The sequence below is a fragment of the Aquarana catesbeiana genome, linkage group LG06, assembly GCF_042186555.1.
Source record: "Aquarana catesbeiana isolate 2022-GZ linkage group LG06, ASM4218655v1, whole genome shotgun sequence".
Taxonomy (NCBI): Eukaryota; Metazoa; Chordata; class Amphibia; order Anura; family Ranidae; genus Aquarana; species Aquarana catesbeiana.
The window spans coordinates 57856671-57928326 of NC_133329.1; the positions used below are offsets into that span (position 1 = coordinate 57856671).

The window sequence follows — 71656 nt, forward strand, 5'->3', positions numbered from 1 at the left end:
CTCAGCGTCATATCCAGAGATTGTTTTTGGGAAATAGACATATGAGTGCTGCCAGCATTGCTGCAGAGGTTGAAGGGGTGGGGGGGTCAGCCTGTCAGTGCTCAGACCATATGCCACACACTGCATCAAATTGGTCTGCATGGCTGTCATCCTAGAGGGAAGCCTCTTCTAAAGATGATGCACAAGAAAGCCTGCAATCAGTTTGCTGAAGAGAAGCAGACTAAGGACATGGATTACTGGAACCATGTCCTGTGGTCTGATGAGACCAAGATAAACTTATTCGGTTCAGATGGTGTGTGGTGGCAACCAGGTGAGGAGTACAAAGACAAGTGTGTCTTGCCTGCAGTCAAGCATGGTGGTGGGAGTGTCATGGTCTGGGGCTGCATGAGTGCTGCTGGAACTGGGGAGCTACAGATCATTGAGGGAACCATGAATGCCAACATGTACTGTGACATACTGAAGCAGAGCATGATCCCCCAGAGACTGGGCTGCAGGGCAGTATTCCAACATGATAACGACCCCAAACACACCTTGAAGATGACCACTGCCTTGCTAAAGAAGTTGAGGGTAAAGGTGATGGACTGGCCAAGCATCTCTCCAGACCTAAACCCTATTGAGGATCTGTGGGGCATAATCAAACAGAAGGTGGAGGAGCGCAAGGTCTGTAACATCCACCAGCTCTGTGATATCGTCATGGAGGAGTGGAAGAGGACTCCAGTGACAACCTGTGAAGCTCTGGTGAACTCCATGCCCAAGAAGGTTAAGGCAGTGCTGGAAAATAATGGTGGCCACACAAAATATTGACACTTTGGGCCCAATTTGGACATTTTCACTTAGGGGTGTACTCACTTTTGTTGCCAGCGGTTTAGACATTAATGGCTGTGTGTTGAGTTATTTTGAGGGGACAGCAAATTTACACTGTTATACAAGCTGTACACTCACTACTTTACATTGTAGACAAGTGTCATTTCTTCAGTGTTGTCACATGAAAAGATAGAATAAAATATTTACAAAAATATGAGGGGTGTACTCACTTTTGTGAGATGCTGTAGCAGGTGCAGCGTCCAGCCTCTCATAGTCTATGGCAGTCTGTGGCTGGATGGAACTGAGTGCCCATTCAGGGATGAGGTTCCAAAACACAGAAGACCTACATTAAAGGGACGGGGTCAGCCGCAGCATGCCACAGACTTTGGCAGTCTGCCTTCTGCAGGGCTGAATGCTACACCTGTCCCTCCCTGGGCGCCCTGCAGCTGAACGGCCCAGTGTGCCCGGGGCCTTAGTCCGATTTGGTGTGTTGCCCAACCTCTATTCTTCGCACTGCTGCAGCAAGTAAGGGCTTGTTCTCACTCCGGCAGGTGTGAACAAGCTCCAAGCCTACACCCCATTGCAGCATGGCCCTATTTACTTCAATGGGTCGCATTCGGCGCCCCAGCTGTTGCCTTTCCAGCTAAGGGGGGGGGCAGTAAAAACGTGGCTTAACCACTGTCTTTTACACCCCCCTTCTGCAAGTGTAAACGACCCCAAAAGCAGTCATTTGTAGCATTCCATATGGGGAAGGAAAATGGAGGCTGAACAAGGAGGGGTGCAGGGTAGGGGACATCAAACTCACCAAGTCTTACCAGGAAGGTAAGTTATGCAGTGGATGCAAAATCGACCCTTATACAATTCCACATTAATCCTGCACTGGAACGCTGTAAAAAGCATCAAAAACGCACTGGAACGCACATGTCCTTATTTAGGTTTTGTTCACATCTCCGCGTAGGGAGGCGACAATCGCAGGCAAAGACACGCAAATAGAATCGCGGGTCGCCCGTTGCCAAAAAGAGGCTCCTGTGCTTCTTTTGGGGGCGACGGGCTTCGACCCGGGATTCTGTTTGTGCGTTTTTACCGCGATTGTCGCGCCGCGTTTTTGGGGACGCTATTAATATCAACGGGGAACTGCCCGTGATTGCGAATCATGGGCAGAATCGTGGTGATTCCACCCCCCCTCCAATTCAGAGCGCGGAGATGTGAACAGGGTAGGGGGTTAAGAAAGAAAAAAAAAGAGGGGGGGCACTGGACTGCACCAAAAACGCACATGCAGAAAACTGCGTTTCTATGGTGTGAACCGGCCCTGAACACAGCATTGGTGTGTTTTTTTTCTTTTCTTTTTATGTATTTAAACGGCACTCTTAAATTTTTCATCTAACCCCCTCCCCCGATGTGGCACATAGGAGAACATAGAAGCACTATATATATATATATGCGGTTTGCCTGTAAAATAAAGTGTTCATGAGGCCTTCAGATGATTCTCTGCATTACTTCTTGTATCTTTCTGGATAATGGTTTCCTGCACTCTCCTCTCTATTCTTAGGCTGATCATTATCAGAGTCATTATCCTCCCCATCCCATATCATTACACCTCCTTCCATTCCATTCCACTCATTCCTCCCACACAGCTCTCCGCCCACCAGGTGTCGCTGCACAGCTCTGTGTCCTCTCTGTCACCAGCTTAGTCTTCTCTATGGCCCCTCAAGGCGGCGCTCTCTCTCTCTCTCCGCTCGCTCTCGCTGCTCTCAGCTGGTTGCCAGGGAGCAGAGTCCGGTCAGTGACGTCACGGGACAAGATGGCGGAGGAGAATATTTTCCTGTTTGTGCCCAACCTGATCGGTAAGGAGGGGATTCCCGTGTTTCCATTGTAACCCCCTCTATAGGTGTGTAATGAGGGGGGTGGGAGTGACGTCATGGGGGCAGGTCACTGGTAACCCCCCCCACCTTCCTTTCTCATCCCCATAACAAAGAGGGAGGTGTTCTGTAGTTTGGAGCAGAGATGTGGATGGGACTGATGACAACACTGCAGAGAGCACAGGCTGTTATCGGCTTACTAAATCTATGGAGGAGCAGTGTTGTCACCCTAGGACAGGTAGGACTACAGAACACCTCACCCCCCTCATCTCCATAACATAGGTGGAGGTGTCCTGTAGTTCTTAGACATGCACAGGGCTGCAGAGAGCCCTAGGACGTTACCGGCTCACTGTGTCTGGAGAAGCAGCGTTATCACCCTAGAACAGGACTACAGAACCGTATCCTCCCTCCTCATCCCCATAACATAGGTGAAGGTGTTCTGTAGTTTGCAGGAGAGAGGTGGAGAGGACTGACAACACTGTGGAGAGCACAGGATGTTATCAGCTCATCCTGTGTTCTGTATCTGGAGGAGCGGCATCATTAAACAAGACTACAGAACACATCTCCATAACATAGGGGGAGGCGTTCTGTAGTTCTTAGATGTGGACAGGGCTGCAGAGAGCCCTAGGGGGGTTACCTGCTCACTCGGCGTGCTGTGTCTGGAGAAGCAGCGTTATCACCCAATAACAGGACTACAGAACCGTATCCTCCCTCCTCATCTTCATAACATAGGGGGAGGTGTTCTGTAGTTTGGAGGAGAGAGATGGAAAGGGGCTGACAAGACTGCAGAGAGCTCGGGGGAGGGGGTGTTATTGGCTTGCTCAATATCTTTAGAGGAGCAGTGTTGTCATCCTAGAAAAGGACTGCAGAACACCTCCCCCGTTATCGCTATAACGTAGAGGGAGGTGTTTTGTAGTTCTTAGAGATGGATGGGACTTATAACACTGCAGAGAGCTCAGGATGTTCTTGGCTCGATCACCGTACTGCATCTATGAAGCAGCATTGTTGTCTGCCTACAAGAGGACTACAGGACACCTCCCCCTTCTTATCTCTATAGCATAGAGGGAGGTGTTCTGCAGTTCTTTGAGATGGACAGGACTGATAACACCACAGAGAGCTCAGGATGTTATATTGGCACACCCATACAGCTGCTGCATCCCAATACCCCCACTGGCCGTAGGAGGAGGAGCCAGGCATCCTAGACTCCCGATCTGTCCCGCCCACTAGCAGCCAAATCCTGTTGCTGGGTCAGGACACGCCCGGTCGGTCACGCCCTTTCACAAGTGTCAGAGCTCCGCCCACATCCACTCCCCTTTGAAGGAAATAGTTCTGATTGTGTGGTGGGAGTTGTAGTTTTCATACAGGAAAAGGAAGTGACATCAGCACATCCTTGGTGGCTGGGGCACAGCTGATTTCTCCTATATGGTGCTCATAAATGGGGGTTCACCCTTTTTAAATGGGTCTGTATGCCCGCTGGGGCAGGAAAGACCTCCCAATCGCATGACCATTGTGATTGGTTGTCGCGGTAGTCACGTGACCGGGAGCCCGTCCTGCCAGCACAACATGTACAACCCCCTGATGAAGAGTGAGCTTTTGGACTCTGAAATGGCCCCATTCATAGTCTCTCTGTCATTAGTCTGAAGCTCTTCTTTGTAGTTTCTTGTTACATTTTCCTTTACCCAGAAGATTTTTACCCCCTTCATGGCCAGGGCATTTTTTGCTATTCGGCACGGTGCTACATTAAAGGAGTTGTAAAGGAAAAAGGTTTTTATCTTAATGCATTCTATGCATTAAGATAAAAAACCTTCTGTGTGCAGCAGCCCCCCCCCCCGAAATACTTTCCCTGAGCCCCTTCTCTGTCCAGCGATGTCCACGATTTCCTCGCCCATCCGGGACTCTCCTCCTGATTGGCTGGGGCACAGCCGCGGCGCCATTGGCTCCCACAGCTGTCAAAGTCAGGTCTCCAATCAGGGGAGAGAAGGGGGGCGGGGTCGAATGGCAGCTGCGTGTCCGAATGGACACACAGGGCTGCAGCTTGGCTCGGGTGCCCCCATAGCAAGCTGCTGACTGTGGGGGGCGCTCGTCAGGAGAGAGGAGCCTGGAGCACCGAAGAGGGACCTGAGAAGAGGAGGATCGGGGCTGCTCTGTGCAAAACCAACTGCACAGAGGAGGTAAGTATAACATGTTTGTTATTTATCTATTTTTAAAAGCGAGACTTTACAGTCACTTTAAAGTGATTGTAAAGGTAAATTTTTTTTTTTTTTTTAAATATTATACTCCACTGTGCAGCTCGTTTTGCACAGAGTGGCCCTGAGCCTCCTCTTCTGGGGTCCCTCGGCGGCTCCTCCCCACTACTGATAACCCCCTCAGAGAAGCGCTTCCCAGAGGGGGTTACCTTGCGGGCATGCGCCCGAGTCCAGCATTCGGCGTCCATAGAGGCTGAATGTATGACTCGGCCCCGCCCCTCCGGCGTTCGCGTCAGTGGATTTGATTGACAGCAGCGGGAGACAATGGCTGCGCTGCTGTCAATCTATCCAATCAAGAGCCGAGAACCCCTGGCAAAGAGACAGTGTGTCCCCGCCGGGTCATGTTTGAGGGTTCAGGTAAGTAAAATGGGGGGGAGGGCTGGGGGGGCTGGTCACTGACAAGTGTTTTTTCACCCTAATGCATAGGATGCATTAAGGTGAAAAAAAACACAAAGGTTTACAACCCCTATAAGGCTGGGTTCACACGTGTCTGGCTGCGGTTTGCAGTCCGGAGTCCGGTGCGGTTTTGTTCACCGGTTCAGGTGGAATTCGCACCTAAACTGGACCCAGAATCGTGCAGGCCCTTTTTCAGGAACGAACTGCGGCCACTCCAGACACGAGTAAGCCGGTCCAATTTACATGCTATGCCAATCGGAGGAATCCGATTCACATATGTGAACCAAGCCTTACTGACAATTGCGCAACGTTGTACCCAAAACGAAATTTTTCACACAAATAGAGCTTTATTTTGGTGGTACAGTCAGGTCCATAAATATTGGGACATTGACACAATTCTAATCTTTTTAGCTCTATACACCACCACAATGGATTTGAAATTAAACAAACAAGATGTGCTTTAACTGCAGACTTTCAGCTTTAATTTGAGGGTATTTACATCCAAATCAGGTGAACGGTGTAGGAATTACAACAGTTTGTATATGTGCCTCCCACTTTTTAAGGGACCAAAAGTAATGGGACAGTTGGCTGCTCAGCTGTTCCATGGCCAGGTGTGTGTTATTCCCTCATTATCCCATTTACAAGGAGCAGATAAAAGGTCCAGAGTTCATTTCAAGTGTGCTATTTGCATTTGGAATTTGTTGCTGTCAACTCTCAATATGAGATCCAAAGAGCTTTCACTATCAGCAAGCCATCATTAGGCTGAAAAAACAAAACAAACCCATCAGAGAGATAGCAAAAACATTAGGTGTGGCCAAATCAACTGTTTGGAACATCCTTAAAAAGAAAGAATGCACCGGTGAGCTCAGCAACACCAAAAGACCCAGAAGACCATGGAAAACAACTGTGGTGGATGACCTAAGAATTCTTTCCCTGGTGAAGAAAACACCCTTCACAACAGTTGGCCAGATCAAGAACACTCTCCAGGAGGTAGGTGTATGTGTGTCAAAGTCAACAATCAAGAGGAGACTTGAGTGAATACAGAGGGTTCACCACAAGATGTAAACCATTGGTGAGCCTCAAAAACAGGAAGGCCAGATAAGAGTTTGCCAAACAACATCTAAAAAAGCCTTCACAGTTCTGGAACAACATCCTATGGACAGATGAGACCAAGATCAACTTGTACCGGAGTGATGGGAAGAGAAGAGTATGAAGAAGGAAAGGAACTGCTCATGATCCAAAGCATACCACCTCATCAGTGAAGCATGGTGGTGGTAGTGTCATGGCGTGGGCATGTATGGCTGCCAATGGAACTGGTTCTCTTGTATTTATTGATGATGTGACTGCTGACAAAAGAAGCAGGATGAATTCTGAAGTGTTTCGGGCAATATTATCTGCTCATATTCAGCAAAATGCTTCAGAACTCATTGGATGGCGCTTCACAGTGCAGATGGACAATGACTTGAAGCATACTGCGAAAGCAACCAAAGAGATTTTTAAGGGAAAGAAGTGGAATGTTATGCAATGGCCAAGTCAATCACCTGACCTGAATCTGATTGAGCATGCATTTCACTTGCTGAAGACAAAACTGAAGGGAAAATGCCCCAAGAACAAGCAGGAACTGAAGACAGTTGCAGTAGAGGCCTGGCAGAGCATCACCAGGGATGAAACCCAGCATCTGGTGATGTCTATGCGTTCCAGACTTCAGGCTGTAATTGTCTGCAAAGGATTTGCAACCAAGTATTAAAAAGTGAAAGTTTGATAGATGATTGTTAATCTGTCCCATTACTTTTGGTCCCTTAAAAAGTGGGAGGCACATATACAAACTGTTGTAATTCCTACACCATTCACCTGATTTGGATGTAAATACCCTCAAATTAAAGCTGAAAGTCTGCAGTTAAAGAACATCTTCATCTTAGCTCATTTCAAATCTGTTGTGGTGGTGTATAGAGCCAAAAAGATTAGAATTTGTGTCGATGTCCCAATATTTATGGACCTGACTGTATATAATCACCTCTTGGGTTTTTTATTTTTTGTGATAAAAAAAACTCAAAACAAAAATATTGAAAAAAAAAAAACAAAACAACAAAGAAAAACAAAACAACTATTTCTTTACTTTCTGTTATAAAACATATCCAATAAAAAATGTAAAATCAAATTTTTTCATAAATTTAGGCCAAAATGTATTATGCTTCATGTCATTGGTAAAAATGTTTTCTTTTTAAATCCCAATAAGTGTATATTGATTGGTTTGCATGATAGTTATAGCATCTAGAAACAATGGGACATGATAATGGCGGTGATCAGTGACTTATAGTGGGACTGCGATAGTGCAGCGTGCAATCTAGTGTGTGCTGCTTTTTACTAAGCAATGTGATGATTTTTTTTTCTCCTTGTTTTGCACATTGCTGCTGACAGTGGAGAGCTCTGTGTTGTTTACCTACACAGAGCTCTCTTCTGTTATTCGCTCAGCCGATCAGCGGATTCCAGACATAAATCATTGGCCAGGACTGTGCTGTGGCGAATGGCAGCGGGCGTGCACGCACTCACACCCTCTCTGGAAATATAAAATCATGTACATGTAGGTGATTCGACGCAGCAGGACCGCCCTGCTGCAGCATAACGGTGGTGGGCGGTCCTGAAGTGTTTAAAGGGCAGCTTCATGTAATGTGAAAGTGATTCCAGGCAGGGCTGTGATTGGGCGTCGTAGGTCCCAGCACTTTCAGCGCTTTTATGGCTGCCGGGGGGATGAATACGTCTACATTGATGCAGTATGACCCCCATCACTGTCTCCTCTCCTCCTCAGGCTATGCCCGGATACTGTTTGCCTTCGTGGCATTTTATTTCATGCCAACCTCGCCACTGGTGGCCTCCACTTTCTACTTGCTCAGCGGCCTGCTGGACGCCTTCGATGGACACGCAGCTCGAGCGCTCAACCAAGGTAAGACTGAGACCAGAACAGAGGGAAGTATGGGAGATTGTACAAGATGACGTTTGGGCAGGGGGTGGGGGCTGGCTTCTAGAGATTCCATATTTTATATAAGATTTTCATTTCCAGTAGACAGTTCATCTAGTACTTGAAGCCCCATTAGAGTCTCAGAAATAGACCTTCAGGTGGACGTTGTACTGAGGAGCTCCATTGCTCTCAGTCTGCCCTCCTCTCTCCTATCACAGCAGTTGTACATTGTATCTTCCTGTGACTGTGCAGTCCAATGGGCACCAGAGTGACCACACTGCCCACTACACTCTGTATTCTAACAGACCTGGTCAGACCACCACCGCCACTTTTCTCACTTCTCTTCTCAATAAAAGCCTGTGTCCGGCATAAATTGGGCTTTACGAGATTGCTCTCTTTATTATAAGAGAAGGAAGGGTGGGTTCGTGTCCTCGATTATCTGTATTTAAATCCTCCCTCCGGCCTTCCCTTCAGTCTTACACAGTTGTATCGGCTCCTCTCCTGGCCTGAAATGGCTTCCTCTGATTTCACTGCACACTGCGAGCTTCTCACAGGGGTTGATTTACTAAAACTGGAGAGCGCAAAATCTGTTGCAGCTGTGTATAGTAACCAATCGGCTTCCTTTTTTTTTCTGTGAAAGCTTAAAATGATTGTAAAGTTTTGTTAAAAAAAAAATAAATAAAATAAAAATAACAAACATGTTATACATGCTTCCTCTGTGCAGTTGGTTTTGCACAGAGCAGCCCTGATCCTTCTCTTCTTGGGTCCCTCTTCTGTGCTCCTGGCTTTTCCCTCCTGTTTAGTGCCCCCACAGCAAGCAGCTTGCTATGGGGGCACCCGAGCCGAACTGCAGCTCCATGTGTCCATTCAGGCACAGAGCTGTGGTTCGGCCCCGCCCCCTCTCTCTCCTGATTAGCTAACTGACTTTGACAGCAGCGGGAGCCAATGGTGCCGCTCAGATGGCTGAGGGACTCGTGGACATCGCTTAATAGAGATGGGGCTCAGGAAAGTATTAAAGGGGGAGGGGGCCTGTTGCACACAGAAGGCTTTTTATGTTAAAGTGGAGTACCACCCAAAAGTGAAACTTCCGCTCATTTGTCTCTTTCCACCCTCTGGTGCCACATTTGGCACCTTTTTGGGGGGAGGGGGGAGCGGATACCTGTCTTTGACAGGTACCATGTCCCCACTTCCTGGAGTCCGGGCCGCGGCAAATTACGTCAGCAGCTCAGCTCCCTCCTGCTTCCCCCGCCGCCGGGCAAGTAGGAGAGCGCAGCAGTGCCCCGCTCATGCGCAGTAGGGACCCGGCTTGAGGCCGTAATGCTACACTACCGGGTTCTCTTACCGGCAATGGCGGCGGCAGCACCCGACAGCTGATGGAAACATCGCTGGACTCCAGGACAGGTAAGTGTTCTATTATTAAAAGTCAGCAGCTGCAGTATGTGTAGCTGCTGGCTTTTAATTTTTGCAGGGGTGGGCGGACCTTCACTTTTCTGCATAGAATTCATTAAGATTAAAAAATCCTTCTGCCTTTACAACCCCCTTTAACTGAACGAGCTGTTAGAAGCTGATTGGTTACCATGCACAGCTGCGCCAGATTCTGTGTGCTTCAGTTTTAGTGAATCTCCCCCAATGTGCGTTAGAAGTTGCAGCAAGTCAGAGCCCACCCCTTTCATTCAATGGATTTCAGTTCTTTCAATCAAGGGAATTCAGGATCACATGCGGGCGTTCTGCATACAAATGGAATCTGTCTAGGAATGCCCACTCCTTCATACTGCCCATCAAGGTTTTGTCAAATTTGCATAACTCCTCCATTAAGCCAGCCCACTGATTGCATCAGTGCTGAGGGATCTTCAGAGGAGTGCTGAGATGTTTTCAGGAAGTTATGTAAAGCTCCCTGCCAGCCCCTCCCACCAGCCATGAAGTCCCTAAGTTCCATAGAGAAGCACAGAGACTAAAATAAGGTGTTTAGTATAAAAAACTGTTTTTATTTAATATTTTCATTAGTATGTTGATGCGGGGGAGGGGGCAGAGAATGCAGATTACACTTCAGCTTTAAGACTGCGATAGACAGTCCCTTTAAATGACTTGTTATATGTTTGACTTCTCAGGAACCAAGTTCGGTGCCATGCTGGACATGTTGACTGACCGTTGTGCCACCATGTGTCTCCTGGTAAACCTGTCCCTCCTCTACCCATCGTACACCCTGCTGTTTCAGCTCAGTATGAGTCTGGACATCGCCAGTCACTGGCTGCACCTACACAGGTATAGTGTGCCCTCCATCATTCTGGACTCCACCTGTATCCGGGGAGTATATATAGGGGCACTGTACAGTTATGCAGTTGCTATTACTATACTGTTTAGATTTCAGATTCAGTAATCCACTATATCTGGTGTGTCAGGATACTTTGCAACTCCGGGAATCCTGCACAGGGCAGTATAGACAATTGCTCAGTTTAGGTCTCCCTGTGTACATAATGTAGTATGGTGGCCTTATAGGGGAAGATTTACTAAACCTGGTGCAGCTGTGCAGAGTAACCAATCAGCTTTTAACTTTAGCTTGTTCATTTAAGCTTTGACAATAAAACCTGGAAGCTGATTGGTTACTATACAGAGCTGCCCCAGTTTTAGAAAATCTCCCTCCATAGTCTTTATATATAAATGTGAATGGGATGAATCCCTTGTCAATGCTCTTATGAAATTAGTAATGTCAGTGATTTTGGCTCTACATATGAACACTCTCATTACTACTTGGTGACGCTTTACATACTTTGTGCTTTACTGCTTCTCTATCATGCTGCAAGTCTACCAGTTTGCTCAGACAGATTGAAACAACACCCCATCTGAGTACTATATCCTTTTATCTCAGCATTTCAGTAAAGGTCTTAGTTGAACTTTGCCTCTGCTTTGGTGCTTGCTGTTTATACAGGTTGCCAGTAAATCTATTAAAGGGATTATAAAAGCAGAAGGTTTTTTTTTATCTTAATGCATTCTATACATAAAGATAAAAAGCCTTCTGTGTGTAGCAGCCCCCCTAATACTTACCTGAGTTCCCTCTCTGTCCAGCGATGTCAACGAGTGTCTAAGCCGTCTGAGATTCTCCCTCCCTGACTGGCACAATCAAAGCCAGCAAGCCAATCAGGATAGAGGGGGGGCAGACCGGACGGGGCTCCGTGTCTGAATGGACACTCAGCTCAGGTGCCCCCATAGCAAGCTGCTTGATGTGGGGGCACTGAACAGGAGGGAGGGACCAGGAGCTCAGAAGAGAGACCTGAGAAGAGGAGGATTGGGGCTGCTCTGTGCAAATCCACTGCAACAGAGCAGGTAAGCATAACATGTTATAAAATATTTGTTATTATTCTAGGAGAAAAAAAAGACTTTACAATCACTATAAAGCGGAGTTCCACCCAAAAGTGGAACTTCCGCTTATCTGATCCCCCCCCCCCCTCCGGTGCCGCATTTGGCACCTTTCGGGAGGAGCGGATACCTGTTTTTTTACAGGTACTCTGTCCCCACTTCTGGGAGAACGGGCCGCGGTGAATGATGTCAGCAGCCCGGTCCCTCTCCTCCCTCCTCCTTCCGCAGTAGGGATCCGGCCATGAAGCTGAAAGGCTACACTGCCAGGTCACCTTACCCACGATATCGGCGGCAGCACCCGACCAGCCAATGGAAACATCAGCTGCGGTGCCAACATCGCTGGACAATGCTGGACATTGCAGTGTATCAGTCCTTAGATGTGCTGACTGCATTAGTTTAATTTTTTCAGGCTAAGAACATTTTCAGAAAGTATAGAAATTACCTGTTGTTCCTGACAGAAATCATGTGCTTGTAACTTCCAGCGAGCTGGACAGGAAGAAAAAAAAAACTGTAATCTTCCTTGTGTAGGCCCCTTTTTTGAGTTTGTTTCCACTTTAACCACCTCAGACCCTTGGCTCTCTTGTTCTGATAGGGCGTCCATGGACGTCCTCCTACAACCACGCTCCTTGGGGAACACGATGTGTGCCTACAATGCAAACACATATAGAACCTGGTGGATCCAGAGGAATGCAAAACAGGGCCAAACGCAACTTCAGAACTGCCACCCACACTGTACCATTGGGGGTATCTGGTAAGCAGAGTTCCATACATGTGTCTAACATCAGTTGCTGCTTTTGTCTCCCGCCAGCTCCATCCTGAAAGGAAGTGACAGTCACAAGACGATTGACCTGAGTGGAAACCCTGTGCTGCGCTTGTATTACACCTCCCGGGTATGTCCACAGAGTGATCCCTGACTGTCTTGCCTTGAAATGGAATCTGAGAATTTCTTACGGATGTTTCTTCTTTTTTTTTTTTTTCTTTTCTTACAGCCTGTGCTATTCCTGATGTGCGCTGGCAACGAGCTCTTCTACTGCATGCTGTATCTGCTGTACTTCACTGAGGGACCAGCAGGTGGGGCTGTGTGCTGCAGCAGGGTTGCACAAGGGGAAGAACGGGCTCTGTGGTCTGGTTGTTGTACTGATCCGTTCCTCTTTCTTTATTTCCACAGTGGCACTGGGTCCGCTCGGAGCTGTCGGTATTTTCCGTCTTATCTTCTGGGTCAGCTGTCCTATCTCTCTGGTGAAATCCGGCATCAGTCTTCTGCACTTGGTCACTGCTTCCTGCAACATGGCCGCCCTAGACTGCGCTGAGCGTGCCAAAAAGAAGTAAATGCCTATAACAGGGAAGTTTAGGTTGAAACGAGTTATATGCTGGTATAATTTATTACACCCAGTGTTAATCCTTACACTGTATCCACAAACTATCCTGCCCTTTAAACACGCCAAGGCCACCTTCCCCAAAACTGCCTTCTTACCCTGAGGCTGTCAAGTATTAGCGCCACCTTGTGGCTCCCCCAGGCACTGAATATATCTAATCCTTGCAGTCATTTTCTAGGTGGGGAATGATCGCACTCAAGGCTTGTTTTTAGGGTGAGCTGTACATTTTTCTTCTTCTCTCAAACTGCTAATTCTCCTCAGAACACTGAAAATATCATTATTTTATACTGTTTAAATGCTGGGGTGAACTATTTTTTTTTTATCTATATGCAATTATGTATGATTTAATTTAAATTGATTTTACTGTTCACGTGTAATGTATGTCCTGTATCGTTTATGCAGCAATTAGGGAACTTTATTTTTATAATTTTTTTTATATTTAAAAGTAAGGATTAAGAACCTCGCAGATCTCAGCAGCTCATGGGCCTGCTCCCAGAAGCCTTTGCACCACCAATGACTGCTTTCTAGACTGACACAGGCAGCACGGTGATCTTTCCGTTTATAATTAGGGGAGCCTGGTAGCCGTTCTGCTGGGAATTCCAAGGGAATAAGGGAACATGTGTAAAGGGAGTTTAATCACTGCACCAGGACACGCCATTCTGATTCTGTCTATGTAGAATTTTGCAGACAAATCTTCTCTGTCCTCTCATCCTGTATACACTGGTTGGGCCTGGGCTCAGTAACATGGGGCAGATTTACAGATAGCAGTATATAGTTTATTAATAATTACAAAGTAATGTGTCATTTCTGAAAAATGACTGATAATCTGGCCATACATTATACAATTTTCTTGTTCAGTTTCCTTTAGGCCACGGGTTTCAAACTGGTGGCCCTCCAGCTGTTGTGAAACTGCAAGTCCCATGAGGGACAGCTACAAGCATAACTCCCTCAGGCAGAGGTATGATGGGACTTGTAGTTCCGCAACAGCTGGAAGGCCACCAGTTTGAGACCCCTGCTTTAGGCTCTGTTCACACCTAGGCGTTTTTGTTTTCAGGCAGAAAGTCGTGCAATTTTTGCCGCGATCTTGTACAGGTCAAAAGGTCACCAATGTAAAAAGCAGAAAACGCCTGTAATCCGCCCAAAAAAAGAAGCTCCTTTACTTTGTGTTTTGCTTCAGATAACAAAATGCTCAGATGTGAACAGAGGCCATTGAATTGAATGGGATTTGTCTTGTTGGGTGTTTTTAGAGCTGAGGCTTACAGCAGAAAAACGCCACTAGACGCCTAGATGTGAACAGAGCCTTAGATTTACCTTCAACTCTATAGTGCAAGGGCCTGCCTGATTGCTTACAAATTGAAAGTGTTTAGGTTTGCCCTCTTATTATATGGTTTTGGTAAATCTAAAGGAAAATTGTACAAGAAAATAGAGCTGTACGATTCTGGCTAAAATGAGAATCACAATTTTTTTTGCTTAGAAGATAGATCACGATTCTCGCGGCGTAACATCATCTTTCACATTAAAACAAAAAAAAATTGGGCTAACTTTACTGTTTCGTGTTTTTTTTTTATTCATTGAAGTGTATTTTTTCCCCCAAAAAATGCGTTTGGAAGACCGCTGGGCAAATACAGTGTGACAAAAAAATATTGCAGCAATAGACATTTTATTCCCTAGGGTCTCTGCTAAAATATATATATAATGTTTGGGGGTTCCAAGTAATTTTCTAGCAAAAAATATTGATTTTAACTTAAGAAACACGTGTCAGAAAAAGATTTAGACTTCAAGTGGGTAAACTTTCTGCATTTACAGGTTGTTTAAAAACTTGTCAGACTGCCTTGATTTTTTTTTTTTTCACACAGTTTATCCCTTTTGATCTAAGAAGGAAGAGTTACAATGTTTCAAGTTAAAAACTTGGCAGACTGCCTTGAATGTTTTCTTTTGACAGAGTGAGCAGATAAGTCTCTCAATTTGTTATATGAAAGAATCGGCAAACTCTGCAATAGAGATCGTCGGGGGTTGAATCGCGATCACGATTTTTTAACGATTTGTGCAGCTCTACAAGAAAATTGTATATTGTATGGCCAGCCTTACTGTTGTAAACTCTCTATAGGCCTGACTTAGGCTGGCCATACATTATACAATTTTCTTGTACAATTTTCCTTTAGATTTACCAAAAACGTATAATAATGAGGGCAAACCTAAATTCTTTCAATTTGTAAGTAATCAGGCGGATCCTTGCACTACATAGGAAATTGAATAAGAAAATTGTATAATGTATGGTCAGCTTTAATCATACACTGCAATGTGTAATCCAAGGCTAAGGCTGTAGTACGCCCGTGTGAGGGCCGTGTTTTACCCGCACAGGTGTTCCCCGCATCCCCATGCAGGCTGTCTCATTCATATCAGTTGGGGACCAGCGGCTGCCCAGACACAGGCAGGCCTGCTCCCAATTTGACATTTGTGTGGGTGCATGCCCCTGGCACAACCTGTCCGCTTTTAAGGCCTTGAACCCACAGCTGCACGGATATCAAATTGGGCTGTGTCTGTCTGTGCCATCCCATGACCACCTCACGCTGACACGTTTCACCCAGAAAAGTCTATGTGAATTAGTCTTTTCCAGGTGAAACGTGTCAGCATAAGGACGTTCTGGATAGGCCTTCTGGCCCTCCTAATTGTCTGGAATAATAAAGTTTTTCAAAACACTGACATCATTGGAGGGAGACCAGTTTCTTTGCAGAAGTTTTAACAATAATCTATCACTTTGGCCATTTAGGCGATAAAAATTGGAATTGTTACTGTAAGCCTGATGGAAATGTTATCACCTCACAGGATATGAACTGATACTGAAATGTTACATGAACTCAGTAAAATGGTTAAAACGTTCTCCATGGATCTACCTAGAGAGGGTTCCAGTAACAGGAGGAAATTCCATCCAGGTGATTTTCTTATCATTTGATTATCATACAGAGTAGTACGGTGTGTCAGCATTATTTTGCATATTTCCATGTTATATGGGTGTATTTTTTTTCAGTGTAAATCTGCACTGACTCTTTAGAGTTTACAGGGAACTTGTCTGGGATAAAAGTTTGGTAGATGCCATTACTTGTTTGAAAGGATGGAGACATCTAGGGTTGCCATTATGGTCCTTGAGTTCAGTGACTGCATATTGGTTCTAGCTTAACCACCTGCCAACCGCGCACTGTAGTTTTACTGCTACAGTGCGGGCCAGCATGCGCAGAATCCTGTATATATACATATACCAGCCCACCCGGCTGTGCTGTCACTGGCTCTAGCACATGCCGGTCAGCTTTTTCCGGACCATGATCTATAGCTGGAACCTGCCGATCATTCGAGCAAGTGACAGGAGAGAGCCTTGTGTATGTAAACAACAGAGAGCTCTCTTCTGACAGTGGCAATGTGCTGGCTTTTGTTTCTCTGCAAAGCAGGGAATAAAAACCAGCACACTCCTTAGTAAAATTAGTACACAGTACACATAGTAAACATTTGTCACACACACGTTTAACTCGTTGATTACCCCTGATGTTAACCCCTTCTCAGCAAGTGTCATTACTACATTGACAGTGTGTATTATTATTAGCACTGTCACTGGAGATGTAAGTGGCAGTTAGTATCAGATTGCATGCCGACCCACTATAAGCCACTGATCACCGCCATTACTAGTATAAAAAAATAAATTAAAAAATCCAGTATATATGATGTCAAAGTTTTGTTCACACAAACCAATCAATATACACTTATTGTGATTTTTTTTATTTTTTTTTTTTTTTTACCAAAGACATGTGGTAGAATACATATTGGCCTAAATATATATATAAATTAGATTTTTACATTTTTTTTTTTTTTTTTATTGGATGTGTTTTATAACAGAAAGTAAAACAAAATGTATATAGATTTTTATGTTATTTTAAATTTATGCTCTTTTTCGTTTAAGGGTCACTCTGATGGGGAACCCTGATGTAAAGGGGGACTCTGATGGGGAACCCTGATGTAAAAGGGGACTCTGATGGGGAACCCTGATGTAAAGGGGGACTCTGATGGGGAACCCTGATGAAAAGGGGGACTCTGATGGGGAACCCTGATGAAAAGGGGGACTCTGATGGGGAACCCTGATGTAAAGGGGGACTCTGGTGGGGAACCCTGATTGGAGTTCTCTGATCTAGCTGATCAACACACTAGGTGTGAATGGGCCCCAACAGTTTTATAGCATAAAAGGGGTACTCTGATGGGGAACTTGATGTGGGGGGAACCCTAGTTTAATGGTCACTCCGCTGGGGACCCTGATATTAAGGGGACTCTGAGGACACCTGATGTAAAAGGGGTGCTGATAAAGTGTGAATGAGCCCCAACAGTTTTATAGCATAGTAACAAGTAGTGTACATGAATGTAATGGCACTCATATTTTTATCCCTGACAGGTTCCCTTTAAATAAGATATATATATATATATATATATCTTATTTTTTTTTTTTTTTTTTTTTTTTAATTGTGTGAAAATGTGCAAAACAACAGGTTTACTTTAATGTCCACGCCCCACCAATGTACTTTTCTTTGCTGCCCATACACAGCTTACCAAATAGCAGATCTATGTTTTTTTTTTTAATGCAAAAACTAAAAACCACTCCCTTACACGCATGGCAGAGGATTGTAAATGACAGGCAATTGCCAATCAGGGAAAATTATACAGAGAAGACACCATTACCAATTCTCTAGCCCCCTTGCAGCGGGGTTTACCTTAGTCCTGCAGAGGATTCCGGGTAGAATCAGAGAACAGACTCAGGGATAAATAAAATGTAATCATTAGTTGGTGACATCATATCAGTGCAGAAGCTGTGTAAAATGTGATGACAGAGTAACATTCTGATGATTTGACGCAGAGGCCTCACTATTATTATTTAGAAGTGTCCAGGCATGAGTCGACTCTTGAAACTTGAAAAAGCATGTTCACCTTTAAATAGTTTTCTACTTTATAAGGCCTATACCAACACAACTATGGTTATAGTGGTGTTCTTGGCCTATTGGTCCTTATGAAAGTGGACCTGTCACAAACAAGCTGTTTTGTTTGTAGTCCCAGGATTCTTGTTGTTGTTGTTTCCTGAGGAGCATAAGCCTCACACCATAGCACAGTGTGAGTGAATGAACAATGATTATACCCCAGCAATGGTTGATCTGGTATGAATATTTGACATATTATAATGGCCTCTGAGCATGCCTCAGCTTCAGGTTTTTTTTTTTTTTTTAACAGATCCGCTTACTTATATGAACCAGTCTCAGCTCTTGACCAAAAGTACTCGTATTACTGTGTATTATTATTATACGTTAGAGGTGTGTGTTTCCTGTATTCCTGCCTTAAAAGCTGGCCCTTGTGTTAGTAGACCTTTAATGAATGACGATATTGGGCTTCTTAAAGAAGAAGTATCACCACAACTTAAAATCCCCAAGAGAATGTAGCATTTGGTATTGTTCTGATCTGTGCTGTGTTTTTTTGCTACAAGCATCTTTGTCTCTGCTGGCCCTCAGTTCCACCCCAGACTAAAGCCCAATTTATGTGATCTGATGGGGGAGTTACATCACCACAGTAAAGCCACCACCCCCTCGCTCAGATTTCCACTTTGCACACTCTGTTTGCCCTGGTTTAGCTCTTGCTAGTCCCACCAGCACTGACTGATCCTTTACTAATATAAATTACAGACTGCATTCTCAAAAGAAAAGCATCAGTCAGTGCTGAGGGAGCTGTGTGACCGATTGGCGGACTGTTGGTAAATATCCACAGCAATGTAAAGTAGTTGTTTACTAGCAGCCAGCAGATAGATTACACAGCCCTCGCCAGCACTGACTGATCCTTTACTAATATAAGTGTAGGCTGCATTCTCAAAAGTAAAGCATCAGTCAGTGCTGGGGGGGGTGGCTGTGTGACTGATCTGCTGGCTGTCAGTAAATATCCACTGCAATGTAAAGTAGTTGTTTACTAGCAGCCAGCAGATCGATTACACAGCCCTCACCAGCACTGACTGATGCTTTACTTTTGAGAATGCAGCCTGCACTTATATTAGTAAAGAATCAGTCAGTGCTGGCGAGGGCTGTGTGATCCATCTGCTGGCTGCTAGTAAATATCCATAGCAATGTAAACTAGTTATTTACTAGCAGCCAGCAGATCCTTCAAATGGCATAGAAAAAACACATAGGTGAGAGTCAAGGACGCTGCACACCCCAAAAGACTGAAAACATGGAAAAATTCCCCACGGGGCTTTTTAGCAGCAAAGGATAGACAAGTATCTATTGTAAAAAACTTTGTTTTATTGGTGAAAAAGGTTCAATTTGTACAAAAAGTTAAAATGTGAGCTCTGTTCGGTCACCTAACCCCCCCAACCACACCCCCCAGCACTGACTGATGCTTTACTTGCACTTGCAGCTTGCACTATATTAGTAAAGCAGCAGTCAGTGCTGGCGAGGGATGTGTGATCCATCTGCTGGCTGCTAGTAAACAACTACTTTATATTGCTGTGGATATTTAATGACAGCCAGCAGATCGGTCACACAACCCCCTCAGCACTGACTGATCCTTTACTAATATAGTGCAGGTTGCATTCTCAAAAGTAAAGCATCAGTGCTGGAGGGGTTGTGTGATCGATCTGCTGGCTGTTATGAAATATCCACAGCAATATAAAGTAGTTGTTTTTTTAGCAGCCAGCAGATGGATCACACAGCCCTCACCAGAACTGACTGATCCTTTACTATTACAAGTCCTTGTATTGTGATCCAAGCAGACCTGCTCCAACTATGCTGAATGACAGCGCTCATCTCCATCGTACTCCTACTGGCAGAGATGAGCGCTGTCAATCACTTAGAGCTGGGGAGGGGTGTGGTGTGTGTGCTGTCACCCAACGCCAGCTCTGTATCCGAAGAACCCATTAAACAGGACAAAGTGCTACATTTGCTTTGTCCCCTGGGGGACAGGATGATGAAAATATATATTTATGGTGAGACTTCTTCTTTAAAGGATACAAAAAAACCTGTCACAAAGCAAAACAAAGGTGAAGCAGTCTATTACAATGTACTGCAGTGGGTTCCTTTTGCTTTAATTTTTGTTTTTGGTTCCCATTGGATATCTGCGGATATCTGAAATGTGATAATTATGTTCTTCCGTTAAGGCCAGTTGCAGGGTGCTATGCTCTCTTCCCCCCGACACATCTGTTTCTGTATACCATTCCTCCTGTAGAAGGGAACTGTGTGATATAATAAAGATCTATGATTACCACTTCAGCGTGTGTGTTTTGGATAAGCAGTAGTGTGAATCAAAGTATTAGTTTGAGCTTACACAGTGATAGGCACTTCCTCCCCGCCCCCCTGTGAAAGAATCACCAAGAGCCAGTACTGTCCTATGAGGAAGTACAGCAAGTCCCATGCTCCTCCATACCCAGATGTACTGCATATAGTCTTCACTCCCAGCAGCTGAATGTAGGTGGGGCAGGGGGGTGCTAAAATGAACCTGTCACCTGGGTATGTATTGTGTGTTTGTCCTGCTATAACTACAAGGGTGCCTATCTGTGTTCTGTAATCTCAGCCTCAAGCCCCCTCCCCACCAGGTTCCAATGTAATCAGTACAGCAGTTGGGAAGGTGTACGCTCCACATAACATGTCACTAAGTTAAAGTGGAACTTCACTCTCCCAATCAAAATTGACTATTATTTTTCTTTTTCTTTTTTCTTTTCTGCACCATCGTACGTATTTCAAGTAATTGCACAGTTTTATATTTTTACTTTCTCTTTTCACATTTTACACATTTTGAGAACTATATATTGGTAATATTGTTTATCAGACAAGTACACTCTGAAGAACTGCTGTTCTATATCAATAAAAAATACATAAAAAGAGGTTTATTCTCTCTTCTGTAAAAGTTACCTTCTTTCGATCGTATTCACGTATCAAAAAAAAAAAAAAAAGGAATGTCTACCTTGTTTCAGGGCTCGTTCACACTGAGTGGTCTCTTGCGTTTTTTTTTCCCCACTGGTTGAACGTAAGTCACCTCTAGGGCACATAGAAAACAATTTCTTCTATGGGCCACATTCACACCCCAACAATGGCGTTCTGTGCAGTGTGATACAGTGCAGAATAATGCAGCATATTTGCATTTTTCTGCAGCGCATTGGATGGCACCACATGTCAATGCACCACAGCGTATCGCACCATGCTGCTGTGCAGTGACGTGAATGAGTTGTCACTACGTGACACTTCAAATATAAAGTTTAAAAAAAAAAACCAAAAGCAGTGTGGCGCGTTAAAGCACGCATTGCACTGCGCCTGACTTGCCCTGTTTCCTGCAAGAGGTAGCCATGCACTGGCAAGGTCATGTTAACATAGCCTTACTTGTCAGGGCCCTGAAATTATTCAGGTATTCATACAGCCCTTTACATACTCTCACCGGCCACTTTATTAGGTACACCTGTTCAATTGCTTGGTCACACAAATTGCTGATCAGCCAATCACATGGCAGCAACTCGATGCATTTAGGCATCTAGACATGGCGAAGATGACTTGCTGACGTTCAAACCCGAGCATCAGAGTGGGGAAGAAAGGGGATTTAAGTGACTTTGAACGTGGTGTGGTTGTTGGTACCAGGCGGGCTGGTCTGAGTATTTCAAAAACTGCTGATCTACTGGGGTTTTCACACACAACCATCTCTCGGGTTTACAGAGAATGGTCCAAAAAAGAGAAAATATCCAGTGAGCGGCAGTTGTGTGGAGGAAAATGCCTTGTTGATGTTAGAGGAGAATGGGCAGACTGGTTCCAGATGATAGAAAGGTAACAGTAACTCAAATAACCACTCGTTACACCCAAGGTATGCAGAATACCATCTCTGAATTCACAACACAATAAACCTTGAAGCAGATGGGCTACAGCAGGGGAAGACCACACCGGGTAACACTCCTGTCAGCTAAGAACAGGAAACTGAGGCTACAATTCGCACAGGCTCACCAAAATTGAACAATAGAAGATTTGAAAAAACAATGCCTGGTCTGATGAGTCTGGGTTTCAGCTCTGTCATTCAGATGGTCGGGTCAGAATGTGTAGTAAATAACATGAAAGCATGGATCCATCCTGCCTTGTATCACCGGTTCAGGCTGGTGGTGATGGTGTAATGGTGGGGGGGATATTTTCTTGGCACACTTTGGGCCCCTTAGTACCAATTGATCATCGTTTATACACCACGGCCTTCCTGAGTATCGTTGGTGACCATGTCCATCCCTTTATGACTACAGTGTCCCCATCTTCTGATGGCTCCTTCCAGCAGGATAATCCATGTCACAAAGCTCCAATCATCTCACCACTGGACAATGAGGTCCCTGTACTCCAATGGCCTCCACACTCACCACATCTCATCCAATAGAGCACTTTTGGGCTTGGCATCATGGATGTGCAGCCGACAAATCTGCAGCAACTGTGTGATGCTATCATGTCACTCTGGACCAAAATCTCTGAGAAATGTTTCCAATACCTTGTTGGATCTATGCCACCAAGAATGAAGGTAAAATGGGGTCCAGCCCGGTGCTAGCAAGGTGTACCTAATAAAGTGACCTGCGAGTAAATATTGTACATTCTGTAAGGCTGACTATACACTATACAGTCTGATTGTACAATCTCCCTTGAAGCTGCTAGGACGTTCTTTCATTTCTTTGGTTTATGTCTGGGTGTAGTGTGGTAGCGGTTGCAGACCTGAGTGTGTTTGGTGGACACCAAAGGAATATGATGACCTGCAGTCTCCATTGCACCCAGAAGATGAAATTCATATGTTATAATGACATTCTTCCCATGGACTTAATTAAGTCCCTAACAAGACAGGGGTCATTTTCCTGGAGAGCTTTGTAAAATTCTTCCTCTGCGCCTTTTGATTTCATCATTTTAAGCAGAAAATCATTTCTTTGCATTGTCCTCCTCTGAAGTCTAATCTCTTCCTCCTCGTCTTCGTTAATGACCCCCTGCTGACGTAAAGACAGAAGAATCGGCTCGATGAGTCCCATTCTTTTACACAGATCTTTGTGCCTCCTCTGTATAAAAAGTCTTGCACCTCCAAGGATAAAAAAAAGAAGAAATTACAAAAGGTGTATATTTCATTGAACTGTGTAACAAAAATGACTAAATGCTTTTCATATATTGTAGAAAAACTGTTAAACAAGTAGCAGAATAAATCCGGAAAAGCAATAGTGTAAACCAGCCTTTCTCAACCTTTTCAACACAGAGGAACCCCTAAAATAAGGTTCCCATCTCAGGGAACCCCTGCTAAAAATTACTATATCTACAACTCATGATACATCCGTGTGATATTCAATGAGAAGAATGCTCCTTGTGGACTTTGGGAAGAATGACTCTCTTACAGATACCTAAAATGAGCAATGGTGTCGGTGGGAACTTTTCTGAGAGGCAGAGATTGCACATTGCTCAGGGAAGGCCCAGCAACCTCTGGAGGAACCCTGGTGTTCCATGGACCCCTGGTTGAAAAACCCTGGTGTAAACGATATCAACAGCTGAATATATGCAGCCTTAAATCAAAAATATATTTCAAGGCGTTTCCCCCCTAGAAAATAGGTGCAGGAAAACCCCCCCCCCCCGCCTTCCCAAGTCAGACTTGTCCCTGACCCCTCCCCTCCTCTCAGCACCACCCCCTTTTAAAGAATAAATCCCCCAGCAGCATCAATAAATACCCCAGCAGCAATAACTCTCCCAGAAGCAACAATATGGAATGAAAGTGTGTAGACTAGGGAACGTACAGCTTGGTATACAGATTGAAGTGGTGCAGAATAGGGAATGTACAGCATGGTATATGAAATGAGGCAGTGTGGAATGGGGAACATACAGAATGGCATGTGGAATGAGGTGGTGCAGAGCTGGGGGCATACACCGCCACTTTACCTGAGTTGATCGGCAACCCCTCCAACCAGGACCTGTGCCTACCGGAGGTTCTGGTGCTGTGCGAAAAAAGCCCTGTGTTTTGTCTATACTTGGAAAAGTAAACCGTTTTGGCCCATCAAGTTACCTTGTACTTACCTTCACTGCCTTCTTTTGCCAAAACACAGAGACTTGGGCACATGTCATTGCCCCCAAAGCCCCCTTCCTTCCCCTCCACAAATGAGAACTTGGTGCCTGAGTGGCCAATTTCCGGGCCTAGGCACTGTCACATGATGGAGAGTTGAGCATTCTTTTGGGGAGGTTTGGAAGGTAATTAGAAGCTGCATATTGTGTCTGAGATACAATACAGTTCCTATTGCTTTAACCTGAAACCTGTGCATAAAAGGTCGCCTACACAATGGCTCCTGATCATATGATCAATACACCACAAACTAGGCTTTTCAGCCTACAGATGACAATTTAACGATGTTTAATACTGTAATTGTCAAATGCAATTACAGTATTTACAAAAAATATCTATATTGATATGAGGCATATTTATAAAACAGTGAATGTGACATTCACCAAATATTTACTGCAGGTAATTTTTCCTGATGCATATGTTTTAAATTACAGGGTGTGAATGTTACACCCACTGCTTTAAAAATATGCCCTACAGAGTTTTTTTTTTTATATAATCTTTATGTAGAAAAACATTTCTCTTACAAAAAGTAAAATAAAGTAAATTAAAACAATTGTTGTCTCATATCTATGGACAGCAAGAAAAAAAAAAAAAGTTAACATGAAAAAAAAACATTAACATAAAAATAAAAGGAAAACACAATTCTGTTCTGTTAAAAAAAAAAAAAAGGAAAACACAAAAGGTGTCAAATATAGACTTCCACATCAGGGACCCGGATTCCTGAGACGTTGGGGGCCCAGCCATCAACCAGGGCGCCATAGTACACACAAGCAGGTGGCTCCCTATGGGGGAGGAAAGGGCCACAGAAAAACTGATGGGTTTGCAACCCCCCCCCCCCCCCCACGCGAGGGACGCCCCAACATCAGTGACAACCCGGGATGGAACAGAAGACCAAAACACAAGGCCCTCGGATCTGCTGAAATGCTGTAAGTTGAAACTGTAAAACAGAAACCAGATAACAGGGAATGTGACTAAAACGACACTTTAAAAGGAAAACTTTAAATAAAACTAAAACAAGAAGCACAGCCCTGCATAGCATGCAATGATAGGAAAGGAAAAAGACCTTAAACTTTGGTATTGGCTGCATAATTTACATAGCTACTTTCCAACAAGACAACGTCTAAGCTAGACGAAACTCGCCCTGGATCAAAAGTATGGTCCTGCCACGCTGCCCACCTACTTAAAAAAATCGCTCATGTCTGTCCATTCATGTTGCCACCCACTCCTCCGCTTCCATAATCCCATTCACCTTCCCAATCCACTCCTCTGTACTGGGCACATGTGTTCGCTTCCAGTAGATAGGGATTAATCTCTTTGCCACATTCAGGAGGTATGGGAGAGCGCTTTTCTTATAATGACTGAGTGGGATGGTAAGAATGGAGTAGAAAATGAGTCGGGGACAGAGGGACATCTACCCAGAGTACATTTTTTATCTGATCTTTAACTTAACAGAAGGGTCGAATCGCGGGACACTCCAACCACAGGTGCAGGAGTGTGCCTCTCTGGCCGCAACCTCTCCAACAAAGATCGTGGACTGAAGGGTATTTATGTGATAAGGTCACAGGCACACTGTACCACCTCGTCAGTAACTTATAATTAGTCTCTTGGGTCCTGGATTTAATAGAGCTGGAATGGGTTAATTGGTATATGTGTTTAAGTTGGGCAGCTGAGAACTCCATCCCCAGGTCGCGTTCCCACTCCCGAATAAACGCGGCTTTAGTTATAGTGGGAGTGGAACCGAGTAGTAGTATACAGTACTGAGACTAAGTGGGGTAAGGGCTCTTTTTCTATGAACAGCTGCTTAATTGGGGTAATTGTAGACAACTCCCTAATAGAACGTCCATGGGTAGCAAGAAAATGGTGCAATTGCTTGTAGTGCCAAAAGTCCATGGGAAAACTTCCAAATCTCTCTCTAATGCCGCGTACACACGGTCGGACTTTTCGTCTACAAAAGTCCGACAGCCTGTCCGACAGACTTCCGGCGGACTTTCCGCGGACTTGCAGCAGACTTTCTAACGAACGGACTTGCCTACACACCACCACACAAAAGTCCGACGGATTCGTACGTGATGACGTACACCGGACTAAAATAAGGAAGTTCATAGCCAGTAGCCAATAGCTGCCCTAGCATGGGTTTTTGTCCGTCGGACTAGCACACAGACGAGCGGATTTCGGGGTCCGTCGTAGTTACGACGTAAAGATTTGAAGCATGTTTCAAATCTAAAGTCCGTCGGATTTGAGGCTGAAAAAGTCTGCTGAAAGTCCGGAGAAGCCCACACACGATCGGATTACCAGCCAGCTTTAGTCCGTCGGCGTCCGTTGGACTTTTGTAGACGAAAAGTCCGACCGTGTGTACGCGGCATAAGGGTCTCCAGGGAAAGCAGCCTACCCTACTGAGTTAACCAACACTGCTAAATTTGGCCTAGGCATCAATGGCCACTGGTCAGGGAAGTTGTAGCAGGAAATGATCATGCTCCTGTATTATGGTGAGGCTTCGTGAGTTCAGCTACAGGAAAAGAAGACTCTTACCTGAGCCTGATTCCCTTATAGGTCTGATCCCTCTGAGATGTTCAAGTTGTTCTTCAAAAAAGGAAAAAAAAATGTCAAAACCACTGTCTACATGTTAAAGAGTCACATTAACCTAATCTGATTATTCAGTGTTTGGGAATCTGGCAGCTCTGGCTATTTAATACGATTATAAAGCCTAAACTCTAGCCCATCCATTTGTTGCCTAGGTGGTGACAATAGCTGGATTGAAGGCATGCTGTAGGCTCTCCCCCTCCCCTCTACCATCCTCCAGCACTAGGATGGCGATATCAGCTAGATGGAAGGCAGGTTGTGCTTTCTCCTCCTCAAACAAACATTCTTGGTGACTTCAACATCCCTGTTAAACTTAACACTCCCGCTACTTCTAAGCTGCTGAGCCTAACCTCCTCTTTTGACCTAAAACAATGGACAAGAGCTTCTACTTACTCTGTTGGCAACCTATGCACTCCGCACAAACTCTCCAATATTCCTTTGCCTCTCTCTGATCACCACCTTATTAGTTTCACTTTCTCCTTGTCTGCCTCCTCCTTGCCTTCCAACTACCAAACTATTACCCGTAGAAACCTTCGCCATCTTAACCCTTCTCGTCTTTTTTCTGCTACAGATTGTCTCTACGAAAAATCTCATCCTTGTCCTGCCCCAACTTGGCCACTTCTGTCTACAACAATTCACTGTCATCCACCCTGGATACCTTGGCCCCCCAACCACACACAGAATCAGGCCCCAACCACTACAACCCTGGCAGACAGACATTACCAGAAGCCTCAAAAAACAGAGCCGTGCTCTTGTGCATCTGTGGCATAAGACTAAGTCACAGCAAGATTTCAGCCAATATAAATCTGTCCTCCAAAAATACCATTTCTGCCTCCACACTTCCAAACAGACCTACTTTATCACTCTCATTAACACTCTCTCATGCAGTCCCAGTCAACTCTTTTCTACCTTTACCACTCTACTTTGTCCTCCATTACCTCCACCCACTAACTTACTGCCCAGGAGATTGCTAATCACTTCAAAAATAAGATTGAGACAATTTGTCTCGAGATCTCCGCTCTACAGATATCTCCCTCACTTTACACTCCTTGTCCTCTTGCACAATCAATACTTCCCTCTTTTAACCCATCTACTATAGAGGAAGTCACTAAACTTTTTTCTAACGTCCACCTAACCTCCTGCCCCCTGGACCCTGTTCCTTCTCAAATACTACGATCACCATCTGACTCTATCCTACACTCTTTAACTCATATCTTCAACCTCTCACTCTCTACTGGCATGTTCCCCAACCCTCTAAAACATGCACTAGTCACTCCCATACCAAAAAAGGCCTCACTAGACCCCACCAATCTTAACAACCTAAGACCCATCTCTTTACACCCTTTTGCCTCCAAACTCCTTGAAGGTTTAGTATACAACCGACTGAGCGACCACCTCATTGTTGATCCTCTTCAGTCTGGATTTCTCCCACAGCACTCCACAGAAACTGCCCTCCCAAAACTCACAAATGACTTACTAACAGCCAAAACCAATGGTCATTATTCCGTACTCTTACTCTTATGCAGCGAACACACGATCGGAAATTCCACCAGCAAAAGTCTGATGAGAGCTTTTGGTCGGAAAATGCGACCGTGTGTATGCTCCATCGGACTTTTGCTGGCGGAATTCCAGCCAGCAAAAGATTGAGAGCAGGTTCTCAATTTTTCGGTGGGAAAAAGTCCCAATCGCATATTCCGATCGTCTGTACCAATTCCGACGCGCAAAATTCCTACGCACGGTCGGAAACAATTTGCATGCTCGTAAGCATTGAACTTCATTTTCTTGGCTCGTCGTAGTGTTGTACACCACGTTCTCGACGGTCGAAAGTTTAACGAACTTTTGTGTGACCGTGCGTATGCAGGGCAAGCTTGAGCGGAATTACGCTGGAAAAACCATCAAAGATTTTTCAGACAGAAAATCCGCTCATGTGTACGTGGCATTAGACGTTTCTGCTGCCTTTGATACAGTTGACCACCCCCTCCTCAAAAAAAACCTCAATTTGCATGGTCTCCATGGCTGCACTCTCCGTTTGGTTCGAATGTTACCTATCTCATCGCACCTTCAGTGTCACTTACAACTCCACTTCCTCCTCTCCAACTCCTCTTACCGTTGGAGTCCCGCAAGGTTCTGTCCTTGGACCTCTACTATTTACACATCCTCCCTGGGTCAGCTGATAGCTCCCATGGCTTGCACTACCATTTATATGCGGATGACACCCAAATCTTTCTCTCTGCCCCTCAGCTCACCCCATCAATCTCCTCACGGATCACTTATTTACTAACAGACATATCAGTCTGGATGTCAAACCACTTCCTCAAACTGAATCTATCTAAAACTCAGCTCTTAATATTTCCTCCCCCACGTGCCTCTTCCCCTGACTTCTCTGTCAACATCAATGGCAAATCTATCAGCCCGTCCCCACATGCCAGGGTGCTAGGGGTAACCTTAGACTCTGAGCTGTCCTTTCAGGCCCACATGCAATCCCTGTCCAAATCATGCCGCCTTAGCCTCAGCAACATTTCCAGAATACGCCCCTTTTGACACCACCAAGCTTCTAACTCACTCCCTGGTTATCTCTCGCCTCGACTACTGCAACTCCCTCCTCATTGGATTACCTCTACATAAACTATCCCCCCTTCAGTCCATAATGAATGCCGCTCCAAGACTCATCCACCTTACCAACCATTCAGTGTCGTCCACCCCTCTCTGCCAATCCCTCCACTGGCTTCCATTCACCCAACGAATAAAATTCAAAGTACTAACAATAATTTACAAAGCCACCCATAACTCTGCCCCCAGCTACATCACTAACCTAGTCCCAAAATACCAACCAAGCCGCTCTCTTCGGTCCTCCCAAGACCTCCTGCTCTCTATCTCCCTTGTCACCTCCTCCCATGCTCGCCTCCATGATTTCTCCAGAGCTTCTCCCATCCTTTGGAACTCCCTACCCCAATCTGTCCGACTGTCCCCTAATCTATCCATCTTTAGACGATCCCTGAAAACCCTTCTCTTTAAAGAGAGAAGCATCTGGTAAGCTTGCTGGTTACCCAGTGCTATCTTCAGGATACTACACTCAAAGAGTCTCTACGCACAAGTCCCCAGGAAAATTGCCTCCTTTCAGCATCCTCTGGACACCATCCAGTGATAGAGACAATCCTTCTCTAGCCCAGATCCCTTGAAGAAAGCTTGCGGTCAGATAAAGGCTACTTCTAGGTCCTAGCACTGCAGCTCCTGAAGCCTTGCAGAAGAGCAACCCAGTCCTTTAGCTACCTCATGGGCAACAGCCCCTTGAGGCTGGGAACTCTCCTTTCTGGGGAAAGACAATCTCTCCAGGGCTTCAGACTATTTTTTAGCTGTCCAGCCACCTTCTGGGAACACCTCCCCAAGGATTGGCTAGGCTATGATCAGTATTCCAACTGATCTTTTACCTTCTCCTTCCCTAAGCTCTAGTTTAGAGGCAGGGGGAAGCAATCAAACTCCCAGCTTATGAAACCCTGAACAGACCAAAACAAACAATCTCTGCTCCCCTGATTACAGAAGGAGCCAAAAACTAAAATTTAACTAGCAACCTAACTAGGAGGGTGTTACATGAAGAACACTGGGACTTGATCTTATACTAACAGGAGGGAAGTATTATTTTACCAAAAAAAGTGGATGCTTGGCACAGACTTCCAGTACAAATAGTGAGTTAGTTTAAACATGCTTGGATCAACATAGGTCTATCCTATAGACCTAAGGACAACTTGGTCTTATTCTGGCATCACTCTTCTATGGTTATATATTTAGTGCTATGGTGCCAGTTTTGTTTTAGAACACTTTTCCGAGAATGTGGCCAAAATTTAAGGCCTGTCAGAATTAAGCCATGTTTATAAAAAAGAAACAGTATTATGTCCACCTGTGCTTCCTACCCCTTTCCCCTCAAAACCTGATGAGGCTAATTTTTCAGAGATTTTAATAATATAAATAAGTGTGGAAAGGATTAGATGCCCTGTTTGTTTTTTTTTTCCTTGTGACTCCTCTCATCCTTCTTATTCGTTCTGGTGACCATTGTTATCGAAAGAGAAAGGGCTCTTCTTGTGGTGCATCGATTTTGAAATTAAGCTGAAATGAGTTTGAAATTGAAATGGATGGGCTGCCAACGCACAAAAACCATACGCCACAAAATTTGAAACGCAACATAGTCTGATGCATTCCAGTGATGCACAATGCATGTGTGCTGCCTTAGTAGATTTGGGTGCTATTCTAAATGAATGGCACCGCAGGTCTGTCCCACTTATATGTATTTTTAATTTGATGTATTGAACTGCATTAGATTAGGATTATTCTGTAATATGTTAACATCAAAATGGCAGTTTTGAGTTTTTGTTTGTAACTAACCTGCCCTTTTTCTTCCGTGTACTTTCAGTCAGTGTTAGTACTTGACAGAGACAGGGCTTAGGAAAGTCTATGTCTTTCTACACTACAAAAGACTGCAAAAAAAAAAAAAAACGGTACTGCACATATCTTAAGCAAATTTGTGTCAGTTTTAACTTCTTTTTGAAGAGTTAAGCTGCCTGTGGATGGTGCCAAGCCAGTAACTATACTATCTAGAAAGACTGGGTCTAAGGACGTATGTCAGTGAATAAAGCTGCATTTGAAACAGAACAGCCACATGGGCCAAAAGTAATGGGGAATACAAACTTTTACCTTTCTTCAACTGACGACTCCAGATAATCTGTCCGCTGTTTTTTTCAGCTATACGTAAAACAATTTTGTCTGAGGGTTCATTCATGGTGATATCATGTAGGGAAAGACTCTGGAAGGGCAGGTGAACCGGAAACGCAGAACCTATAAATTGTAGATATGGATTTATCCGTGCAAGTAAAGAAAAACCTTCCTGGTGTCCACTTATTTACTAACAAGATGGAATATTAGTAAAATAATGTTGTGTTCTTTGGTATTCATTCTCTCTCTCTCCCTCACTCCCTCTCTCCCACTTCTCTCTCCCTCTCCTTCACTCCCTCCTTCTCTCCCACTTCTCTCTCCCTCTCCCTCACTCCTTCTCTCCCACTTCTCTCTCCCTCTCCTTCACTCCCTCCTTCTCTCCCACTTCTCTCTCCCTCTCCCTCACTCCTTCTCTCCCACTTCTCTCTCCCTCTCCCTAACTCCCTCCTTCTCTCCCACACCTCTCTCCCTCCTTCTCTCCCACACCTCTCTCCCTCCTTCTCTCCCACACCTCTCTCCCTCTCCTTCCTTCTCTCCCTCTCCCTCACTCCCTCCTTCTCTCCCACACCTCTCTCCCTCCTTCTCTCCCACACCTCTCTCCCTCTCCCTCCTTCTCTCCCACACCTCTCTCCCTCCTTCTCTCCCACACCTCTCTCCCTCTCCCTCCTTCTCTCCCACACCTCTCTCCCTCTCCCTCCTTCTCTCTCACACCTCTCTCCCTCCTTCTCTCCCACACCTCTCTCCCTCCTTCTCTCCCACACCTCTCTCCCTCTCCCTCCTTCTCTCCCACACCTCTCTCCCTCCTTCTCTCCCACACCTCTCTCCCTCCTTCTCTCCCACACCTCTCTCCCTCTCCCTCCTTCTCTCCCACACCTCTCTTCCTCCTTCTCTCCCACACCTCTCTCCCTCTCCCTCCTTCTCTCCCACACCTCTCTCCCTCCTTCTCTCCCACACCTCTCTCCCTCTCCCTCCTTCTCTCCCACACCTCTCTCCCTCTCCCTCCTTCTCTCCCACACCTCTCTCCCTCCTTCTCTCCCACACCTCTCTCCCTCTCCCTCACTCCCTCCCACACCTCTCTCCCTCTCCCTCCTTCTCTCCCACACCTCTCTCCCTCTCCCTCCTTCTCTCCCACACCTCTCTCCCTCCTTCTCTCCCACACCTCTCTCCCTCTCCCTCACTCCCTCCCACACCTCTCTCTCTCTCCCACACCTCTCTCTCTCTCCCACACCTCTCCCACACCTCTCTCTCCCACACCTCTCTCTCTCTCCCACACCTCTCTCCCCCGACACTCCCTCCTTCTCTCCCACAACTCTCTCTCTCTCCCACACCTCTCTCTCTCTCTCCCACACATCTCTCTCTCTCCCACACCTCTCTCTCTCTCCCTCCTTCTCTCCCACACCTCTCTCCCTCTCCCTCACTCCCTCCCACACCTCTCTTTCTCTCCCACACCTCTCTCTCTCTCCCACACCTCTCCCACACCTCTCTCTCTCTCCCACACCTCTCTCCCTCCTTCTCTCCCACACCTCTCTCTCCCACACCTCTCTCTCTCTCCCACATCTCTCTCTCTCTCCCACACCTCTCTCTCTCTCCCACACCTCTCTCTCTCTCCCACACCTCTCTCCCTCCTTCTCTCCCACACCTCTCTCCCTCTCCCTCCTTCTTTCCCACACCTCTCTCCCTCCTTCTCTCCCATACCTCTCTCCCTCTCTCTCCCTCTCTCTCCCACACCTCTCTTTCTCTCTCTCTCTCTCTCCCTCTCTCTCCCTCTCTCTCCCACCTCTCTCTCTCTCTCTCTCTCTTTCTCTCTCTCTCTCTCTCTCTCTCTCTCTCTCTCCCCCCTTCTCTCCCACTTCTCTCTCTCTGTCTCCCTCTCCCTCACTCCCTCTCTCCAACTTCTCTCTCCATCACTCCTTCGCTCCCACTTCTCTCTCCCTCTCCCTCTCCCTCACTCCCTCTTTCTCTCCCACTTCCTGCCCTTCTCCTCTCTCTCTCTCCCCCTCTCCCTGCCTCTCTCCCCCCCCACTCTCTGCCCCCCCTGCCTCTCCCCCCCCCCACTCTCTGCCCACCCCCCTGCTCTCTCTCTCCCCCTCTGTCTTCTCCAACCTGGCTGTATCTGTGGGTCCCACTGGAGCCTCCCTGTAATAGTAAAACCTAACTCTAGCATTAACCCAGTCGTAACATGAAGTTCATACCTCTGGCTCTATCTCCGCTTCACTCAGTCCTTGTATAACATACGGTCTTTCTACATAAACTGATTCAACCTGCGGCGCCTTATCAATCCAATGGAACTCATCCCCGATCCTCTCATCGATAATCTAGGTGGAGAAAGAAGAAGTCAGGTTTAGTGTGAGAGAAGTACATCTTCGCCAGCACACCATGGATCAGCAAACAAGATTGTCCAAAAAAGGTTTTTAATCGAAAACGGTCACATCACAAGGGAGGTGCAACGTTTCGGGGCCGCGCAGGACCCCTTCGTCAGGCAAGTGATGAAAAAAAGGTTTAGTGTAAGGACTACAAGGTATAATTGTCCTATAGTTGAACTCCAGATAAAACCTTTTTCCGTTGCTTTTCTTTAAAACCCAAAAACAGAAAACTGCAAAAGGGGGGTGGAGACAAGACCAGTCCCCCTGCAAAAGGAGAGAGAGCAGCAGTGAGCGGTCTTTATTACAGGAAGTCTCACACTGGATTGCTGCACTGATCTGGAGGAAATACACAAAGCACACCAAGGTTCAAGAAGAATACACATGAGGAATGGATTTAGACAATATTTGTTTGTTTGTTAGTTCAGCTTTAAAGGCCTCAGGAAAACTGTCCGAAGCTTTGCATATGCTTTCTATAAGTTTTCTGTACACACTGTTCTGATGCCACCTGAAGCCCATGTGTAGAAGGCCTAATAAAAGTCTGCTTACAAATAAGTACAATTAATTTACCTTTTTTATGTCAGGCTGATTATCGATCATGGTGTAGAGACGAAGGCAACACTTTCCCTCTGCTTTGCCGTATATCAGCACTATCCCATTGAATGCGAATGGCCTAGTTATAAATGTCCAGAACTTCTCCAGCAGAGCCCCAAAAAAACTGAAAGTGGGATTCTCCAGCACAATGTATGACGGTTCAATCCTTGTCGGTGATTCCAAGATCATTTTCCCATTTTTGAAGCGAACCAATTTAATGTACGATTTGTATGTACCATAATCTGTATAAAAAAAGGGAGGCTTTAGAACTATTTTCTGAACTGTTTGCAAGCAGGGCTTTTTTGTTGGAGAATAGGTGCAAGTACGCAAACCCCCAACCCCACTGGAGCGAACAATAGGATATTCAGGACTAATGCCAGAGGGGCCAATACTAGTGTTAGAGGTGCTACTTACCAGGGCTAGAGGTGCTACTTACCAGGGCTAGAGGTGCTACTTACCAGGGCTATAGGTGCTCAGTACCAGTGCTATCAGACATCTTTGCCCAACTGTTTAACCATTATATCACCTAAGGCAGTTTTAGGTGAAACAACGAATACAGACTGTAATGCTGCAGCTTTCAGAAATTTACTTTAACACTAGGTTTACATAGGAGGCAGCAGGGCCAGATCTAGACTATCTGATCTTGGGGTGCAGTAAAAAAAAAGGGGCATAATGTCAACACTTAGTGTGAGTCGTTGACAGTCTGCGCCAGAGATGCAGGGAATTAGTATTTTCCCCTGTATACTCAGCACGGTCCGGTACCATGAGTCACGGTCCAGAAGTAATGCCTGACAGGTAGTGCAGAGGACGTTCAGAATGAATAGGGAGCACTAGTATTTATTAAGCTGTTATGCCATTAAATCAGGATGATTAAACAGAACCTGTGACCCCTTACATTGGTTGTCCCCATCAAAGTGCCCCCTTACATCAATTGCCCCAATCAGAGTGCCCCCTTACATCATTTGCCTCCATTAGCGTGCCCCCCTTACATCATTTGCCTCTATCAGAGTGTCCCCTTACATCAATTGCCTCCATCAGAGTATTCCCTTACATCAGTTGTCCCCATCAGAGTGCCCCCTTACATCAACTGCCTCCATCAGAGTTCCCCCTTACATCAACTGCTTCCATCATAGTGCCCCCTTACATCAATTGCCCCAATCAGAGTGCCCCCTTACATCAACTGCCTCCATCAGAGTGCCCCCTTACATCAACTGCCTCCATCAGAGTGCCCCCTTACATCAACTGCCTCCATCAGAGTGCCCCCTTACATCAACTGCCTCCATCATAGTGCCCCCTTACATCAACTGTCCCCATCATAGTGCCCCCTTATATCAATTGCCCCAATCAGAGTGCCCCCTTACATCAACTGCCTCCATCAGAGTGCCCTCTTACATCAACTGCCTCCATCAGAGTGCCCCCTTACATCAACTGCCTCCATCAGAGTTCCCCATAACATCAACTGCCCGAATCAGACTGCCCCCTTACATCAATTGCCTCCATCAGAGTGCCCCCTTACATCAATTGCCTCCATCAGAGTATCACCTTGCATTAGTTGTCCCCATCAGAGTGCCCCCTTGCATCAATTGCCGCACTCAGAGTGCCCCCCTTATATCAATTGTCCCCATCATAGTGCCCCCTTACATCAACTGCCCCAATCAGATTGCCCCCTTACATGAACTGCCTCCATCAGAGTGCCCCCTTACATAAACTGCCTCCATCAGAGTGCCCCCTTACATAAACTGCCTTCATCAAAGTGCCCCCCCCTACAACAACGGCCCCTTACATCAATTGCCTCCATCAGAGTATTCCCTTACATCAGTTGTCCCCATCAGAGTGCCCCCTTACATCAATTGCCCCAATCAGAGTGCCCCCTTACATCAACTTCCTCCATCATAGTGCCCCCTTACATCAACTTCCTCCATCATAGTGCCCCTTTACATCAACTGCCTCCATCATAGTGCCCCTTATATCAACTGTCCCCATCATAGTGCCCCCTTATATCAACTGTCCCCATCATAGTGCCCCCTTATATCAATTGCCCCAATCAGAGTGCCCCCTTACATCAACTGCCTCCATCAGAGTGCCCCTCTTACATCAACTGCCTCCATCAGAGTGCCCTCTTATATCAATGGTCCCCATCAGACTGGCTCATTGATTAATAGATGCACTCTCAGAAAGCCACCTCTTTTTACCACGAGGCCTTGCATGTCTGCGCCTGACCCGATGAGAATATACATACAGTATGTACTTTCCACCTCCATATGCCCTACTAATCATCGTGATTCCCTTTGGTGAGGGAACCCATGCAGATGTTGACTTACCTTTGGAAGACAGACAGTGAGGTAGGTACACAGCAGACACTTGAGAAGGCCCGTGTATTTTAATGTTGAAGAGTGGACTTATAATTTGATATCCATTGTTCAGAGTGTCCGTCATGTGATTACTCCAGGACTCCAGCTGGTACTCTACACACATCTCAGAGCTCGTCAGGAACTGAAGTTTTGTCTCTGAACAGCGAAAAAGGCCGTCCCTTCTCAATTTTAACCTGAGGATACAGAAATATTCAAATATAAAACACTTCACATGTTGCAGGATGCAGATTATCCCTCGCTGTAATGGAGAATGTTTGTGAAGGTTCTCATTTGTCCAGGTCATGGTATATCCAGCGGCGGCCCATCCATTAGGGGCGCACGGGCGCTGCCCCCTCTATCCATGCCTCTGCCCCCCTGATCTACATGCAGGACGCCAAACGCATGGATTCCAATGGGGGGGGGGGGGGGTTAAGCACATGATTAGAGACAGAGGCTCTAATAGGCTGCTTGCTGAACAAGTGGCTTGGAGAAGAGATGAAACATCTTCAACATTACAGAACAAGTCCAGATGAATGTGAATAAGGCTAGGCTAAAACAGCAGCAGTCTCTGAAAAGAGGTCTGTGGTAAATTGGTTTTCATAGGGCAGCAGAACAGCGGTATCATATACCTGGTTGGAGGACAAGATGACTAAAGGCAGGTCTTTGTTTCAGCTGGAACTTGGTGGAACTCAGTTCCACCACATCTGGTTTAGGCCCTCTCTGTTCCCTGCTCACCACTATCACTTGTAAGCACAGAAGTCCAGGCTTCTGTGCTTACAAGTGACAGCTCTTCTCCCAATGGCTTCCACAGATCTGATCTCCTGGGCGGCTCCCACTGAGTGCAGGATGGGGACCAGGGAGATGCAGGTACCTGGGGTACAGTGCAGATGCCGACACCCCCACTGGATGATTTCCTCACAAGTGAGAGAGGTGGAGCCAACTACAGTGGGCGGGGAGGTACTAGAGGTGGCTGGGTGCTTTAGCTTAATATAGCAACAAAAGTAACACATGTGGAAGATGGTGGAGCTTTTAGGAAGGTGGGGAGAAGATGGGGGCGGGGCTTGGGGTTGCATGTAGAGGTCAGAGCTGAAGAGGAGTGAAAGTGTGATGTGGATGGCGGGATGCAGAGGTAAGCAGCTGTGGAAGAAGGCTGGACTCTGCACTCTGTGTGTAACGCACCCCCTGGACTCTGCACTCCGTGGGGAACGCACCCCTGGACTCTGCACTCCGTGGGGAACGCACCCCTGGACTCTGCACTCCGTGGGGAACGCACCCCTGGACTCTGCACTCCGTGGGGAACGCACCCCTGGACTCTGCACTCCGTGGGGAACGCACCCCTGGACTCTGCACTCCGTGTGGAACGCACCCCTGGACTCTGCACTCCGTGGGGAACACACCCCTGGACTCTGCACTCCGTGGGGAACACACCCCTGGACTCTGCACTCCGTGGGGAACACACCCCTGGACTCTGCACTCCGTGGGGAACACACCCCTGGACTATGCACTCCTGGTATTAAGTGCCCCATTTTCACTGTGCAATTTGACCACACCCACTATTTGATGTGGTTTGGAGGGTGGGTGTGTGTGGGTGTGGGGGGGGGGGGGGGGGTGTTGTGGTTGAGTTCCTGTACCTATGTTCTGCGAAAAAGCCCTGACTAAATGGCTTATCTCACACCTCCGATCAAAACACCTCTGAAATAGAGCACAGGGAGCCCAGTCCGCGGAGGCTTCCTTCCAGAGCTGCCCCTACATTAGTGGATTATCAAACAAACGCTTTTCTTAGAGTTGGGCTCTAAATAGGATGCCTGTGTGCCCCATGCCCCATGCATGCGCATATGTCCACACAATGTGCACCAGACATGCTGCATTTTTCAGCACTGCACCGCACCAGGCAATACAGCAGCATTGCTATGTGAACAGGGCACATGTGCCCTATCAGTGACCTGCGTTTATCCATTGTGAACACACATAGTGTGAACGAGCCCTAAAGCTTGCCTGCAACACCAATGCCCCGTACACACGATCGAACTTTCCGACAAAACCGTGGATTTTTTTCCGAAGGATGTTGGCTCAAACTTGTCTTGCATACACACGGTCACACAAATCTTGTCGGAAATTCTGAACATCAAGAACGTGGTGACCTACAACACGTACTACAAGCTGAGAAAAATGAAGTTCAATAGCCGGTGCTGCTCTTCTGCTTGATTCACAGCATGCGTGAACTTTTGTGCGTCGGAATTGTGTGCACACGCTCGGAATTTCCGACAACAGATTTTGTTGTGGGAAAATTTGAGATCCAGATCTCAAATTTTGTGTGACGGAAATTCCGATGGAAAATGTCCGATGGAGCCTACACACGGCCGGAATTTCCGACAACAAGCTCCCATCGAACATTTTCCGTTGGAAAATCCGACCGTGTGTACAGGGCATAAGGTTTCTTTCTGCATTTTGATCTGTACTGGCCACTGCAGACTGTGTAGTCTGCTACCATGCTGGACACACACAGAGGAAACAATTACAGATCGGTATGGGTGCTGAAAGCAAGATTCACACAACTTAGATCACTTTTTAATTTAAACCAGGACTAAGGGGGCACGAATCATCATCAATCACTTGTAAATGGAACACCTATGTAGAAAACAAGTGGTGTACACCACACTACATAGTATTAGTACTATCCTTACTTGTAAGTCTTTCCATGAATGGATGGAGCCACTGTCATACTTCCACCCTCTGCAACCTGGAACCAAACAAGAAGACAAACAAACATGATGATGTGAAAAAGACTTGCTAACTATACTAAATAAACTGATTTAGGCTGGTTTTGGTCTTAATGGTTTTGGGTCAGTTTTATTTTAATTTGTTTTTGGGTGATATATATATATATATATATATTAAAGTTTTTACCTCAGAAGCCATTTAGTTCTGATGCAGACAAGTGAAGGTCTTCAAATGTTCCTCTAGATACACAAATGTCTGTAAATCTATCCGGTTGGCCTGTTGATGAGTTTGGACGGTTGAAGCTGAGACGGCATCTTTATCTCCCCCCCCCCCTTTTTTGGAACTTGAGGACACCTGAGGATCCATCTTGCCAGCCCTGGTGGCTAAACCCGCCTTCTGAGACTTGTAAGACGTATGTCTTTTCAAGTCATCTGGTTCCGGTAAGCCTCCTCTGATGCTTCGGTGGTGGTTCTGACACTCACTTAGACTTCATTACTATTTGGTGTTTATTTATCCACGTGGCAGACGCTTCTCATCGTTGTTCTCATTATCCAACCTTCAGAGACTTTTGGTGGCGGGTGTTGAATCCCATTGAGATCATAGATTTCAATATTTATGGACATTGAGTTTTTTCCTTTACTTTGATAATTTTCACATTGCCTTTTCACTGTTTATTAATATCAATTCATATGATAATGTGTGACACTAGCATATTTTTGATTTTGTTTGATTAGTTGTATATTATTCTGAATTATTTTATTCCCTTTTTTGGGTCCTCCAGGAATGGTTTGGGCTTAGTTCACTGTGTTTATTGAGCACTTACACATATAGCGCTACACTATATACACTTTTTATATATATATATATACACATACACACACACATATATATATACATATATAAACAGTATATTTTATTTCCACCATGTATTTTGTTTACTTTCATCATTACCCCTATGGGCTGCCAGAGCCATTTTTTTTTAAATTTTTGCACACATATTAAAGAAAAAAGATTAGCTAAAATCCCCAAACATAATACTTTTTCTGAAAGCAGAGGTCATGGAGAATAAAATAGGGATAGTTCCAATTCATTTATGTCACACAATTTTAGCACGTTTATCAAGCACGGAATTTCAGTAACAGATACACTAAAAGGTAATTTTAGGGCACACAAAAGCAATATATTACCAATTTTTTTAAAATAAATTGATAAAAAATATATTGATAAAATATAAAAGGTGAGGTTCTGCAAATTAAATAGATACCCAACACGTCAAGCCTTAAAATTGCTCGTGCCTATGAAAAGTTTGGTACACAAAATTTTCTCTAGGCTATGCTTTAAAAGCCTCTACAGGTCCTTAGTTTGGAGCTAACTGTGAATAATGGGCCTAGAATTATTTCTCTAACTCTGGTGTGTGCAGTGACATGTAACATGTGTAGGCAGGTGCAGTCTATTTTCTCCACTGTAGGTGGCGCTCGACCGCCAGCAGCAGTGCAGTTAGATGGAAAGTCAGGAGGGAAATGGTTCCTCTATGGTTTCCTGGGTTACTGATGAAGCTGTCTGGTTGGATGCTGCTACCCCATGTGACTCTGGCAGCCATCTTAGGTCAGGCAGGACCTATTTTAAGGCCCTGGCTCCAACGCTGGAGAGTAGTGTAGGAACAGGTCACTCATCTGACCTGGACAGTGACTAGTGGCAGGAAGAGGTTCCAGAGTAGGTAAAGAATAGGTACACGCCATCACCTCCCCATTTGGGCACGGACTGACCGAACCGCATTCCGCCCATCAAGACAGACGCTATCCGCACACCCGAGACCTGCTCTGCTAGACATCCCGGTCGGGTGCCTTTCTGCTGGGCTTGTTGTGTATTGCTGATCTTTTACATTAATACAAATTCTGTTCTCTGCAACTGGACACCACGCTGCACCTTCGCACATGTGTAGCACAACCAACATTTTTGTACATAGTTGCCCCTGAGGTGTGTTTTTATGTATGTATGTGCATGTTTGTTGGGGCGGAGGTCTGCAAAAAAACTTTTTTGGGGGGAGAGGTTAAGTGCTTAGGAGTACATTGAAATTTTTTTTGTTTTTTTTTTTGTTTTTTACTTAACTTTATCGCTATCACAATCACATAAGGGATTAAAAACAGGTTAACTGTGAATAAGTTCTACTTGCCGACCACAATACCTATATATATGTTGCGGTTTGCAAGTGGCTTTTAGCCATATCAGCCATAACCCCATATCATTTTTGACAGCCAGCGGCTGGCTTTCTCATGAAAGCAGCCTGAGCGGCTCATGAGCCGCTGGAACGCTTTCAGAAGTGGCGGGAGGGGACGTACCCCTCCTGCAGCTCGTTGGTGTCTCGGGCTTACCGTTTCCGTAGGTTCACCCGAGAAACGATCGGTCTGGCCACACAGGCGATCAAAGCGTAGATACGCTTTGATCGCCTCTATGGCCTTGGAGGACCGGAGCGATCTTTGATCTTTTGCTTTTAAAAGGTAAAGGAGAGATTTGGGGTCTTTTTGACCCCAGATCTCTCCATAAACAGGACTTGTTATCCTTATTTCTATTATATGGGGAGGTTTACATTCCTTGTAATAGGAATAAAAATGATTAAAAAAAAAATGAAAAGGGACAGTGTAGTAATAAAAAAAAAAAAAAAAAAAAAGGGCCCCCCCATCCCTCGATGCTCGTGTGCAGAAGCGAGCACATACATAAGTTGCGCATGCATATGTAAACGGTATTAACATCATACATGTGAAGTATTGCTGCGAACATTAGAGCGAGAGCAATAATTCTAGTGCTGGACCTCTTCTGTAACTCTTAAGAAGTTACCTGTAAAGGCATTTAAAGCATCGCCTATGGAGATTTTTATCATGTGCAATTTTAAAGGATGACATTATTATTATTATACAGTATTTATATAGCGCCAACAGTTTACGTAGCGCTTTACAACTTGAGGGTAGACAGTACAAATACAATACAATTTGATACAGTAGGAATCAGAGGGCCCTGCTCCTTAGAGCTTACAACCTAAGAAGGAAGGTCAAGAGATACAAGAGGTAATAACTATGGGTGATGTTCTGATTGAGAAGATAAATGTACAGTTGTTAGGTGGGGGCCAGATAGACTTCTCTGAAGAGATGAGTTTTCAGGGATCGTCTGAAAGTGGATAAAGTAGGAGAAAATCGGACGGATTGGGGTAGAGCATTCCAGAGGATGGGGGAGGCTCTGGAGAAGTCCTGAAGGCGAGCATGGGATGAGGTGACAAGGGAGTTTGAGAGCAGGAGGTCTTGGGAGGAGCGAAGAGAACGATTAGGTTGGTATTTTGTGACTAGGTTAGAGATGTAGCTGGGGGCCAGGTTGTGGATTGCTTTGTAAGTTATAGTTAGTATCTTGAATTTAATTTGGTGACTGAGTGGCAGCCAATGGAGGGATTGGCAGAGGGGTGTGGCATGACATGTTAGGTATCTATTTATTTGACGTAACATCATTTTTTTACAAAAAAATTGAGGTAACTATAGTGTTTTTTTTAAATTTATTAAAGTGTATTAAAGTGTATTTTTTCAAAAAATTGCGTTTGCAAAACCACTGCCCAAATACTGTGTGACATAAAAAATTGCAACGGTCGCCTTTTTTTTTCCCTAGGGCCTCTGCTAAAAATGTATAATGTTTGGGGGGTTATAAGTAATTTTCTAGAAAAAAAAAATTCCGATTTAAACTTGTAAACAAAAAGTGTACTAGAAAAAGCTTGGTCTTTAAGTGGTTAGATGAGAGAGTGTATTAGATCCATGATGTCTCCTCCTCACCCCATGGAAGATAATGTAGCACAGGTCACCCTCCATTAAATTCTTCCTCGCCCATAGCAGCCAGGGAAAGTGATATCTGAAACCAGAAGTGACAAAATCCTCCACCCACAGGTAGGATAGTGAAGCCTTGGAACATAGCAGGGGGGATTTCGTTAAGGGGCTCAGCACTTCTGGGAGGTCCGTGAAAGCTATACAGCCACCGGATTGCTTTCATCTGAGGAGGCATTGTATCACCTCCTCACTGCCTGCTCTAACCATATATGTTAGAGCAGACAGTAATTCCTTCTTTGACATGTGTACAACCCCAGCTGCTGCCTCTGGGGTGTACACATGCCGTAGAAGAAATTACTGCCTGCTAAAGGGGGTAGCATTTTTTTCGGGGTTATACAGCCCCCAAACTCACATGTGAGTGAGCACTAACTAAACCCCAAAGACTGAATTACAGATACTTACTTTATTAGCACTTAAAGTCTCAGTATCACCACTGCTAACCACCTCCTGTGAAAAATTGAAAGATCAGCCAGTTTTAAGCTTTCTTTGGTTAGTTAAAATGTTTTATATATTTTTTTTAAATCAAGATTTCACTTTCACAAGATTTTCACTTACCATTTTGTGACGAGATGAAGATGGGAGTTTTCTGAAATGTTCTATCACTAAAACAAAAGCGTTATGGTAAGTTGGAAAAGTATCTCTAATATGTTTATGTTTTATATTTTCATGTCTCTGGAAATCAGTTATTGAACAGATGCCACATACAAATATTAAGAAGCAGTACATGGTTGAACTTCAAGACTCAACAGCTATGATGGACACCATGGAAACTCATGAAGCTAATCCAGAGCAAACCGGGTCCCTTACTTGTGTCACCCCGGAGGAACCCAGGCAGCACCTTGGTTGAGAAACGTTGGTCTAAAGCACATATGTCAAACACAGGGCCGCAGGCCGAATCTGGCCCGCCATGCCATTTCATGTGGCCCTCACACCTTACCAGCAGCTGCAGCATCCCACTCGCCTCCACCCCTACCTTGTCTCGGCAGAAGAGGACAGAACTCTTCCGCCAGATCCTGCAGCTGACTCCAGCCCTCCTCTGGTCTTCCTCCAGACCCTGCACTTTCTGCTTTCCAGCTCCATCCCCAGCTTCTTCCCGGCAGCAGCACAAGGTAAGGGGGGGGGGGTGTTGTGATGTAAGGTGGGGGGGGGGTGGCTCTTGACATCTGATGCAAGAAGGGGGGGGGCGTGTGCCCTGGACAGCTAGTCTTACAAATACAACCGGCCCTTTGAGGGCAGCCATAATGCTTATGAGATCGAGTTTGACACCCCTAGTCTGAAGTATCACTTTTGGATGGACAGCTCATTTAACTAACCCTGCCTATTTAATTCTATTACGAATAAAAACAATTTTATGTTTTGAGTGTCAGATATTACCTGTATAACTTTGAGACACAGCTTCATTTAATTTAAATGAAATGCTGTCCACGTCCTTATAAGATATATTGGGTAGAGGTGCTTCAAGTTTCTTTCTGTGCTCCTCACCCTCTTGATCCTCATCCTCACGTATGTCCCCTGTGTTTGATTCTTCTAAGACGGTGAGTGGATCAGTCTTCTTACACAGGTCCTCAATGTGACGAATCCTCCTGGACAGCTCTTCCCTCTCTACCTCCATCTCCCAGATCAGATCCAACACTGACAATGAAGCCTCCTCTTCCTGCCTCAGAATCTCATTTAGGAATATCCCCTCTAGCTCTTCTATTCGTATTCTGACGCCTCTGAATAGAGCGGCAACTCTTTTTGTTTTATTAGATGCTGTTATTTGTATTGTTTTCCTGTTTCTGTTCAGTCTCCGGACTCTTTCCTCAGTCTCTGCTTCCCTTGTCACCAGTTTCTTCAGAACATTTCTTAGGTTCTTCTTAAACGCTTCATCCATCTTTTTCACCCGGTGTTCCCGGTGTCCTCCATCCAGCCAGCAAAACGCACAGATACAAGCAGCATCTTCGGCACAGTAATAGTCCAGGAGCTTCCCATGGATGGGGCATTTCTGTCTTTCCGGGGACACGGAGGGGTTAGATAAGTCATGTTTTGGGTCCTTGCTATGAAATCTCCCCTTGGAGTAATCCTGCCTGTGTTGGGTAGACTGATAAACTTCCACTAGGTTACATAGAAGAATATTCCTCTGCAAGTTAGGACGAATCCTAAATATACATCTACACTCTGGACACCAATAATCTCCAGAGTCCTCCTGTGCATCCAGCACACACTCAATACAGTCCAGGCAGTAGTTATGTCCACAGTTTAGTGTCACTGGATCTGTAAAAATGTTCAAACAGATGGAACACGTCACCCCGTCCTTCAGATCAGCAGAAGCCATTCTAGAAGACAGCAAGAAGAAAATATTAGACACAATCAGATTTTTTCTGGTGAGATGGCCCCCGTTTTAGGGTAGCTTTATCAAAACGTGCAGCAGATTCAGGTACTGTAGTTCCTAATAGTGCCACTTTCAAAGTGCTGCTATTGATGCACCAAATTCAAAAATAATTACCTGCAGTTCATAGATAATGAAACTGGAGGTAATTAAGACCAACCCTTATTCCCTGTACACACGGTCCGACTTTCCGACGGAATATGTGCGATCGGAGCTTGCTGTCGGAAATTCTGACCGTGTGTGGGCTCCATCTGACTTTTTCCATCGGAATTTCCGACACACAAAGTTTGAGAGCTTGCTATAAAATTTTCCGACAGAATCAGTTCGCGTAAATTCCGACCGTGTGTGGACAATTCCGACGCACAAAGTGCCACGCATGCTCAGAATAACTTAAGAGACGAAAGCTATTGGCTACTGCCCCGTTCATAGTCCCGACGTACGTGTTTTACGTCACCGCGTTCAGAACGATCGGATTTTCCGACAACTTTGTGCGACCGTGTGTATGCAAGACAAGTTTGAGCCAACATCCGTCGGAAAAAATCCATGGATTTTGTTGTCGGAATGTCCGATCAATGTCCGATCGTGTGTACAGGGCATAAGTTTGCATACAGAGACAGGCACAGTGCCCGTCTCTGTGCACTGTCTTGCAAGTGTAGCAAGTACATAGAAAAACCTCACAGTAATGCTATTCCTAGGATGCAGCTAGAGGGAGCTCTAATGATTTGAAGTATGACTTCAGGAGATTGAAACCAACAAGTTCACATTAAAGGATAAGTTTACCTTTTTGGGCAGAATTTCACTTTTCATAATAAATAGAAGCGTTTTTCAATGGCATTCCTAGCCCAGCCCTCCCAATGTGCTTTTCGCTCACTTACCTCATTCACATGATATTTAGAATCTTGTCAGTCTTTTTGTATTTTTGAAAGGATTTTCAGATTACATCACTTCCTGTAGCTTGTATCAGCATTCACTTCCTGTTAGGTCATCTCCCAGAAGCCTTCACTTCCTTGTTGCATCACAGAAGAGTGTGTGATAGGGCGTGTTCACCACTCTGGACCACACCTCCCTCATTACAATACCACCTTCCACCCGCTTCCTATACAATCTGATTGTACAATCTGCTTTAGATCTCTCATCGGCTATGCAGTACAAGGGCGTCTCTGATTTCCTACAAATTGAATGGATTGTTCAGGTGTGTCCTCCATTCCATAGTTCTGGTAAATCTAAATGAAAATGTACAGAGATTGTACAATCAGATTGCATAGTGTATGGCATCTTTATACAAGTACATAGGAGGGAGTGGACGGAGACACTCAGTCATGAGGCCTCATTCACATCACCTAACAAAAACTCACATTCCCGCATGCGTCTTTGTTTTTTGGAGTGTTTTCACTCGTTACGTATAGGGCAGCGCATTCACTTGAATAGACTGCCCTATGCGCAACAATTACCCCAGAGAAGCTCCAGAACTATTTTTGGAGGGGCGCATGGTGCGTTACTGCAGTTTTCAGTGTGTTTGCCACACTTGGGGAGCCTTTGACACGTGATGACAACACAAACACAATGCACATTTGCAGCATTTATGAAACGCATGGCGAAGCGCACATTTTCAGTGCAGTTTGGCATGCGTTTGGAAACACACAGATGTGAATGGAGCCTCATTGTTCTTCTTTCAGGCCCCATTCACACTGAGAGTTGTGGAAGTGCATGTTTTTTGGCTCGTTTTTCCAGTGACACACATAGGGCAGCCAGTTGATTTCAATGGGCTGCGCTCCACCTGGCAAAGTAGCTCATGGGACATTTTTGTAAATTTGTTACTGCATTTGTCACCTGTTTTTTCATGTGGCAAAATGTGTGTTTTCTTCTGCGTTTGGTGTGCCATTAACAATTAATGACAACGAAAGCGCAACTAGGTAATTTTAGGTGTATAAATGTGGCCATACACTATAAAATCTCTGCACAATCTCCGTTAGATTTACCAAAACTATATAATAGGAGGACACACCATCAATCCAATCACTCTGTATACAATCAGACAGGCACTTAAACTACATCAGGGATGTCCCGCCGTGGGCTGCATGTGGCCCCAGGGAATTTAGCATGCACCCTGAGCCCATTCGAAGGGACTCTGGAGAAATCAGGCAAATTCACACATGGAGGAATGCCGGGGGTGCTGTGAAAACTTAGTTGATGGGTGAAGGTGTGCTACTGAGGACAGTTGGTAAACTCTTTCTTCGGTCATACTGGCCGGTGTCCTGCCGAGAAAGTTCCGCTCGGCGGATAAGTTCCCCCCTCTACTGCGCCTGCGCAGTAGGATCCGGCGGAAATAGCCGAAGCGGAACAGCTGAAAATCAGCTGTACACGGCGCCTGTAAGAGGGCCCCTCGCGGGCTAGCCACGCTTCGGGCACGGCCTCGCTGCGCTCGCCACGCTTCGGGCACGGCCTCGCTGCGCTTGGCACTTTTAGATTCCCCCTCTAGGTCCACTTGGATGGTGGGGAAGGAACCTGGACCCAGAGCGCAGGCGCCGTGTACAGCTGACTGAAGCGTTTGAGCTTCGGCTGTCTCCGGCGGCTGACAGTAGTACGTACTGCGCAGGCGCTGCGTCTGCGCAGTACAGGGGGGGAACTTATCCGCCGAGGGAACTTTCTCGGCAAGACACCGGTCTGTCCTGTGTGTCTGTCTACCAGGAAGTTTCTGAAGTGATCTGCAAACTATGGATGGAGGTGAGGCCTGGTCTTCAAAACCAAAGAAAACTTGTATTTTGTGCAACAGAGGTACATTACTGGTATATTGGTACATAGGGGAGCTGAATTTTAGAAAAAAAAAGGTGAACTTAGCCTTTAAACTTGGAAAGTAAGTGAGCAACAGTGTTTTGTGTCTCCTCTTCGATACAGGTTAGCCACACTTTGTTTAGTTTTGTGTTTATTCTGACATTCACTTTCTCTGTTAGTATGTTATATGTTGATACTGGTAACTTGTTAAAACAAATTGATGCGCTTTTCCATGTGGCCTGCGCTGCCACTTTAAAGAAAGTAATCATTTGTGTAATGTGATCCATTTTTGTCCTTATACGGCGTCAGGTCGGCTCTCCTGCGCAAATCGACGTAGCTGTACGGCGGCTCGGGCAGGAGCAGTTGTGTCATTTGGGGTCAAATTTGTTTTTCAAAATTGACGCTCTTCTTTTTGTTTATCAAAACCACAGAGGTGATCAAATACCACCAAAAGAAAGCTCTATTTGTGGGAAAACAAGGACCTCAGTTTTGTTTGGGTACAACGTCGCATTACTGCGCAATTGTCAGTTAAAGCGACGCAGTTGCGTATTGCAAAAAAACGGCCTGGTCATTAAGGGGGCAAATCCTTCCGGGGCTGAAGTGGTTAAACTTGAAAAGCAAGTGAGCAACAGTTTTTTGTGTCTCCTCTCTGATACAGATACTGCAGGCTGCATCTTTGTCATACCGTAATGCATGGGTGCTGCCCCCCTATCCATGCATCCGGACCCCTAATCTACATGCAGGGCGCCGGATGCATGGATTCCAATTTTTTTTTGTATTTTTTTTCGAAGCACGTGATTAGAGCTAGAGGCTCTAATAGGTTTCAAAAAGGGGTGGGCTCGGGGGTGTAGAGCCCACCCAGTTGTGTTCGGGTCCTGAGACCCGTCACCCGATTGGCCGAACCGAAATGAGAAGTTATTGGCCGTCTTTGAGGAGGGGGGAGTAGACGCACGGCGGTAGCCAGCGAGTAGGAGACACAGGGGAAGCCTCCACCCAGACGATAGATGAGGTAAGTGCGAGGCTGGTGACCAACCAACCAGGGGCGAGGTGCGGGTGACCCAACCGACTGGCAGCCACCACTGCCTTGCACTCAGATCACTGATAATCAGGCAGCAAATTTGGTGCCGCTACCTCCTCCCCCTCCCTACCCGTTACTGGTTGTTGAGGACACTCTCAGCTTCATAACTGACAGCCTCCGAGCAACCGGTGATGCTGACAGTGGGCGGAGCCTGATACGACAAGCTGAAACACTAGTTCCCAATCGGGTCCACTCTCTACTTTATTTTTTATCTAATGTACCAACAGATATTGTTTAACAGAAAACGGATGAAAGTGTGTCACAAGCTACAAATGGAAATCAATTAATTGGATTCTGTGGGACTGTCCTGGGATTTTAATAAAATTCTGACGTTTCGCAGACCCGGGGTATGTCCTGCGGCAAATCGGGTGTGGGAACGTTCATTCAAATACATGGCTTTGAAAGCTTTGCTGCGTTTGGAGAGATCTCCTGCCCAATATGAATACTATTATTCTGGCATAGGGAGACAACGGCAAGGGATGCAGAGCGCGGATAAGTAAAACAATCCACTGAACACCAGTGACCCCCAACGACACCAATGCCTACTACCCTCTTAGTAACTTTACAAGTACGTATGAGTAAATTATTGACATGAGAATATATAGCAATTGTATAATTTTTCATTGAGTTCTAGTCTTTGACCAAATGCTGAACGTATAGAGGCAAAGTAAATGTCAGAAGTTCCCCCATACCTTGACGTACCATGTATTTTTTCTGGCTCTGGCAGCAGGGGAGCAATGGAAAAGGCAAGGAAATGTTCTTTAGGGTCCCACCAGTTATTTTATCCACCGATACAAAGATCTGACACAGATCAGCCCCTGCGGAAACCAGTGGGAACCAGGCACACTCATCTGCTGTCTGGAGAAGTCTGGCCAGAAGTGGTCTTCATAGAATAATTGCGGCCAAAAAGCCATACCTCCGACATGGCAACAAGGCTAAGCAACTCAACTAAGCATGAAAACATAGGAACTGGGGTGCAGAAAAATGTCAGCAGGTGCTCTGGACTGATGAGTCAAAATACCTGGCTGTAGCAAGAGGCAGTTTGTTGGTGAAGGGCTGGAGAGCGGTACAATAATGAGTGTCTGCAGCCAACTGTGAAGCATGGTGGAGGTTCCTTGGAAGTTTGGGGCTGCATTTCTGTAAATGGAGATTTAGTCAGGATCAATGCTGAGAAATACAGGCTGATACTTATCCATCATGTCACACCATCAGGGACACCCAGCAACTACATTTACCCTGCTACAGTGGGGAAAGGGCGATCCCTAGTGTGCAAACAGGAAACTGCGGCTCAACCATCCTAATGAGGAGCAATAGAAGATAAACCCCCCTATACCTATACCTGACATTCCCTTACATGTAGATCAGAAGAGTCGAAGTGAAGTCAAATCTCCAAATTTGCACACTTGGCAGTGTCTAAGTCAGCGACTTAGAAAGTACTGGATTAGCATAATAGCCAGGCAAATAGTATTCTTTGAAGTAGAGATCAGCAGTGGAAACCTCCATACATTCTCCATACAAGGCAGAGCCAATTAGAATTCAGTTTGCTGACCTCAGACCAGTACAACATTGATTCTCATTGGCTGGTATGAATAACTGTACCTTAGAGTAGTGCATCTTAACATTTTTTCTTTTTAAAAGTATGCAAAATCTCAAAGCACCCCAGTGTAAAATGTAAAACAGTTTGCATGATTATATTACAACTTTATTCACACCCCCCAAAAGAAATCAATAAACTATTATAAGCGCTTGCCTTGTGTTCCTGTGGAGGCAACTGACTGCCAGTAGATATTGGTCTGTCCGGGTGTTCCCAGCCGAAATATTCAGCTTTCTGCCTAAGCCCAGACACGGAACTATTACCATTCCTTCAGTACTAGTCCACACATGACATGAAGGGGGGAGGGGTGTAAACATGATGCTGTCAGAAGCTGACATTATGTATGAACATGCCTCATACAGTCTTCCCTGAGGATAAATGTACACAGTCAGGTTTAGTACAGTATCTCACAAAAGTGAGTACACCCCTCACATTTTTGTAAATATTTTATTCTGTCTTTTCATGTGACAACACTGAAGAAATGACACTTGTCTACAATGTAAAGTAGTGAGTGTACAGCTTGTATAACAGTGTAAATTTGTTGTCCCCTCAAAATAACTCAACACACAGCCATTAATGTCTAAACTGCTGGCAACAAAAGTGAGTACACCCCTAAGTGAAAATGTCCAAATTGGACATTTTCATCTGAACATGGCTACCTTTTATACATACCTCACTTATATACTTAATGATACATAAGTGATTAAAACCTTTTATCTATATATGTATCAACCCATGAAATTAAGAACGAATGAGATCTGTTCGAAAAGGGTAACAATCTAATTTTATTTAAACATACTATTGTACAGAAAAGAAACTTGTGGTAATATGAGATTAGCAACTATAACATAAATGATATAACCTTAAAAACAACAATGTTACCAATGATAATAAATATTGCTATAATGGTCATACCCATGCTATCAAGAGATTAATAAGGTATTAAGGCCAAATCCTACAGTAGAAAAAGTTACAGGAAAGAAAAGAGACATAGAGATACATCGTATGGAGAAGTCTTACGTAACCATCCTTCATCTAGACCGTCAGCCGAAGAGGGGTGTACTCACTTTTGTTGCCAGCGGTTTAGACATTAATGGCTGTGTGTTGAGTTATTTTGAGGGGACAGCAAATTTACACCGTTATACAAGCTGTACACTCACTACTTTACATTGTAGCAAAGTGTCATTTCTTCAGTGTTGTCACATGAAAAGATAGAATAAAATATTTACAAAAATGTGAGGGGTGTACTGACTTTTGTGAGATACTGTATGCTGATCTGCAGGTAGCTAAAGAACTGAAATACGTTTGCAAACTGATTTCCTCGCCAAAGGATCTGTGATTCTGTGCAGCCAGTCTTGTTGCTGAAGAAGGAACAACCAGCCTGATCCAGATAGGAGCAGAAACACCCTGGGGTGTGGCAACCTTCTGCTCTCTATCTCCCCCAGTCAGCACATGTTCACCGCAGCAGAGTCTGATTGGCGCCTAGTGATAGCCTGCTCTATGTGAGGGGTGTACTCACTTTTGTGAGATACTGTATATATCATCTGCAGATCTGAATGACGAAACCACTTTAGGACAGCCCGAAAACATTGTCCAACCACAGACATGACATGGGGAGCGGGCTTTTCTCTCTCTCTCCCTCTTTATCTATCTCTTGTTCTTTCTTTCTTCCCCCTTTCTCCTTTTCTCTCTCTCATCCCCATTTCAATTGACACTAGATACTATCTTTATTCTACAAAAAAATATCCATACACATCCACTACCTAATGGTCCTGTAATCTATATTTCATGAAATTGTTTGTATTTCTGCCTCCTTATAATGTCCTCTGTGAGCTCTTGAACCTCCTCTTTTCCCTCTCACATCCATTTGGTAAGACCAAGCAGAGCATGTTAGTTGCGGTCATGTCTATTGTTCTATGCACACTACACATCCCATAGACATAATATTAGGAGGCAACAAGAGAGGGTGACCACATTCCTACATGCAGTGGGACCATAGAGAATGAACATAGCCAGCCTCACAAGGAAGTCAGATAACAGCAGCAAGAAAATGAAAAAGGAGTATGGAGATTTGGAGGAGAACGAGAACAATAGAAGGGACTTCTGTGAGTTAAGAATACATACTGGAATATAATTTGACCTTTTTTATAGCAGAAGTTAGTGTTACTTTACTCTCGTTATTTCCTTGCTCTATCTCTGCCTCTCTCTCTCTCTCTCTCTCTCTCTCTCTCCCTCTCTCTCTCTCCCTCTCTCTCTCTGCCCCCCCCCCCCCCTCTCTCTCTCTCTCTCTCTCTCTCTCTCTCTCTCTGCCTCTCTCTCTCTCTCTCTGCCTCTCCCTCTCTCTCTCTGCCTCTCTCCCTCTCTCTCTCTGCCTCTCTCTCTCTGCCTCTCTCTCTCTGCCTCTCTCTCTCTCTCTGCCTCTCTCTCTCTCTGCCTCTCTCTCTCTCTCTCTGCCTCTCTCTCTCTCTCTCTGCCTCTCTCTCTCTCTGCCTCTCTCTCTCTCTGCCTCTCTCTCTGCCTCTCTCTCTGCCTCTCTCTCTGCCTCTCTCTCTCTCTCTGCCTCTCTCTCTCTCTCTGCCTCTCTCTCTCTGCCTCTCTCTCTGCCTCTCTCTCTGCCTCTCTCTCTCTGCCTCTCTCTCTCTGCCTCTCTCTCTCTCTGCCTCTCTCTCTCTCTGCCTCTCTCTCTCTTCTCTGCATGCAAAAAATAAATTGGCTAACTGCATGTTGCAGCAGACATTACGCAATGTGACTGTTGGTTGTCAGTGTTCTAGTAATGCTTACAGTGCTGCTAAGGCAGGACAGTAATATGCCTGATATGACAATAAATGGTGCTGTGTGGATAACAATTTCCACATACAACCACTTGAAATTGTCCAAAATGTCTTGGTATGCTGACGCCTTAAAAGTTCCCTTCACTGGAACTAAGGGGCCAAGCCCAACCCCTGAAAAACAACCCCACACCATAATCCCCCCTCCCCCAAATGATTTGGACCAGTACACAAAGTATGGTCTATCAAGACACGGATGAGCGAGTTTGGTGGTGGAGGAACTTGACAGTCCTGACCTCAACCCGATAGAACACCTTTGGGATTTATTAGAGCGGAGAATGCGAGCCAGGCCTTCTCGTCCAACATCAGTGCCTGACCTCACAAATGCGCTTCTGGAAAAGTAGTCAAACATTCCCATAGACACACTCCTAAACCTTGTGGACGGCCTTCCCAGAAGAGTTGAAGCTTTTATAGCTGCAAAGGGTGGGCCAACTCAATATTGAACCCTACGGACTAAGACTGGGATGCCATTAAAGTTCACGTGTGTTTAAAGGCAGGCGTCCTAATACTTTTGGTAATATAGTGTACCTGCCTGCTCAAACTTTGGGCTACAGAGTTGGTGGATGGCGATTCGATGTCTGCTCCCCAAACTGACCACTGACCACAGGAAACTGACACTCAGCATCTCCCACACAGTGACAACTCCATGCTTGTTCTGTTCTCCATCCCCTTCTAGAGGTGAGATCATTGTGTGCGTGGAGGGGGGCTGGGCACATGGGATCATGGGTTTCTTCGGATGCAGACCCCTGAAGGGTGGCAGTAAAAATTAAACTCTATCCATCTATTTAATGGTTTCCCAAAACACTTACACTTAAGGCATGCCATGAATGATAACTATCACAGTTGCTTGTTCTCTGAACTGAACTGTCAAGCCATCAAATGGCTGGTGTAATAACTGATTTTATAAGCAAACACCCCAGGAAACCATGGCAACACTGGGGAGCCAAGACATCACCCTGGTGGAAAAAAAGGCTGACCTCAGAGTCATCTTCTATAACAGTGGTTCTCAACCTTTCTAGTGCCGTGACCCCCTGATAAAATTTCCCAAGTTGCGGGGACCCCTTACAGTAAAATTATTTTCGTAGCGTGGATTGTCGGCACCCAAGACAAGTAATTTGCACCCCTAACCCATGGACATTTAGACAACTTTCCTTGATGACTTTTCTGCCTGGCTACCCTACTTTCTCTCTTCTGAAATCCCCACAATCCTTCTCAGCGACTTCAATATCCCTTATAATACAAACACTCCTGCTACTTATAAACTTCTTAGACTAACCTCTTCATTTGACCTGAAGCAATGGGTACAGGCTTCTACTCACTCTGATGGCAACACCCTTGACCTTGTATTCTCCTACCTATGCACTCCATGCAACCTCTCCAACAATTCTTTTCCTCTCTATCTTATCACCACCTTATTAGTTTCTCTCTCGCCCTATCTTCCACCACCTTTCCCTCCATTTGCCTAACCATGACCCGTAGAAACCTTCGCCACTTCAACCCTTCTCTTCTCTATTCTGCTACTAACCACCTCTATGACCAAATCTCACCCCTGTCCTGCCCCAACCTAGCCACTTCTGTGTACAATAAATCCCTATCTTCAACCCCGGACGAGCTTGCCCCCCTCACTATACACAGAATCAGGCCTCGAGCCCTACAACCCTGGCAAACAGATGACACCAGAAATCTCAAAAACGTAGCCGCGCTCTTGAGCGTCTGTGGCATAAGACTAAGTCTCTCAAAGACTTCAACCATTACAAATCTGCCCTCCAAAAATACAATTCTTGCCTCCACACTGCTAAGCAGACCTATTTTATCACTCTCATTACTACTTTCTCATCCAGTCCCCGTCAACTCTTCTCTACGTTTAACTCTCTACTTCGTCCTCCACTGCCTCCACCCACTAACTCAACCACTGCCCAGGTGATTACTAGTCACTTTAAAAATAATATTGATTCAATTTGTGATGAAATCTCCACTCTACAGGTATCACCCCCACTTATCATCCCATGTCAACAGGTACACTTAACACTCCCCTTATTCAAACCTGCTATGATAGATGACCTTGCTAAACTCATTTCTAATGCCCACTTAACCACCTGTCCCCTGGTCCATATTTTTTCTCAAATACTATGGTTACCCTCTGACTCCATCCTACACTCTCTAACCCACATCTTCAACCTCTCCCTCTCCTCTGGCATCTTCCCCAATGCTCTAACACATGCACTGGTCAACCCCATACTTAAAAAGCCGTCCTTGGACCCTACCAATCTTAACAATCTCCTTGCTCCCCTTTTCCACTAAACTCCTTGAACGTCCAGTCTACAACCAACTGAGTGACCACCTCATTAAGAAAAACCTTCTTGATCCCCTTCAGTCTGGATTTCACCCTCAACACTCCACAGAAACTGCTCGTCCAAAACTCACAAATGTCTTACTAACAGCAAAAACCAACAGACACTATTCTGTACTCCTACTTCTGGACCTTTCGGCTGCCTTTGATATGGTTGACCACCCCCTCCTCAAAGAAAAAAACTTTACTCCCGCGGCCCCCGTGACTGTGCTTCTCACTGGCTCTCATCTTACCCATCCCACCACACCTTCAGTGTCACTTACAATTCTACTTCCTTCTCTCCTCCTTCTTTCTCCGTCGGGGTCCCCCAAGGTTCTGTTTTTGGACCTCTCCTGTTTTCAATCTACACCTCCTCCCTGGGTCAGCTGATAGCCTCTCATTGCTTTCAATATCCTTTCTACGCTGCATGACACCCAAATCTATTTCTCCACCCCTTAGCTCACTCCATCAGTCTCCTCATGCATCACTAACCTACTAACAGATATATCTGTCTGGAGGTCAAACCACTTCCTCAAACTCAACTTGTCCAAAACTGAGCTCCTCTTCCCCTGACTTCTCCGTCAAGAGCAATGGCACAACTATCAGTCCGTCCCCACATGCCAGGGTGCTAAGTGTTATCCTGGACTCTGAACTCTCCTTTTGGCCCCACATCCAATCACTGTCCAAAGCTTGCCGCCTCAAACTCCACAACATGTCCAAACTACGTCCCTTCCTAACCAATGAAACGACAAAGCTCCTAATTCTCTCCCTGGTTATCTCTCACCTCGACTACTGCAACTCCCTCCTCAATGGCTTACCTTTTAAATAGACTAAAAAGGAGAGCAAAAAAAAATCCCAAGAAATTCTTTATGTATGTAAACAGTAAAAAAGGGAGGTCAAACCATATCAGCCCCATAAAGAATGAGGAAGGACATCTGGTTACAAAGGATGGGGAGATGGCGAAGGTATTGAATTTATTCTTCTCAGTCTTCACGAGGGAATCGGGGGGCTTCAGTAACCAAAACTGTGTTTATCCTTCTGACACATCACAAGAAGCACCTCCATGGTTAACAGAGGACAAAATTAAAATTAGACTTGGGAAACTTAACATTAATAAATCACCAGGAATGAGGGACAGAGGGACATTGCTCCAAATCAGGGACAGTCCCTCAAAATCAGGGACAGTTGGGAGCTATGCATCATATACAGCCTGCCAGTGTCCATCAAATACAGCCTGCCAGTGTCCATCAAATACAGCCTGCCAGTGCCCATCATATACAGCCTGCCAGTGCCCATCATATACAGCCTGCCAGTGCCCATCATATACAGCCTGCCAGTGCCCATCATATACAGCCTGCCAGTGTCCATCATATACAGCCTGCCAGTGTCCATCATATACAGCCTGCCAGTGCCCATCATATACAGCCTGCCAGTGCCCATCATATACAGCCTGCCAGTGTCCATCATATACAGCCTGCCAGTGCCCATCATATACAGCCTGCCAGTGCCCATCATATACAGCCTGCCAGTGTCCATCATATACAGCCTGCCAGTGCCCATCATATACAGCCTGCCAGTGCCCATCATATACAGCCTGCCAGTGTCCATCATATACAGCCTGCCAGTGCCCATCATATACAGCCTGCCAGTGCCCATCATATACAGCCTGCCAGTGTCCATCATATACAGCCTGCCAGTGCCCATCATATACAGCCTGCCAGTGTCCATCATATACAGCCTGCCAGTGCCCATCATATACAGCCTGCCAGTGCCCATCATATACAGCCTGCCAGTGTCCATCATATACAGCCTGCCAGTGCCCATCATATACAGCCTGCCAGTGTCCATCATATACAGCCTGCCAGTGCCCATCATATACAGCCTGCCAGTGCCCATCATATACAGCCTGCCAGTGCCCATCATATACAGCCTGCCAGTGTCCATCATATAACTTGGCTCTTCTCCACTTTTTGACAATATTGTGAACATGATGAAGACAGATACAGTAGATGCATGCAGCCCTCATTATTTTTTTTTTTCCATGAATCAAACAAATGTTTTGTAGGTCCAAAACGTAATAAAAAAAGACTCTTATCTCACAACCAGGGCCCAGTCAATAGCTATGCACTCACCTAGTGCTATGCTATGGTTGCTTGCTCTTGCTGGTGTGCTGGATATAGGACCCGATTCTGTCCTCGCCATGCAGCCGCGGTAGCGATGTCCCGCCTCCTATGACACACGGCACAGTGATTCCTAGCATTGGATCACTGTGCCGTCTGTCACGCGAGGAGGCGGGACATCGCTATTTGGCTGCCTGCACGGCGATCTGACACAGCATGGGAGGGAGGGGAAACTAACACGGGCGCCAGGCCATTCACAAGCGTCGCCCAGCGGCACGGCCCCGCCCCTTTTTCTCCTCCATTTCGGGAATTTGTTCACTCACTCGAGTATAAGCCGAGGCGGGTTTTTCAGCCAAAAAGAAAATGGGCTGAAAAACTTGGCTTATACTCGAGTATTTACGGTATGATGTTATAATATTAAAATGGTTGTTAAGCTTTTTTTTTTTTTTTTTTTTTAAATAAAATAACAAACATGCCTATACTTACCTGCTCTGTGCAATGGTGTTTTTCAGAACCCTCCCCCCTTCCGGTGTCACATTTGGCACCTTTCAGGGGGGAGGGGGGTGCAAATACCTGTATAATCCAGGTATTTGCACCCACTTCCGGGCATAGACTCCCGCGGGAAGTCTACGCCTCTTCCCGCTGTCTGCTGGGAAACACACGGGTCCCAGAGACAGCAGGGACCATCCGGATTGCGCAACGCGCCTTGCGCATGCACAGTAGGGAAGTGAAGCCGCAAGGCTTCACTTCCTGATTCCCTTACCGAAGACGGCGGCGGCAGCACCCAAGAGCCGAGCGACAGATCGGCTTCAGGTGCCAACATCGCGGGCGCCCTGACTTTTAAAATAAGTGTCCTTATTTTAAAAGTCAGCAGCTGCAGTATTTGTAGCTGCTGACTTTTGAAAAAAAAAAAAAAAAGAATTTCGGCGGAACTCCGCTTTAACAAGACACGTGGCCACTCACTAAAATTAGAAGAAAAGAGGTTTAACCTTAAACTAAGTAGAGGGTTCTTTGCTGTAAGAGCGGTTAGGATGTGGAATCCCCTTCCACAGGCGGTGGTCTCAGTGGGGAGCATCGATAGTTTCAAAAAACTATTAGACAAGCACCATTAGATAAGCACCTGAACGACCTCAATATACAGAGATATACAATGTAATACTGACACATAATCACACACATAGGTTGGAGTTGGGTCTTTTTTCAACCTCACCTACTATGTAACTATGTGCTTTCAGAAAATATATCATGTTTGAGGGTTTTGTGTAATCTTCAGTCCGAAAATTATATTTTTTAAATGTGTGCAAAAAAGGCTCTGGCAGCGAAAAGGTTAATTGCTGTGACCACAGATGTATCACTCCCCTGTATATTTTGCAGAAGCCGTCCCTCCTTCCCCTCCCAGAAAGTATTAGGCGGTGGGGGTCATTCTCTTACCCTGTGAAGTAGATGGCACAAAAATGAAGCTAAATTTCTCTTTCCAGGTGAAAATATCTGCAGCTGAAGACTTGCAGGACAGCGGAGGGTTTCCCTTCCTCCCTCTCCCAGCATCTCATCCCCCTGTTCCTGTTTCCAACAGACTACAACTCCCATGATGCAACCTAAGAGCTTCTTTCTTTTTTTTTTATCTCTGCTCCAGGGCTGCAACACACAGGAGCTGCAATCTATGTACAGGACCTCCTGTGTGTCCTCTACAATGGAAGCCTACATATTCCTCCTTGTAAAGGTCTCCTTTTGGGGCCATTTACCACTTCTCTACTGAAGCATTTTTTTAAGTTTGTTTGCACACATCAGCATTTTTTTTTTTGCTTGCTTTAAACTGCCAAGCAATCATATATATATATATATATATATATATATATATATATATATATATATATATATTTAAGCAGAGGCCCTGGAGAATAAAATGCTTTAGGTGCAATTTTTTTATGTCGCAAGATTTGTGCAATTATTTATCAAACGCGTACTCTCAGGAAAAAACACACTAATGCCCCGTACACACGATCGCACATTCCGACAACAAAATCCATGGTTTTTTTTTTTTCCGACGGATGTTGGCTCAAACTTGTCTTGCATACACACGGTCACACAAATCTTGTCGGAAATTCCGAACGTCAGGAACGCAGTGACGTACAACACGTTACGACGAGCCGAGAAAAACAAAGTTCAATAGCCAGCGCGGCTCTTCTGCTTGATTCCGAGCATGCGTGGAACTTTGTGCGTCGGAATTGTGTACACGCGATCGGAAATTTACGACAACTGATTTTGTTGTCGGAAAATTTGAGATCCAGATCTCAAATTTTGTGTGACGGAAATTCCAATGGGAAATGTCCGATGGAGCCTACACAGGGTCGGAATTTCCGACAACAAGCTCCCATCGAACATTTGTTTGTCGGAAAATCCTATTGTGTGTACGGGGCATAAGACTCCATTCAAGCTTGTACCACTCCAAAGTTGCATGATTTCCAGTGCGTTTTTGATGCGACTTTACACTCTCTGGCACTAAGTCACATCAAAGTAGTGCAGGCACCTTTTCAAAGTCGCTGCGACTTTAACCACTTCAATACCAGGCACAACCCCCCCCCCCCCTTCATGCACAGTCCAATTTTCAGCTTTTAGCGCTGTCACATTTTGAATGATAATTCCGCGGTCATACAACACTGTACACAAACTAAATTTTTAGCATTTTTTTCCCCCCCACAAATAGAGCTTTCTTTTGGTGGTATTTGATCACCACTGAGGTTTTTATTTTTTGCGCTACAAATAAAAAAAAGACTGAAAATTTTGAAAAAAAAAAACGTTTTTCTTTTTTTCTGTTACATAACTTTGTAAATAAGTACATCTTTTTCCTTTACTGATGAGGCTGCACTGACGGGCACTGATGAGGCGGTACTGATTGGCACTGATGAGGTGGCACCTATTTGCAGCACTGACGGTCACTGATAGGCGGCACTGATAAGCAGCACTGGTGGGTACTGATAGGTGGTACTGATGGTCACTCATAGGCGGCACTGATGGTCACTCATAGGTGGCACTGGTGGGCACTTATAGGTGACACCGATGGGCGGCATTTATAGGCAGCACTTATTAGGAGGCACTGACAGGCATCACTGATGGGCACAGAGTGCCATCCTAATGGGCACTAATTAGCCTCCCTGGTGGGTTCTAGTGAGCATATTTGGTGGTCTCCAGTGGGCATCCCTGGTGGTCTCCAGTGGGCATTCTCGATGGGTCTGCACTGATAATCATTAAGCTGACCCCCCCTATCAGGAGAGCAGTCGATCAGGCCTGTCAGTGTGAATAGAGAAAAAGCCAATAAACGTCTCTTCCTGGTTACTATGTGATGAGCTGTGATTGGACACAGCTGATCACATGGTAAAGAGCATCTGTCATGGGTAAGGATGAGCTCCGGCGTGTTCGCATGATGAATGTGCCGAGCCCGCCAGGAAGTCGACACAGCACAGCGCTAATCACAATCAGTGAGACATTTCCTGATGTGCGGCTGCAGAGATCGGGAAATGTCTCCCTACCTGTGATTAGCGCTGCGCCGTGCCGACTTCCTGGCGGGCTCAGCATGTTCAGCATGCGAACACGCCGGAGCTCATCCTTAGTCATGGGCTCTTTACCAGGATCGGAGATGTGGCATGTAAGAGCGACACACCACACTACCGATCATTGTGCGCCCCCCGTGGGCGCGAGCTGGCGGCTTTTTCTGCTGGACGTCATATGACGCCCAGTCAGGATAATGAAACCACTTTCCGGCCGTCATTCTGCTATATGGCGGGTGGGAAGTGGTTAAAAGAGATGTATGGGTATTTTTTTTTTTTTCGATTCACACTTACTTAGGTGGATGCAACACCTCTGCACTGAGAACCGAGCGATCGACCACCGCCGATCGCTCAAATCTCACAGCTCTGTGAGCAGAGAGCTGCTGACTGTCAATCATGCCCGGTGGGATGCTCACCCATCCGGTGCTACTTACAGCTGAACAGAAGATAATCAGTGGCAGGGCTTTTTTTCTCAAACAATAGGTACTGGAACTTAACCACGACCCCACAAAACCCCTCCCCCTACACACACCCTCCAAATCACATCAAATAGTGGGTGTGGTCAGTCAATATTTCACAAACAGTAGGAGGGTCCTAAAGGGGCATTAAATACCAGGATTGCATTACACACAGAGTGCAGAGCTCTCACTTGTAAACTCAGAAACCAGACTTCTGTGTTTACAAGTGATTGTGGTGAGCAGGCACCAAAGGGTCTGAGCAAGAGGTGGTGGAACTGAGTTCCACCAAGTTCCCCCTGAAAAAAAGCCCTGATCAGCGGACAGAAGACTCCTGGATGCCAACAACATCTGCTAACAAGGAGCGAAGTGTGGCCTGGCCGGTCCAACCTAAGTGGGAGGCTTCCTGAAGAGGTAGCCATAGGCCCTGTTCTCTCCCTATTCCACTGTCCCTGACAGACAGGGTTCCTGTCCCTAGCCTGTCCACTCGCCATAATCGCACCAAGCCTGGGAGCCATGGGTCTTAAATAGACTCTGCCCGGCCCAAGATGGCCGCCAAAGTCACATGGGACGCCGGGATCCAATTGGATAGCTGCCTCCCTTATGAACGAGGAAACCATAGGTTAAACGAGTTCCTCACAAACTTCCTCCCCCATCTGCATTGCCACTGCTTCTCAGCGCCACCTGCAGTGGAGAACAGAGACTGCACCTGCCTACACCCTTACCAAAAAAACATGACCTCCGTGAAAAGAGTGGTGAAGATAAGCATGTGTTATAAATCCTCCGGCTCAGTCTTAACCCAGGTCTCCAAAAGTTAATAGCCTGATCTCGCAAGCATGTAAAACAGAGAAGAAAGGCCGGCAACAGTGTAATGCTGCCAATAAAAGATTTGCTCATGTGGACTTACTTGTGTACAGGACAACAGTGAAAATGCAGAAAGAAATGGACTGATCAATTGCTGTCTGATTTTAGACAAAGCATAAAGAGGGAGAGGATGTTTCCGTGTTGGGAGAAGGCAGGAAATGCGCTCTGAAAGGGTCATCTGTCATGCAGATGTTAACAAATTAAGAACTGCTCAGATTATAAAGGAGCTGCTGACACATCACCCTATGTCACCCGTCCTAAGAATTATTTTGAGAGAGAAAAACTCTACTTTCAATGAAACTACTACTGACGTAAAAAAAATTTTAAAAAATAGATGCGGCTGATATGCTTTTCAGCGCCCCTTGTAGGAGCAATGCTACACCAAGTTCTTTGGCTGAGCAGGAAAATTTAATTTGCTAAAAGCGAAGAGGCTAGAGAATTCTCGCAGCCTAGAGCTCCATCTACTGATAAACTTTCAAGTCGCACGTCTCTCTTCCCAATCAAATGATTCCGCTATGAACAAGCAGATCACATAGTTCTTTTGTGTCCGCTGTTGCTTATAGTCCCGAAGTTCACAGCAAAGCTGGAAAAAAGGCAAATAATTACCAGATTACTTGGAATCAGAGTTAATTTCATCAACTAAAATATTTTCGTTGACTAAATTAACACTATTTTAGTCGACTAAAATATGACTTAAAGTGGAGGTCCACCCTAAAAAAAAAAAATATTGCATAAAAAAATTCCTAAAAAATTGGAGAAAAAATTTTTTATTTTTTTAACTCACCTGAAATGGCTGTTGCTAGGCAGTCTTCCTAATCTGCCTCTTCCTACGCTGTGGTGACGTTCAGTCTTCTCCTCCCCGCGTTGTCTTCTGGGGAATGGGGCACGGTGTGTTATGGGAACAGTGTGTGTCCCACAACACATCGCGTCCCATTCACAAAGCTCTGTGCGACTTGCGCATGTGCAGTAGGAAACTGGAAGTGAAGCTGCAAGGCTCCACTGTCTGTTTCCCTTAGTTGGAATGGCCGTGCCGGGACCCGAGAGCCGAGGGACGGGTCGGCCTTGGGCGGCCAACATCGCGGGCACCCAGGACAGGTAAGTGTGCTTATTTGTAAGCTCTAACGAGCAGGGCCCTCTGATTCCTTCTGTACTGATTTGTATTGTAACTGTACTGTCTGCCCTCATGTTGTAAAGCACTGTGCAAACTGTTGGCGCTATATAAATCCTGTTTATTAATAATAATAATAATTAGAAGTCAGCAGCTACAGTGTTTGTAGCTGCTGACTTTTAGATTTTTTTTTCCCGGCCGGAACCCCCCTTTAAAGCGTTTGTTAACCCAAAAAAAAAATGGATCCTGCTCCTTTAAAGCATGTTATATGACACAGTGCTTGTCCTGTTTCATTTGGCCCCCTGTAACACCTAAAAAACCTGGCTGATCCTGCCAGTTTCTCCCCACCCCTTTGTAAACTGACCACGGTCTATCATGGCTGCTGAGACCTGACACCGTGGTCAGTTTACGTGCCTCTGTCATCAGCAGCCTGCTATCTGCTCTAGTGTCCTCCTCCCCCTTCCCCTCTCTGTCTGTGTGTTAGCCGCCCCTCCCCCCTCCCGCTGCTCTCATAACACTAACCTGTATACTCCATCAGCACTGCCTCCTATTGCAGTGTCCCCCTCTGTGAATGATTTATAAATATAAATGCTGTAAATACCTAATTTAAGAGCCAAGATTGCGATCACATGACCAGCCAGCTCTCCCTTCCTCTCCTCCTCCCCTCCGGACTGACATCAGCAGAGGAATCTCAGCCCCGCCCACTGCATCTCTTAGAGGGGGGAAAGGAGAAAGCTGGCCAATCATGTGATTGCAATCGCTGTGAAATGAGGTATTTGCAGCATTTATTTTTATAAATCACACACAGAGGTGGACACTACAATAGGAGGCAGTGCTGATAGTGTATACAGGTTATAGTGGCTTAAAAAACACTTTAAACTAAAACAATTCAGATGACTAATATACGACTAAAATGGCATTTTAGTCAAAAGACTATGACTAAAACTAAATCGATATTTGATGTCCAAATTAACACTGCACTACCACATAAGAATAAGTAGGGGGTATCTATTTATCTTTTTGAAAGATAAATAGTGCATTTTATTTACAAAAGTTTATTGATCAGTAGGGGGTATCTACTAAGCTGCTGAACAAAAAAAAATTAAATTAAGAAAAGGGCTTTTCTTTTTTTTTTTTCTTAGTGTTTAATATCGGTAATATAGTCAGATAATATGTGCAATGAATGGCATTACGTCCAATAGAGTTTACAGATTTTTGTGTTTTTTGTATATTTTAAAGTTGCACTTCTGTTTGTCAAAAATCGTTATTTTCGTTTGTTCACGAAACTTGGTTTTATTTATAGACGTCATATGTCACAACGGCTAAATCTATGTCTGTAGTGCATGTTAAAAATCTCAATACCAGAAATAATAATATGTTATTCGGTTTTTACTCCAGGAGTATATCATAAGTTTGTCAATTCTAGAGAAATGCTTAACCACTTGCCAACCGCGCTACAGTCGAATGATGGCGAGTTTTGGGAGGCTGACGGTTTCTCGTGATCACGCCCGCTGCGGGGCGCGTGCGGCGGGCTCTGTAATCACAGTGTCCAGAGAACACAGCTGATCACAGATTGAGGTAAAGAGCCAATCAGCGGCTCTTTACCATGTGATCAGCTGTGTCCAATCACAGCTGATAACGGATGTAAATAGAAGCTGGGTATCAGCACTTCTTTCCTCATGCTGACAGCATGAGGATAGGAGAAGAGAGATGATAATCGGCTTCTCTAAAAGGGACTGATTATCAGTGCAGTCCAAACAGTGTCCACCAGTGCTACCAATGTGTGCCCACCAGTGCTGCCAATCAGCATACCTCCCAACTTTCTGAGATGGGAACGAGGGTCACCTATTAGCAAAAGTATGTAGGCATAGGACACACCCCCTGCCACGCCCCCTTAACCACTTCAGCCCCGGACCATTTGGCTGGCAAAAGACCAGAGCACTTTTTGCGATTCGCTTTAACTGAAAATTGCGCGGTCGTGCGACGTTGCTCCCAAACAAAATTGACGTCCTTTTTTTCCACCACAAATAGAGCTTTCCTTTGGTGGTATTTGATCACCTCTGCGGTTTTTATTTTTTGCGCTGTAAACAAAAAAATAGCGACAATTTTGAAAAAAAACACAATGTTTTTTACTTTATGCTATAATAAATAATAAATAAAATGCTATAATAAATATCCCCGAAAAATATATAAAAAAACATTCCTCAGTTTAGGCCGATACGTATTCTTCTACATATTTTTGGTTAAAAAAAAAATCGCAATAAGTGTTTATTGATTGGTTTGCGCAAAAGTTATAGCATCTACAAAATAGGGGATAGTTTTTTGACATTTTTATTAATAATTTTTTGTTTACTAGTAATGGCGGCGATCAGCGGTTTTTATCGTGACTGCAACATTATGGCGGACAGATCGGACACTTTTGGCGCTATTTTGGGACCATTCACATTTATACAGCGATCAGTGCGATTAAAAATGCACTGATTACTGTGTAAATGTGACTGGCAGTGAAGGGGTTAACCACTAGTGGGCGCTGTAGGGGTTAAGTGTGTCCTAGGGAGTGATTCTAACTGTGGGGGAGGGGCTGTGTGTGACACGACACTGATCACCGCTCCCGATTACAGGGAGCTGTGATCAGTGTCCTGTCACTAGGCAGAACAGGGAAATGCTTGTTTACATCAGCATTTCCCCATTCTCCCGCGATCACACTCACGGAGCTTGCGGGGGGGGGGGGGCAAGAAGCAAGCCGCTTCTTAAAGGGCAACGTACAAGTACGTTAATATGCCTGTACGTGCCATTCTGCGACGTATATCGGCGTGAGCCGGTCGGCAAGCGGTTAAAGGAGGATTGTACAAAAAAAAATGATTGGTAAATGATTGGTTAAACCCACAAGTGCTTTTTGACCTCTACAATTCCTTTATACTCGCTTTTGTAATTTACAAATGCAGCAATTTCGAAATTGTATGAAAGGTTTAGCGCTGGGAAACACTTTCTGAAAGATAAATAGTGCATTTTATATACAAAACTTTATAGATCAGACTGAAATGAGAGACAAATGAGGAGGAAAGATGGACAGAGGGACATTGTTCCAAATGAGGGACGGTGCTACCAATGTGTGCCAACCAGTGCTACCAATGTGTGCCCACCAGTGCTACCAATGTGTGCCCACCAGTGCTGCAAATAGGTGCCCATCAGTGCTTCCTCATCGGTGCCACCTATCACTGCTGTCTACCAGTGCCCATCAGTACTGGTCCCTTCAGCTCCTGACACCACACCTCTCTCTCCCCCCCGTGTTCTAGTTGTCTTGTGCAGTGGACAGTTCCTGCTGGACATGGGGGAGCACCATTTTCCAGAGGATCGAAGGATTGTGTGAGTATAAGATCTGTGTTCACCCCTAGACAAAACGAGCAGTCCCACTGCATGGGAAAATATTTTTTTTTTCCTAGAGTTGGGCTTTAAGCCACCATCTTTTGCAGTCTGTAGACACTATGCTTGTTTATAATGTGGGAGGAAAATTCTCTCTTCATGGATGGTTGCCTGGAAGTTTCCCATTCTTGATGTGGTAGTTGCTGAGGATCCTTGACTTAATTACCTATATGAGCCTTACACCTGGGTGATTGAGTCTGCTCCTATGATTGTGAGCTCAAATATTGAACCAATTGAGGTTGCCGTTGCTTTCATATGGTTTCTCCAGCCATGTCAGGGGATCACCCCTGCCTGCACAACTTGTAGAACCAGAACTTTGAGATAACCGCCAAACCTTTGCTCCTAATCTTCCTGGAGGCTGTGTAGGAAATCCATGGCATCTGATATAGCTTCCACCAGGGAAAGTGAGAGTCCTGTAGGGTAATGTGAAAATCTTAACAGGAGCAAATGGCAGTTTTTTTTCCGCTAGAGACTGACCCTAAAGAGGCTGTAAAGAATGACTGGTTTCCAGTGCCAGAAAGAAAAGACTAACATTTTAAATGTCCAGGAATAGATGATGTTATTGTCCGAAATATAATTACTACTTACCCGGGCCAGTTGTGATACCGGCCTGGTAGGAAGTGGTATATTGTTACCCAGTGAAAAACATTAATACCTATCCTGCCAAATCTGAGGAGCAAGAAATCATCTTCGACTTTCACCTGCATGATTTTGATAGTTTGACGGAGCACAAACAGGTGCTAGGTGAGCAGCTGATAGAATTACGTATTATTGTCTCTACTGATGACATGCGTGCTGAAAGAACCCAGCACAGTGTACTCCACATAGCATCCCTTTTATGTAGAGATCCATACAGATACCTCCTAAAGATCTGGATGACCTTTGAGATTGCCAGCAAAAGATGAAAGATCAAAACATAACTGTTGTGTCTAAAGCCCCTATATATCCCCAATATTTTGTCAGAAGGAAAATTTGTCAGAAATATAAATTAAGAGAACTCTGAATTGACAAACTGTTCCAGACATTACACTCTATCTTGCATAAATGAGGCATAATTGATGCCCTTCAAGGCAGCAAATGGTTCATTGTATTGGACTTGAGATCTGGGTACTACCAAGTACCCATTATTGAGGAAGATTACGAAAAGACAGCTTTTTTTTTACCCTCTGGGCTTTTCAAATTTTTCACATGCTGCAGTGATTACTGGTGCACCTGTACCTCTATAGTGTTTAATGGATTAGGCACTGGGAGGCCTTCGTCCCGCTCAGTTTATTGTCTATCTAGATATAACTGTTATAATTGATTTAAGCCTGGTTCACACCTATGCAGGTTGCAGTTTGCATATTTGCACATAATGATCCATTGAAGTCTACGGAACCAAAAACACAACCTGCTGGTCCCTGGCCCTTTCCATAAAATGCACAGATGTAAACGTGACCCATAGGAAACTATGTTAAATGGACTGTAGTGTGTTTCTGCAAAACTGAAAATGCACTAAAAAATGCATAGGTGTGAACCAGGTCTAAGGCCTTAACCTGGACGAGCATGATTACAGACTGTTTAATGTGCTTGAGGAGAGAAGGCCTTAAAGGGTAAGTTCACCTTTACAGAAAACTCTGTAAGATGAACTTACACAGGTGCCCCTCCTCGTCCCCTCCCCCCCCTGGTCCCGCTGACCTGGACTGCTGCTATCTCCGGTTCTAAGCCCCGGGATACCAGGAGTCCAGAGCTTAGAAATCCTCTCTGCTGAATGTCCAAAACGTCCCTCATCAGGAGAGACGTTTGGAGCATTCTAATTGGTCAGCGCCGTTACATGGCGGCGCCGACCAATCAGCAGCCGCTTAGCCATCCTGTCAGCTATGGAGAAGACTCGAGGAAGGGGAGAGGATTTCTAAGCCCTGGGCTCCTGATGCAGATATACCGATATACCTGGGCTTAGAACCAGGGATAGCGGCGGTCCAGGTCAGCGGGACCGGGGTGGGGGACGAGAAGGAGGACCTGTGTAAGTTTACCTTACAGATTTTTCTGTAAAGGTGAACTTACACTTTAAGCTCTCCCTGGACAAATGTAAGTTTGCTCGCTCTTTAATAAACTTGGATGGGATGCTCTGCAGAAGAGTTAGCAACTGATCCTGCTTAACGTGGTTTGAAGATCCAAACAGCCCAGTGGGAAGGCGCCCAGCTGGGAACACTCACAGTTCTGTGCAAACTTGTATACTGGTGCAAGTACTGATGCATCAACAGCGTCTGTCTACGGGGACGGAGTGCGGCCTGGCCAGTCTCAGCCCAAAAAGGGAAGATTCCTGTGCAGGATGGCGTGTCCCTAGCTTGACCCTACTCGCCTGGAACCTTTCCCTACTGCTGTTCGCTCTCCCTGACAGATGGATGAACTGTATCTACGCTATCCACTCACCAAATAGGGCGCCAAAGCCTGGGGCAGACACTTAGAAAGGCTTTGCTGACCCAAAATAGCCACCTGGGTCACCTAGATGCAGCATAAAAAAAAAAAGGAAAATAGGGGTAAGCGCCACCTAAGTGCAATATCATTATACTGTAAAACAATTTATTTGCAACAGATTAAAAACACTCGCAGGATACAAGATGTAAAATCGCTCATCATAAATTGGCAGTATGCACTACTTATCTCCGTCCTGCAGGCATCCGAACCGCTGGAGATAGCAATGGGCACTCTGTAGAAACCAGGAAGTCCACACCAACCAGTGTGGAACACACAGGCAGAAGTGACGTCACTGGGAGAGTACCAGGCTATGTTTTCCGAGCCTCCAGCTCCTTCTACAGGCATAGGGTGGCATTGTAGTGTGCAGCTATATATAGAAAAACAGAGCCGTGGCCATGGAACTACAAAGGCCAGTGGCTCTGGAAATAGATATGAATGCAAAGTCCAAAAGTTATCAATAGTGAACCTATATTTTATAGCATGATTGCTACTTATACATTTTAAAGCTTTTTTGGTGATTTATACGCTAACTGGTCACATACTCCCTGTGCGCCAGATAAGCCTGTCCCCCTAAATGCAGCGTAGCCAACCAGAACGCTACCTAGGGGACCAAGAAAAACATAGAGAAACCTGGTTTCTCCTGACTATCTCAAAACGTCAAAATAGAGTGAATAAAAACACAATCCCATGTTTCCTGAACCACCTACCAACCGCCATCTCCAGTTATTCTCAAAATTTAGACTTCAGGTATGTGTTTGACAGAAACTTGCTAATGTCAGACTCAGGACAGTACTCAAGCACTTGAAAAGGCAGCAAAAAAAAAAAAAACTATACCATGTGGGCCTTTTTTAAACATATATCTGTTGTCTAGAGCAGTGTTTCTCAACTCCAGTCCTCAAGGCGCACCAACAGGTCATGTTTTCAGGATTTCCACTATTTTGCACAGGTGATTTGATCAGTTTCACCACCTTAGTAATGACCACAGTCGTTTCATCTGAGGGAAATCCTGAAAACATGACCTGTTGGTGCGCCTTGAGGACTGGAGTTGAGAAACACTGGTCTAGAGGTCTGTCGTCTGTAGAGGTTCTGGCATTGAGGATAAGGAGTGTTGGGGTGCTGGCTGTGAGATTGAGGGTTTTGGGGCCAGCACTAGGGAGAAGGAAGTTTGGGGTGTTAGCAGTGGGAAGAAGGAGGATTGGGGTGCTGTTTGTGGAGGAGGGTTGTGGTGCTGGTGTTGGGGAGGAAGAGTGTTGGCGTGCTGGTGGTGTGGATTGTTGATTTTCTGTCATTGAGGAGGATGAGGATTGGGGTTCTAGTTGTGAGGAGGATGGGTGTTGAGGTGCTGGCTGTGAGGAGGAAGAGGGTTGAGGTACTGGCAGTTAGGAGCAGTAGTGCTTAGGTGCTGGCAGTGAGCAAGAAGAGTGTTGGGGTGCTGGCTGTGAGATTGAGGGTTT

At 45.4% G+C, this 71656-nt stretch overlaps 2 protein-coding genes across 4 annotated transcripts; one reads left to right on the top strand and one right to left on the bottom strand.

Annotated features, from left to right (window-relative positions):
- The first annotated feature begins 2527 nt into the window (after positions 1 to 2527).
- CDIPT (CDP-diacylglycerol--inositol 3-phosphatidyltransferase) lies at positions 2528 to 20263 on the top strand. Of its 2 annotated transcripts, XR_012245224.1 has the most exons (7): positions 2528 to 2648; positions 8112 to 8246; positions 10370 to 10523; positions 12424 to 12505; positions 12605 to 12686; positions 12784 to 13859; positions 13986 to 20263. XR_012245224.1 is itself a non-coding variant. In XM_073635972.1 (6 exons), exons 1-6 carry the CDS (start codon positions 2606 to 2608, stop codon positions 12942 to 12944), a joined length of 657 nt encoding a protein of 218 aa, XP_073492073.1. In that variant the 5' UTR covers positions 2528 to 2605; the 3' UTR covers positions 12945 to 20263. The 2 variants fall into 2 exon arrangements, 1 of the variants encoding a protein (XP_073492073.1); XM_073635972.1 differs by having other exon boundaries at positions 12784 to 20263.
- Positions 19622 to 60191, bottom strand: LOC141148471 (uncharacterized). 2 transcript variants are annotated; one of them, XM_073635969.1, is made up of 11 exons: positions 46505 to 46786; positions 44636 to 45576; positions 43817 to 43863; positions 43664 to 43708; positions 39365 to 39420; positions 36651 to 36874; positions 34306 to 34571; positions 33568 to 33690; positions 31358 to 31498; positions 26621 to 26671; positions 19622 to 23071 (listed from the first exon to the last, which is right to left on the bottom strand). In XM_073635969.1, the coding sequence occupies exons 1-9, from the start codon at positions 46507 to 46509 to the stop codon at positions 31439 to 31441; spliced, it is 1767 nt and encodes a 588-aa protein (XP_073492070.1). In that variant the 5' UTR covers positions 46510 to 46786; the 3' UTR covers positions 19622 to 23071; positions 26621 to 26671; positions 31358 to 31438. The 2 variants fall into 2 exon arrangements, with proteins under 2 accessions (XP_073492070.1, XP_073492072.1); XM_073635971.1 differs by lacking the exon at positions 46505 to 46786 and adding an exon at positions 59782 to 60191 and having other exon boundaries at positions 19623 to 23071.
- Positions 60192 to 71656: the final 11465 nt, after the last annotated feature.

Bases quoted from the DNA above. Each gene is read 5' to 3' on its own strand.
- CDIPT (XM_073635972.1), top strand. From the start codon at position 2,606: ATGGCGGAGGAGAATATTTTCCTGTTTGTGCCCAACCTGATCG. The intron at 12,506-12,604 runs GTATGTCCACAG...CTTTTCTTACAG, and splicing joins GCTTGTATTACACCTCCCGG to CCTGTGCTATTCCTGATGTG. The intron at 12,687-12,783 runs GTGGGGCTGTGT...TTATTTCCACAG, and splicing joins CTTCACTGAGGGACCAGCAG to TGGCACTGGGTCCGCTCGGA.
- LOC141148471 (XM_073635969.1), bottom strand. The intron at 39,421-43,663 runs GTAAGTATCTGT...GTTTGGTTCCAG, and splicing joins AGACTTTAAGTGCTAATAAA to GTTGCAGAGGGTGGAAGTAT. The intron at 33,691-34,305 runs GTAAATTAATTG...TTCTCCACCTAG, and splicing joins ATCAGCCTGACATAAAAAAG to ATTATCGATGAGAGGATCGG.